Raw genomic sequence first — 72089 nt, 5'->3', positions numbered from 1 at the left:
GATGTTTCTGACTGCAAAGGAAGAAATCTAGTTTTCTGATCGGAATCTCACGCTTATAGTTGGCTTTTTTTTTACTTTGAAGTAGTATTTCTTTTTTAGCCTCTTATGTCAAGTGACTTTATGCCTTGTCTGTGATGATTTCTATAAAATAAAATTTCGATAACACTGTGTTCCGCATTCTATGATGATAATATGTGTTTAGAAATATGGCGTCTAACATCTGCAGACATTATTTTCGTCCCAATTTTGTCATTTTATGAACATTAAAATCAAGATCTAATGCTGTTAAACTTCATGTCTAAAATACTTATTCCAATTTTTATATTAATCTATTACATGTTTAAAATTAGTGGGTCTTTCAAAAAAAATTGATGGGTCTTTAAAAACAATTGTAAACAATGAATCTTGCTTAATTTGTCTCTAATTAATGTGGATTAATTTTGATACAAATCTACAATATTTAAATTTTCAAAGGTTCACTAACATCTGTTTAAAATACTTCAAAGAAACTGAAATTTGAGGAGTATTTATTAAGTCATGTCTAATAACTATAGTAAAGAGAATTTTAAATCGCACTCCCTTTGTTCCGTTTGCATAAAGTTAAATATAGTTCACCCTTACGCCGAGCAGTTGCTATCTAAAATTTATCATTATCGCTTAATTTGTTTCAAAGTAAATCTTATGCATCGAAATATCGAAACATATACTCATACTTTTGTATATATATATATATATATATATATATATATATATATATATATATATATATAATTATTTTCCACAGCCGAACCAACGTCGTAGCCCACAAGAACCAAGAAAGCCAACAAACCGGAAGTCCAAGACCCGAGTTTCGCCCTCATTTGGGCTCATCAGTTAGACACATCCGCGCTCAGGATTTGAAACCCCAACCTCTTGCATGTCTAGGCGAGCACTCTACCAACTGAGCAAACACGCCACACACACAAGAATGTCTATTAACTCACACAGATCAAACAACCCGCGGTACAGATCCGATAGTAGGAAGAACCTACCTCATATCGAACAAGGGACGAGGTATCAAACCAACTTTAACCCAAGCCGACGACTCACCAGTAGAAATTTATATACTCGAAAGGACGATGTCACCCCAACAAGCTAACCTAGCGAGAATAATCAGAAAGTGTGAGAGAATATATATACACATTCTTGCGTGTGAAGCGTGTTTGCTCAGTTGGTAGAGTGCTCGCCCAGCATGCAAGTGGTTCGGGTTTCAAATCTTGAGCGCGGATATGTATAACTGATGAGCCCAAATGAGGGCGAAACTCGAGTCTTGGACTTTCGGTTTGTTGGCTTTCTTGACTCTTGTGGGCTGCGACGTTGGTTCAGCTGTGGAAAATAATTATATATATTCTCTCGCACTTTCTGAATATATATATATATATATATATATATATATATATATATATATATATATATATATATATGTGTGTGTGTGTGTGTGTGTGTGTTGGTGATGTAGTCAAACTCCAAAGTAATTCTCGATGAATAGGCAGAATTTTTATCGTTTAAAAACGGAAAATTTTAAGAAAAATGAGTAATTTTCTAAGTAAACTTTGCATATATATATATATAATTGACCTTGTCTGTGTGTGTGCGGTATGCTTTCTACCAAACTACTCTGTCGATTTTTGGTTATATCTTTTTTTTTTTTTTTTTTGCAAACTAATACTATATATAGGGTACAATATGATAATCAATCGAGAACTTGCTTTATAATAATAAATACGATATCTGTCTAAATCAAAATATCATATTTTAGTGTATTTTACGACCAGGCAATGCCGGTACCGTACTCGTACATAATATTTTCACCAATGTGTAATCTTCAATTAAAGAGGTAAAGAAAAATTTTCTTTCCGCAAACAATTCCTTTGAAGTCATCTTTGAAGTATATTTTATATTTTAAAGAAAAAAATGAACACATCTTTTCTTTTTTTTCAATGTTTTCCTGTTAATTAAACACGGATATCCACCCAACTACTCTTCATTCTTCTTTCCCTATACACGTGATCAACAATTTTTGTCATCATCTCATTTCTTCCACCGTAAGTAATAACTTATGAATATTTCACATAAACTTCTTTGGGTATATTTACTGTTTTAGAGCTTATTCTTCATGTACAAACATTTTAATATCAGTAGTGAGCATAACATGTTTAGCGTCCAATCTGTGTTTGCATGTATCTTACGCATCAGGTTTCATGAATGAACGGTATATGAAGATAGTTTTCATGAATAAACGGAATTCGAAAATAGTTTCCATGAATGAATGAAATTCGAAAATATTTTCATGACTAAACGGAATTCGAAAATAGTTTTCATGAATGAATGAAATTCGAAAATATTTTTATAAATGAACGGAATTCGAAAATAGTTTCATTAATGAACGGAATTCAAAAATAGTTTTATGAATGAACGGAATTCGAAAATAGTTTCATAAATGAAATGAATTCGAAAATATTTTAATGAATAATGAAATTCGAAAATATTTTCATAAATGAACTAAAATCGAAAATAGTTTACATGAATGAACGAAATTCGAACATATTTTCATGAGTGAACGGAATTCGAAAATATTTTAATAAAGGCACGGAATTCGAAAATAGTTTTCACGGATTAATGAAATTCGAAAATAGTTTTATGAATGAACGGAATTCGAAAATAGTTTTCATGAATGTATTCACTGGCCCATCTCCACCCCGACCTGAACCCACTGGACTACTTCATTTGGTTATGCGTCGATAAAATCACCAACATGACCTCCCACAACACTAAAGTCAGCCTGATCGCCGACATCCGTCGACTATTCGCCGAGCTCTCGCCGGCGCTTATGAAAAAGGTATGCTCCCAGTTCCGGACTAGTATTGAGGCGGTGATTAAGGCTGAAGGTGGTTACATTGAATAGATGTCAGCTCTACTACATAATCACGTTATCTGAATTGATTTTTTCAATAAAAGTTTTAAAATAAATCGGTAGTGTTGTTTTCTTTATGGCGACACTTTTATCGTTCCACCCTGTAGTAAGCCACTAACTTATTGCCAAAGGTACACTGCAACTCTTTATGTGGACTGCTTTGCTTCTTATTATATTATGTACATTTTATTTTGAATTCAATAAGATATAGCATGTACCTAGTGTCCTACTTGTGGAAGAGGCAACATTTCGTTTGCGAAATGAAATAATTTTTTTACTTCCAATTTGTATATTCTAACCCATTTTTAGTTATTAAAAAAAATTTCAACTTAATAGTTAGATTACTTAATGGGTTAAACGGCGACTCGGTGAACATTTGTTTATTCCATTTCACCGTGACACAAAAACGCTGAGGCCAATTCCTTTAGCAGAATTTTCACTAACATTTTACCGTTTCTATCGATCAATTTTCTACTATTTGTTTGTCTATTTCTTTAAACGAATACTCGTGTGGTCGTAAAATTACCCGGCATTACAGCGTTTAATATTTCATTGACAAGATAAAAGACAAACTATCGAGTTTAATCCCTTTAAACTTGATTTTATTTTATATAAGTTTGGCAGAGGATCGCATTTCCTTCTTTTTCAGCGGAACTGTCCATATTTGTTTGTTTGTTTGTTTTATTTCGCTTCCGGGTACTCGTCTGCACATGCGCGTACATCTTTTCCGTTTCATTTACCTTTGCAGGTGATTTCCTATTTGCTTTGAGAAAATTCCTATTTCTCGTAATGCGATTTCTTTTATACGTTTTTAATTTCAGTGATATACACCAGATATTCTCTTCCGAAAATGAGATTCGAAAAAAAAAACGTTAAGTCATTCAATCCCTTTGAAGTTATCTTTAAATCTCGCCGCGTCAGTCGGTCTCTACTTATTTTAAACTTTCTGATACGCCATACTCATTCTTCTTCTACATCTACACTTACGCAAAAGAGTTTGTAACAAGGATTGTAAACTCTGGGATTATGTTCTGTAGTGTAAATGAACCCCTTTGTATAGGTAATGTGGTAAACGTAAAACGTTGCGACCAAAGCAGAATGAAAAATAAAAAATCCATATAGGGTTAAAAATAAGTGTGTGTGTATATATATATATATATATATATATATATATATATATATATATATATATATATATATATATATATATATATATATATATATATATATATATATATATATATATATATATATATATATATTGGGAAGTAATACACGGTATATTATTAGCGTATTCTCTTTGTGCAAACAAATCGAGCTTAGGTATTCGGACGATGTCAAAACATCGCTGATTTACTACCTGCACAGCATCTACCGATTTAGCGTAATGGTTCAAAGCCTGGACTGTCTCACTGGCGGTCGGGTTTCGATCCTGGCTTGAGGTAGTTACCTGTCTAACTGCACTGATGACCTGTGATACAGCGAAACAGTACTGTATGCGGATGACTATATATATATATATATATATATATATATATATATATATATATATATATATATATATATATATTCCGCACAATGTATGCCAGAGTTTGGCAGGGCCTAAAAGCCACCTTCGTGCGACCCATCACTGAATGTTTTCGTGTTTCTGTATATATATATATATATATATATATATATATATATATATATATATATGCGTGTGTTCATTACCGTTTTTGGTCTGCTTAGTTACATATGTTTCCACTACCAGATCGAGTAATAAACATTCAATCTGCGAAGTCTGACGAAACTATCGGATCGTGAACTCGATCTGGTAGTGGAAACATGTGTAACTAAGCAGACCAAAAGCGGTAATAAAAACATGTTGTTCTACTGTAGTATATATATATATATATATATATATATATATATATATATATATATATATATATATATAAAATAAAATAAAATTTGCATATACCGGCCTTCCTCTCCCCTGAAAAAAATTTTATTTTTTATTTTATTTTTTATTTTATATTTTATTTTTTATTTTTTATTCATTTTTTATTTATTTATTAATTTATTTATTCCATTTAGTGTCTTTTAATAACTCTTGCTGACATTTTCTTTAGTAATAACCTGTATATTTCAATTGACCTCGTCATTTGTCTGGGCCATTTCGACATTTGTTTTTCTATTTTATATTTTACTAGCGGGGGGTACCTGGCGTTGCCCGGGTGTTTGTAGGTGTGTGTGTGCTCGGGTGGGGGTGGGGGTGCTAATCACAACATAAGAATAAGCGAAGTAAAAAAAAACTAATGTAAGGCAAACGAACGATGTTGAATGTAAAAATGGGAAAGACAAAAAAAGAAAACAGAAAAACGAACGTTAAAACTTCTTTAAAAAATCTGAAAAATAAAAACAAAAAAAAAACACTAGCTTAAATAACCCTGTTTCAATATTTAAATTTTAAAAATCGGAAAAAAAGACATCTCACACCACGATTCGAACCCAAAACCTTTAGATAATGAGGCCGCGCTCTAAGTAACTGAGCTAAGACGACGTCAACGGAATTGTGTCGCTTTTTCAAATATTTAAAGTAAATCATGTTCCGACGTCGTATGACGCATGCGTAGAAGCGAACTCGTGATGAGAGGACGGTTTTTGCTGACCCCCTCCCTGTAGAAAACTGCTGATTTCAGGGTGAAGGAATTAACGTTTTTGGCCAATTATTCGATATTTGTCGGGCGAAGGTTGGACCTTTAAAATGATACCGATCTGGCGAAAATCCGTGACCTGTGTGGAAAGTTTTTGCGGAACATACAAACACCCATACATACAAACAAACATACATACACACATTTTCGCTTTTATATTTATAGATTCTATCACCATTTAATTTTTTCTCTTCTTCTTCACTGACTTTTCTTAATTACTTTTTGTCTCAGCTGCCGTGTCAAACGCAAATCTTATTTTTCTTTTATTAATATTATTGGAATTTTCCCCCTTTTCCTTGCACATATTTGTGAATTATTCCATGGATTTCGGCCTTTTGGATTATTTTGGACCATCTTCCAATTATGTGGTTTCCTTGGATTTTACTTGTGCGAATGGAAATTTAATTAACTTTCTTGGATTTATATTTTTGGATTTTACCGTCATTGGATAATTTAACTTTCACCAGACTATCGATTCACCTTTTTCTTCGCCATATTCCCTCTGCTTAACTTTTTGTTATCAAGTAAGATCTTTGACTTACTTGCAATTTTATCCAATACCTTTGTGTGCAAAATCCGATCCCGCATTTTGCTAAATCCTACCCTCTGGTGAAAAGGAAAGTATTTCTTCGAAACTCCGCGGATTAAGGACTATCCACTTATTAAGTGTTTCTTTTTCAGATTAAATATGTTTTTAACTCTTTTTCAAAGTGTGTTTTAACATGTTTTATTAACTATTTTCTCTTATATATATATATATATATATATATATATATATATATATAAACTTCCAAGACTATATATATATATATATATATATATATATATATATATATATATATATATATATATATATATGAAAAGGAAAACCTAAAATAGATAAATGGTTATCGACGTTTGAGTTAAAAATAAATGCTGAGGAAATAGGTTACCGACCACATGCGAGGGACGAGGGAAGGAACTTTATGTTTCTTCTTACTCTGGAAAGGAATGGACGCACATTTGTAAATTCTTTTCTGGAGTAAGAAGGAACAGAAAGTTCCTTCCCTCTTCACTCGCATGTGGTCTATAGTCTATTTCCTCGGCATTTTTTAACTTAATCTTGATGATGTCTCCTGAAATAGGGACGAAACGTCGATAACCATTTATCTATTTTAATCTTTCCTTTTCATTCTCATATATATATATATATATATATATATATATATATATATATATATATATATATATATATATATATATATATATATATATATATATATATATATATTACCAGATCTCATCCCGGCTGTGCTATTAAAAAAAAACTTTACAATAAATGCCTTAACGAATCTTGTTTTCCCGACTGCTGGAAAATCGCCTCTGTGGTACCAGTCTTCAAGAATTCTGGTGAAAAAACTGACCCACTAAATTATCGCCCCATTAGCCTCCTCCCGCTTTTCGCCAAAATATTTGAGTCCTTAGTTAATCAAGCCCTAGTCCAGCACCTAACAGCTGCTAAACTCCTGACTGACAAACAATATGGATTCAGGCAAGCCCGTTCAACAGCAGATATCTTAACTGTAGTTTCTGAACGTATATACCGTTCATTGGATAAAACAGGGGAGGGTAGAGCGGTGGCCCTCGATATATCTGAGGCTTTTGACAGGGTATGGCACGATGGTCTTCTAAGGAACATTAGATCATATGGAATCATTGGAAGAATTCATAATGTAATTAAATCCTTCTTAAGTAATAGAAAAATCAAAGTTGTCCTCGACGGTCATACATCCAAACAATACGACATAAATGCGGGAGTACCTCAGGGGTCTATCCTTGGACCTCTATTATTCCTGATATTCATAAATGACCTCCCTGAGAAAATTGTTTCGGAGATGGGTATATTTGCCGATGACACCACTCTCTATAACAGATATGAGGGGAAAACAAATGAACACATATCCAAGGAAATGGCAGAAACACTAGAGGATGACCTCCAATCCGTAGTGGAATGGGGACAAAAATGGTTGGTCACATTCAATGCTGCTAAGACTAAGCTTTTTTCCTTCAATAACTACAAGAAACATTCTCTACCACCAATAGCAATGGCCAAGAACACATTACCTGAAAGTACTTCTTTTAAACTCCTCGGCCTAACGTTTACAGGGAATATGAACTGGAATAGATACATTGAGAGCATTGCCAAGGCTGCTGCAAGGAAGGTTGGCTCCCTCTACCGTGCTAGAAAACTACTTACGCCTGACAGTATCCTATACCTCTATAAGGCAACCATTCGCCCATGTATGGAGTACTGTTGTCACATCTGGGCTGGTGCATCTGCTTCTTGTCTCTCGCTCCTGGACAGGGTTCAAAAGAGAGTCGCCAACCTGATAGGTCCTGAACTGTCATCTAGGCTTCAGCCTCTGTCCCATCGACGAGTTGCATCCCTTTGCCTGTTCTACAAATACTTCAATGGTGAATGCTCTGACGAACTGCAAGCACTTGTACCTCCCCGACGTAACTACCCCCGACAAACCCGACAAGCTACTAAGTCTCATCCCTTTACAGTAGAGATCCCTAGGTGCAAGAAGGCCTTTTACTCCAATAGTTTCTTCCCCAGAACTGCGGGTTTTTGGAACTCCCTTCCGGGATTCTGCTTTCCCAACTGCAATGATATGCAGAAGTTCAAGTGTAATATTAACAAACATCTTTCTACTCATCTCCCTTCATAATGACCCCGCTAATTAAGTCCCTGATAGTAGCCCCCTGCTTCAAAGTGGCACTGTGCCTTGTTTGGGGTGAAAATTGAATAAAAAATAAAAAAAAAAATATATATATATATATATATATATATATATATATTACCGTGGGGTCCCGATTTCGAATCTCGCTAGATCCAGCCACTCTGATGAGTCGTAGACAGCGAAACACGTGTCCGTGGATAATTATATTTTAAAAACAATATATATGCCGCTCCCAATATGGGGGTACCAAATTGGTTAAAGGGAAATTATTCCCAACTCGCATTTAGGTAAAAATGCACTTTCGTAAATAATTGAATTCATTCAAAACGTATCGCAAAAACAAAAACAAATAACATCTAAGTAAATCGCGATACAGTCGTGCGAGATGGACGAGTGGGTTAAAAGTTTAGGCTCATTACCCTGGGCTCCCGATTTCGTATCTCTCTAGATTCAGCCACTCTAATGAGTTGTAGACGACGAAAGACGTGTCAGTGGATAACTATATTTTAAAAACAATATATATATATATATATATATATATAATGAATGAGCAAGTGGTAGATGGTAAAAATGAAAAAACTACATTGTGGTAGGGCGGTATCAACACAGTGGTGTCAACGATACCTGGATAATAGGACAGTGGTGAAAATTCATGAGCAGTCGGCATTAGGGTTCGAATTTTAAAATGATGTAGAGGCAAAAACTCGAACATCAAATTAAAATATTATCACTGGTTTTGACTTCAAATAAAATTTTTAAAAACTTAAACGCAAAAATTTTACAAGCTGAAATTCAAATTAAAATACTGAAAGTTTCTTTCCTTTACCAACTCAAAAAATAACTTCTCAGCCACCGATTGCCATGACAAATAACACCCGGCTTAACATTCACAAGCAATATGAATGGGAACAAATACACGGAGGACATTGGCAAGCCTGCTGCTAAAAATGTGGGCTCCCTCTACTGTGCTAAAAAAATTACTCACACTAGAAAGTATCCTATATCTTTACAAGGCGACAATTCGCCCATGCATGGAGTATTGTTGTCACTCCTGAGCTGGTGCATCTACCACTAGTCTCTCCCTCTTATACAGGGTCCAAGTTGGATTCTCCAATATAATATGTTCCAAACTATTTGCCAAAGTTCCACCTTCGTCCTATCTGTATCTGTTTTGCAAGTACTTTAATGGGAGGTGTTCTGATAAATCCATAGCACTTGTGTTCCGTCAGCGTATATAACCCTGACTAAGCCGACAGCAGCAAACTCCCGCCCCTTCACTGTTGAGGTCTCTAGATACTAGAAAGCCTTCTACTATAATAGTTTCTTCTTTCGAACTGCTAGACTTTGGAATTCCCTTCCTGTTGTCTGCTTTTCTAAAGCTTTTGATTTGAGGTTCAACCAAAAAGCCAAAAAAAAAAAAAACTCAACCTCAAGTTTAAAAAAGCTCAACTTAACTTAAGATCTACCCTTTTTATGTGAGGTTGATCTAATCTTTTTAGAAGTAAATTAAAGCTTTTTCTAATTTACAGTATAGATTTTTTTTTTTTTTTTAGAGTACGAGCTATTTTTAACTTTAGGTTGAGATCTTTTACTTTGAAGTAAAGCTTTTTTTAATTTGAAATTCAACTTTTTCAATTTAAGGGTAAAACCGCGTTGTTTCTTTTGAAAAAAAAACTATCAGTATTCAAAATATAATCAATGAACTAGACTGGAACCGCGCACTCTTAAGGTAAGAGATAAACATACTTCCGCTAGAATTAAGAAAAAATAAACAAGATTTTTTTTCTCACGGAATTTTACGCTAATTTGCAGAGCTTTTAGCCGAGGGAATAATAACAGAAATAGTCATTTGTTGAACGACTTCCGCTCCCACAGGCGTTTAAACTGTGTACGTAAAGAAAAATCTCATATCTTTTGTAGACAAAACAAAACCAAAAGTGATTTTTTAACAGTATTTTTTTTTTTTACTGAAGTCTCTAAATTGGAAGGAACATTAAAAATATTGAAATTTAATGGCGAGCACATCTGTTTCTTTTTTATATATAGAAATCGCTCCAGACAATGCATGAAGCCACCTGATATATAAAAAAAATAAAGGTATTAAAAAATACTTTTTCAATGTCCTAATTACGTTGACACACTTAGATCGCCGAAGTCAAGCAATGCTAAGTCTGGTCAATACCAGATGGGTGACGATTTTGGAATATTAGGCGCTGTATGTAGGAGGATGTCGACAACTCTATACAAAAACTGCGAAAACCTAACATCGTCATCTCCTCTGACGAGAATATGCAAGCAACTAGGATTCGTTTGTGAATTTTATATTCCTATGAAACTTTCTCCTTCGAAGGGAGCCGATTCAACCAACTTCAGCTGAGTACAGCTTCAAGGTCATAATCACATTGACATACCGGTTCTCCTTAGATCACTGAAAATAAGCAATGCTGAGCCTGGTTAGTACCAGATGGGTGACCATTTGGGAATATCAAGCGTTGTATGTAGGAGGACGTAGACACCTTGCTGTAAGAACTACAAAAACCTAACGTTATCATTTCCTCTGACGGAGATATAGAAGCGATTGGGACTACTTGTGGATTTGATATTCCCAAGAAATTTCCTTCGTCGGAGGAAGCCAGTTCAACTCGTCTAAAGTGTCGTTAACATTAAGTGTTAGATGAATAGATTCCGACCCAGAAAACAGCAGTTCTTCTCTCTTTGTCAGAAAAATCACTCACGGAATATGAGGATTAAATGATAAGGGAAGTGAGAGTTTCGAGGCTGCCGAAAGTAAAACCAAGTCGATTTTTTGCATCCTTTTATGGGAAGGGGGTGAAAAAATATATGGTGGCCAAGTTTATTCTTTGGCATCCAAAATGAAAATGCTTAAACTCATTTCGGCGCAACCGAATTTGCGTACCCATCCATCTGAATTAATAAAAAAAAAAAAAAAATTTTTGGTCAGAAATAATGTGCCGTACCTGTTCTGATGCTACATCTACTTTATTCTGTCTTTGGTCAGTAAAGAAGTCATTTTAAACTGAGGCAATTTTTACTTTTGTTCTAATCTAGAGTGCCGCTTTAGGGAGAGCTGGATTTTCCCCACATTAAAAACTGACATTGAGTTTAACTTTGCCCTTGTGAGGAGGAAAGTTAAATAGGAACATTATTGGTCCAAGACCAATCAGAAAATTTTCTGAATTTGTTAGGAATAGCTGTTTGGGGATCACCTCCACCCCGTATAGAGCTAGTTTTTTTTTTTTTTTTTTTTTTTTTTTGATAAACAGTTGAAATCCATGACAGATTTAAAATCTTTATTGACTCAGCCCCTCCCTCTCTGCTTCTCTGTCGTGCCTTAGATCTGCTGTTATCTCAATTCACGCATATACAGTCATAAGCATATGCGCACAAACACACAACTCATTAACTCTTTCACATTATCGTATATTCATCAAAACCAATATATAAACTTATCCATTGAAATATTCTAAACTTGACACAGTGGACTTTCTTTTTATAGTGAACATTGACTCTTACTAATTAATAAACACACATACACACAATACAATTTTTTCCAAAAAATAGTTGTGTCGAAAACAACAGTAGATCTACATCGCATCGGCTCCCCTCCACCCCTCTGTCGAGCCTTTGGACTGCTGTTGTATCTCAACTCACGCAGATATTGTTATAAGAAGATATTAATGAACACACACACACAACTCATTGATTCTTTCATTATCGTCTGATCATTTGCCAGGTGCCCCGGGAATGACGTCAAAGGAAAGTCGGTTTTTCTCCACTTCTAAATACACCACCCAGCCATGTGCGCCGCCACTAATGTCATAACTGTTAATCTGAAATCGAAAAGCTTTATTTGAATAAACAAAATATTTTATATCCAGCTGTGTGTTTTAAGTCGCTGCCAAATGTATATATCGAAACAATTACAAAATTTCATAATATTTCTGACCTTCTTCATGTGTATCTTATAGAATTCGAGAATCTTTCTGTCGAACTTTGGAATCTACACAGAATTTCAAATAGCATCCTTTATTGAATTTATGTTTAATCAGCCACGATAGACGTCCTAAGTAATTCGCATTCATAGGTTCAGTCGCCTACACTGAGGATTGAGACTTTAACTTTCAAGAGAATGTCACAACTGAATTTTTCCAAGTATTCTAACCACTGCGCCACAGTACAAATTTCAGGAGACTTAAACTTATTCATATAAATATCACTATTTATTACTATAGCTCTACTATTATATTAAAGGAACTTTGTGAATGTGTGTGGGGGGAGAGAGAGAGTTCCCTATGGACTCGGACACTGTTGGGCCGATTTTTTTTAAATTTCACACAAAGGTACTTGATGTGTCTGGGAGTGTTCTTATGTAGGGTTTGTATCAGAATGCGCCTGATAAGCATTGAAAAATTGAGAATCGAAAAAATCCGATTAAAGAAGAGAGTCCGATTTTGACCAAAGTTAACACTTTTATACAACCTAACATCACAAGTGCATTTGAGAAGTTTTATCACCACACAAGTAGAAAGAGACTGCTGTTATTTCGGAGTTTTTTCTTCTAAACTAATTGACTAACCAAGGCTTGGGAGTCTACTTTAGCCTACTATTTAATTTATAGCTGAAGGGAAAATATATGGATGCATATATGTTCCAAAGGAAATTAGTGAAATTAATGCATCAGTAATAGGCAAGGTTAACGTGATAATTTTCAAGTCTAATATTAACAAATTCTTGTTATTGATTTCTTACGTAATCAAATTCTGCCCAGATCCAACCACCATCTTCAATTCTTAAGGTGTTTGTCTTATTATCAACTTGACACAAACTATTAACCCTTGTCCTCAAGTGGCTTTTGGACCATAATAAACCGTGACTCAGTAGTTTTAAGATGTTTAATCTTACATGCAGTTCTGATTTTGATATGATTATTATTAACATTAAATTATAACAAAACCACTGACATATATGCAGCAGCAGAGGCACCTAGACATGTGCAAATGACCAAGCCATGGTGAAAGCGTGACGTCCCAGCAGGATCGAAGAAAGAGAAGGGAAAGAAAAGCTGAGAGGAAAAAAAACGTGTTGATGCGAGAAGAGAAAGAGCGATTGTAAACACGGCAGAGTTTTGTAACCATGTGGCAGCAGGACGAGAACTTTTAAATAAGATGCAGGACTCATTTATCTTTCGAACTTTCAACAAGATTTTCGGACGACCATATTGTCACTGGCTTAAAAAATATGTCAGACGGCTTGGTATGGAAACGACCGGTAATAAATGTCTTTTCTCTCAACTAAAAAAAAAACCTTGTATCTAATTTATTTCCTTTGTTTCTTTATGAGATTTTCATACACAATGTCAGGTCTGCATTAACATGTAACTACCACATTACATTTGTATAATTTACTGTTAAGAATAACAACCAGGACCAACTGCAATATTGCAGCATTTATTGGCCTTTAGTTATGGTTCCATTAAATGGACCATTTCAAGGCACACTGTAGACTAGACTTGAGATTGTCAATCTCGCTCCTACAAGCTATTAATTTGACATCATAATACTCAGTATTTTAATGCCATCAATAAATAAGAGATTCTTTTTAACAAAAACACGTTATGGAAATCACTCCAGACAATACATGAAGCCACTTGATGTAACAAGAACTGAAGATGATTATCGTAAAGACATGAGATGCCTTATCGTAAAGAGACTTATTGAAAAGACCTAGATTAAATGTAAGGGGAAAACAGTCAGCAGGGAGAGAGTTCCACGAGCCTACGGTTCTTGGAAAGAGCTACTGAAATAGGAAGCTGTATTACAATGAAGTATCTAAAAACAGTAAATTAATGGAGACCACTATACCAATGAGTCAAACGAGCTGAAACAAAGGAAACAGAGAAAAGATCAGACAATTCTGAAGAACGCATTCCATAGTAGTATTTATGGAAAAGTCTTAGACTAGCAACATCTCGTCTGTGAAGGATAAAGGTGATAGAAATGAAGAAATAATGGAGCTGATTAAATTAGAGATTTTTTTCTGCAGCTTATGCAGAACCTTCCAATGGGACAGGTATTCATGAGCCCAAATGTGACAACAATACTCCATGGTCCGATAGTAAATTTGTAGAAATAGAGAATAGCCTTAATTGTAAGAAGAAAATGTTTGGAGTGATGGAGAGAACTGACTTTATGAGACACAAAAAGAGCAATCAATCTAATATACAGTGTAGAATGATAAAATTATCACCCTAGAAAAGACGACATGATTCCATTTCCGTTTGATGAAAACCTTTTTCTTTTTTTTTTTTTTTGTTGCAGACCATCTACTAGTTGGTCAGTTGTGTACAAATCTCAAAAGTAATAGGAGCCTCCTATCATGTCTGAAAGTGACACAATGTTCAGCAAGCGAGATTGGAGATGCATCGCTGTACAACTCATGCTCTTTACCAATACAAGTTATGACAACAGGACCATTGCCCGCACACTCAAAATGCATCGCTGGATTGCCACGAATAACAGGGACGTGCCCAGGGTGATGAAAACAAAGTTTCCGGCCACGGTTATGGTCTTTGGTGTGGCTTCAAGTGAGGGCCACATCATGCCACCTCACATCTTCGAAGTCGGCTTGAAAGTCAACACCAAAATGTACTTGAATATGCTGAAGAGTGTGGTGATCCCCTGGTGTAATCAGGTGGCCACTGGCAGACCTTGGGTGTGGCAGCAGGACTTGGCGCCAGACCACATGTCCAAAGAGACCCAGGCTTTGCTTCAGAAGGAATGCTACAACCTTGTACCCTTTTCTCACTGCCCCCCCTCTTCCCCTGACATGAACCCGCTGGACTATTTCGTTTGGTCATACACCGAGAACACCAACATGACCTTCCACAACCTGAAATCAAAGCCAACCTGATCGCTGCCATTCACCGAGTATTCGCCAATCTCTCACCAGCGCTTGTGGAAAAGGTATGCTCCCAATTCCGGACCCATATCAAGGCAGTGATTGAGGCTTAACATTGAATAGATGTCAACCCTACTACATAATCAAGTTACCTGAATTTATGTTTTTTTCAATAAAAGTTTTAAAATAAATCTGTAGTATTGTTTTCTTGAGGGCGACATTTTTATCGTTTTACCCTGTATTAGCTGAAAGCAAGGCATTTCATACTTTTGTAGACTACTATTACAAGATAAAGATCGTCGTCGTCGTCGTCATGATCATTTTCTTCTTCTTCTCCTCCTTCTTCTTCTTCTTCTTCTTCTTCTTCTTCTTCTTCTTCTTGGATCTCATTACAAAAATATTTCTATAGGAAGGAGTCCATATTAGATCGAAGTTCTTACGGTGGCGTATATAAACTATTCTCTTCCGTTTGCCTGCTTTCCAGCTGACTACAATTTGGTAGGCTTCAAGTCCAATGTAAACAAATTCTTGATTAACCGTCCCCTTTCACTACTAACGATTACTACAATATTATCCCATTGATTACTGTACACTCATTAACCCTTATCCTCGAGTGGCCTCCGAACCTTGATGAGTGGTGACTCCTATGTAAAAAAAAATATATATTTAAAAATAAAAATGTGCCCATACTGTTGTTCTTATTTACATTGCCTCCCCACGACCACAGAGTAGCAGTCAGGGTCGTTTTTTAACGTGGAGAAAAGGAAAAAAAATCAAAATTGTCTCAGTTGTGAAGGATTTCTCCTCCACTGACAGTGAACAACACATAGAAGTATAGCATCTGAAGAACAGATACTACATTTTGATCTTTGCCCGAAGGCTTGTTGTTAGGAACTACTATTCGTCTGATGATGATGATGTTATATCTGCCCGCCGTGAAAGGGAGATAAATAAATAAATAAATTAAGTTATCTCCCTTATACTGAGTTAACGTTTAAAGCGACAATTTAAAAATATTTTGCTGCTTCTTTGAAACATCTTTCTGCGTGTTATTATTGGTTATTATATTAAAGATAACTGACGTTGCAAATTTAATGTTTTTTCCCCCTAAATATTAAATACGATAAATGTAGTTACGATTTTTTTCCCACAAAATATATATCTAAATAAAAGAAAAGAACGTTTTAATTTTTAAAAGAAGTATTTAAATAGCTGTGTTTGAGAATAATATTAATATTTTTTCTTAACCCCCCCCCTTTTTGATATTTGTTGAAATTTACAAAACAAAAAGATTTGTTTCCGTAAATATAATGTCTGACAATCGTTTTTTGTTTGTTTTTTTGTTTTTAACGAAAAACGTTTACAAAATTCAAGCAAGAAATTAGGCGCTTCTACACTATTGGGACGAGAATTTGTAGTCGATAAATGGAGTTTTCAGATTAAAAAAAAAAAAAAAGAACAATGGTTTCCAGTGATTTGTTTTATTTTGTGTGTTCTTTTTTTGTTTGTTTTGTTTTGTTTTTTTGTTTTTATTAGGGGGGGGTCAATTCTAATAAGTTACACTGGTAGCTTCCAAATTATACAGTCGGAATTACCTGAAGTATTAAAAACAACAACAACAACAACAACTTTAATCATGTTAGCAGGTGAAAAAATGCCGCCATCTTGTTTAAATCGAAACGGAAAATTACCTCCCTTTTGAACTCTCCTGTGTCTTAAGATCGTTTTCATCAAATTCTATTTTTTTATTTTCTTTAATAATTTTCTAACCTATCGATTTTCATAATTTTTGGATATAATCATCTTAAAAATACGATGAATATGTAGATACCATTGTTTTCATGTGAAATTCAGTCTTACTTGCTTATTTATTTATTTATTTATTTATTTATTATTATAAAAGTTTTTTTTTTTTTGTTTTTTTGTTAAAATGAATCTTCGTTCCATTTTTCTTAAACGGGTTTGATTTTAAATAAGCAGCCATTTTTTTTTTTTTTTTTTTTTTGCCAGCCTCAGAATATATAATTGCAAAAGAACTACCTACAATATATTGTTAAAGCAGAACAAAATGTTTTAAACTATTAAAGTAATTTCCAACCAAGTTTAATCATTTATTTATTTATTTATTTATTTATTATCGTTTATGTTTGAATTCAGATTTTGAAACGACATAAATCATAAATCTACAAGGTCATACCAAAGCTACAGGGTGGTCCACTTAAAAGTAGCCCGATCTCTCTTATCTTTCTCTTAATGACTAACTGCCACCACAAGACAAAATGCAATTCTTTTACCAACAAGATGGCGCTACATGCCACACGTCTCACAGATCACTGACACAAGTTCATAACATGTTTACGGAAGAGAGAACAATAAGCAAAAAATTTGTGGCCACCACGTCCCCTGGACTTGTCATCGTGCGATTTTTATCGTTGGGACTTTAAAACAAAAAGTTTATGCAAATAATCCTCACAATCTAGACCAACTAAAGGAGAACATTACCAACGCTATCAGGAGAATCACCAGAGAAGATCTACAGGCAGTATTTGAAAGTGTTGTTAAACGTGTCCAGAAATGCATAGATGTAAATGGGGAACACTTCTAGCATCTTTTAATTTAAACAATGCTCCAGGTAATTTAAACAATAAAAGAATGTTCCTCCTCTCTACTGCATTTTCTGCGCTACTTTTAAGTGGGCTACCATGTATAATTATTTTGTTAAGATAATTCTTTAAACTCTATTGTTAAGAATGTATAAAATAGATCAGTTAGTAGAACCTACACTGAAGATCTCATGGTTTTCGTTTCCAGTGATGGCATCTGCTTTGTTTTTGGGAATTTATTATTAAGCATTAATGCCTTTATAGAGTTCAAAATAGACTTTGTAGCCTCGTAAGGGATGTCCTTTTATCTTCCCTGCAACCTCTTTCTCACGTTCTCATGTTGCGAGTTTGTCTCTGCTTTATCGTTATTTTCATGGCAAGTGCTCGACTGAGCTCCAATTTATGATCCCCCCTCGCCGAACTTTCACAAGAAACACCCGTCTAGCTGAAAACACTATCAATAATTTTCCCCACTCTTTATCTGTGCCTAAACCTAAACATAGATTCCATGAACAAAGCTTCTTTCTTAAAACTGCACGCCTATGGAATTGTCTTCTGTTTTCCTGCTTTCCAGCTGACTACAATATGGTTGTCTTCAAGTCTAACGTAAACAAGTTTTTGATGAGCCGTTCCATATATGTTAACAAATTTACTGAATTTACTAATGATTACTATATTGTCCAATTGACTACTGTACGCTCTTAAACTTTATTCTCGAGTGGTCTCTGGGCCTTGATAAGTGGTTATGCCTATGTAAAAAAAAAAAACAAGTTTCTGATGAGCCATTCCATATACGTTAACAAATTTACCAAATTTCCATTACTAACGATTACTTTATTGTCCAATTGTCTACTGTACACTCTTTAACCCTTATCCTCGAGTGGCCTCTTGGCCTTGATAAGTGGTGATGCCTTTGTAAGAAAAAAAACTGCAATATTCTCCACTTCTAAAAGTGTCATGCTAAAACCAAATTAACATATGTTGTATATGGCGTTGAATTGTATGTATGTTGTGTGTGTACGTGGCACTAAATAAATATCTGTTGTGTTCTTATCAAAACGGACCATATGTATGTACGTTGTGTTTGTGGTATATAACGCACTGTTGTACTCATACCTAGATGTCTATCTTAATGGCCTGGGTCTCGTCTTGTGTGTGTGTGTGTGTGTGTGTGTGTGTGTGTGTGTGTGTGTGTGTGTGTGTGTGTGTGTGTGTGTGTGTGTGTGTGTGTGTGTCTGTGTCTGTGTGTGTGTGTGTGTGTGTGTGTGTGTGTGTGTGTGTGTGTCAGAGCATATAATACACAAAATGAAGATGACATACCTGTTCGCTGTTGGCTGCCTCTGTCTTTTGGCTGGGGATTCGTCAATCATCTTGCGTGGAGCCGGACCAATTTAAAGGAAACGCTTCAAGACAGGGATCCAAGACGAATGAGTGTTTTTAATATACCTTTTATTCACTTCCTCTGGCATATCGTCACAGCAAAACTGGAGTGAATCTTGGTTTGTGGGTTCTCTATTTGAGGTTGTCACCTCCCCCATGGGGAGACCTTCTTAAGCCATCTGGTTTGTTCAACGTCTCAAATCCAATTCAACAAAACTTAACTCAGCTTACTCAAACCGGAGCACCTGATACGTCACATCCGGTCCCCATTTGTTTACTTCCGGTGCAAATGATAAGTCACAAAGTTTGATGCGTGTCAAAACATGTCACCATTCAAATCTCTGTTGTTTACTCTTCACTAGATAGATAGATAGACAGATAGATAGACAGATAGATAAACAGATATTATCTAACAAAAGTATTTAAAATCTCTGATATTTCGAAATTAGATACATTTTGCAATGTATTTTGGTGTTTTTTTTTTTTTTTATTATGATTAACAGACGGACAGACAGATAAAAAAAAAATATATATATATATATATATATATATATATATATATATATATATATATATATATTTTAATTTTAGCCAACATGCTTTGGTTTTAAATATTCGATTATTTATTATGTCGTTAATTAAAAAAAAAAGTCGCAAAAAACAATTGATAAAATAATAATACATTTTATTAGACTTTAAATTTTACAACAATCCTTTGCAAAAAAAAAAGTGGAGTAAAATAAAAAAAATAAAAATGTTTTAAAAATATGAGCAATACTTAGTTTTATTTTACTGTGAGGAATGAAAATGAAAAATCCCTTTTGATATTAAACATATTTTAATAATAAAATTTTCTTCCAGGTGCTTAAAAACAATAATTATAAAATATAATGAAATTGTCTCCCTTGCATTAGTACCGACCTTATTTAAGGAGCTTTCTCTTTATTTTGATTGATCTTAGTACGTGTTTAATGCTTTGATTGAAAACAAATTAATATCATCGTTGGAAACATATTAGTCCACAGGATCATTTTCTAGGAAATCTTCTGTGATCAAGCAATTTATAATTATCGAGTATAATAAGGCTTGCATTCGATCAGAAAAATGCAAAAAACTGACAGACATACAAACAATTTTGCCGTTATATATATATATATATATATATATATATATATATATATATATATAGAGAGAGAGAGAGAGAGAGAGAGAGAGAGAGAGAGAGAGATGATGATGATGATGATGATCAATAAATAACAAAAGTCTACATTCCAAATTTCATGATGTTTGTAAATGAATAAGACGAATAATGCTTTCTTGCAGAATTGGATAATTTCCGGGTAAAATTCTTCGAAAGCCATTTTCATTTGACATTACCATTATTGTTGGTGAAAAAAAAAACTTATTTACTACCAGATATTGGTTTTCCTATTTTTGGTTGTCGTTAAAATAACGTTTCAGCCATTTATTTCTCCAGCGTTGAAAACCATCATATCATAATGAACTAAACCCTTTATAGGGGGCATAGGTGTTCACTGTTCACATTTCACTCCTTGTGACATTCTTTCAGTTATTTCAATTATTTTGCTGATTAGGTTGCATCATTCTATTACTCCAGAAAGTTATCTCACTCTTATCACAATCCACTACCGGTATAAGAATCAACTTCGTCCTAAAATGAAGTACTGTTGCCACATCTGAGGAGATGCCGCTCAGAACAACCTTTTCTGTCTTGATAGAGTACAAAACTGACTTCGAAATCTAGTGGACAATGTCCTCTTCTTCATCCTAACGCTTCTTACTCACAAAAGAGACGTTGCTAGTCTTTCTGTACTCTATCGTTATTTTCATGGCAGGTGCTCGACTGAGCTTCAATCTATGGTTCACCCTCCCACCTGTAAAACATTCATAACAACAACTGCTGGCAATAAATTCGATTTATCTCTCCGTTTACTTAGAACTAAGCAGAACTTCCATGAGCAAAGTTTCTTTCTTAAAACTACCTGTTGTGGAACACAGTATCACGAGGCTGCTTCCTCATTATCTGTTTTGAAGTGCAATGTTAACAAATTTTTGCCCAGTTTTTACTATCGCCTCCAAAAAAACTTGTCTAGCTGCAACCATTGTAAATAATTGTTTCTTTTCTTCTCTAAAGAGAACTGTCATGAGCAAAGTTTATTTCAAAGAACTACCTGTTAGTGTAACACGATATCATGGTGCTATTTCCCAGATGGCCATAACATTGTCATTTTCAAGTCAAGTTAACAAATTTTTGCCCAATTTCAACTATTGCCTTCAATTCTCGAGGTGTTGTCTCATTGTTCACCTGATAAACTCATCAACCGTTATCCTTAAGTGGCCTTTAGGCTTTGATAGTGGTGGCTCATTAGTATGAAAACATTCACTTATTTAGTAATATCACCAAGCAACACTTGCCATAAGCCGCACACATGGGTACAAATAAGCACAACCTGTTTAAAATACTTTATTCGCTTAAGTACATAGTTGTTTTTTCTTTTGTGCAAGTTATAAGTGACAACCAAAGCAAAATCGTCAATGAGTGTTCAAAATATCCATAGACACAACCTTCAGTAGAAAATACTGTAATTTCAATACTCACCATCTATACTGTGTAAAGGAGAAGGAAAGATAACTAAATACCAACATAACATAAAAAGAAATTGGAATCTTAGGAAGATCTCTATCATTTAATTTTCGACCTTCTGTAAACAAGATGATCAAAGAAAAATGGAAAGAATGTTAGAAATAATGCCAAAGTAATAAATTACACAAGATTTGGTCAACCATTGATGAGTTACTCCTTAGGCTACGGAAAGGCAAGAAGCGAAAAGATTGTAATAGCCAGACCTCGCATAGGACATAGACATATTACTCAGAAACATTTATTGGAAGGTGAAGAGTCTCTAATGTGTATATGATGCCAAGAAACTTACGCAATCAAACATATATTAATAAACTATCAAGATGTGTAACAAAGTTAAAGGAAATACTACAATGCAAAAAATCTGAAGGACCTGTTTAAAGATACAAATCTGACCAAAATCTTTCATTATTCATGAATGGCTTTTTGCGTTGTCTAAACGTCCACCTGACAAGCTCATTAACCGTTATCCTCAAGTGGCTTTTGGGCCTTGATAGAGATGATTCATGTCTAAAAAAAAATCCACTTATTCAGTAATATCATCAGGCAACCTTAATTCTACCATCACCATAAAAGACACGTGCTTGGATACAATAGACATTGTAAATAAATTTGCGTTGAGCCATTCTCTTTATGTGTCAGTTTCTGACCATTTATAACTATCATTACTAACTCTCGCGAGTGGCTTGCAGGACTTGATAAGCGTCACATCAGTTTTTAAAAAAAGTTACTAAAGATTGAACTCAGAACCTCACAACCTGCATAGTTTAACTAACATCCTAGTCATCTCGCACTATTTAACAAACATCCCAATTGTCTTTTTGCAATTTTGTTCTATTTTTCAATGCTAATATTTCGCAACATAGAAAATTTTTAAGCTTATTTTTTTGACACAAAGTATAATTGCTGAGAAACATAAAGCATTTCCCATATATAGAAATGATCATGGATTACAATAGAAAAATGCGAGCATGAAAAATAATATGGTTAAGATTAAACATGGAAATGTAAAGGATTAGTTGTTAAGACTGGAAAAGAAAAGGACAAGATATTCTAGTAAAAAATACAAAAAATGTATAACTTAAAATGTTGCAGCATTAAGAATTGATTATATAATATTATAAATTGATTTAAAAAAAAAAAATTCTTAATGCTGTATCGTTTGTTATGACTTCGTTTATGCTACATCATTGGTTATAATTTCTTTTTTGCTGCAATATTAGTTATGACTTCTTTTCAGCTGCATCGTTGGTTATTGTATAGTTATGATATAGGAACATAACATAACGAGGAATGAAAACAGGACACAAGCATTTGGTTATTCATCTACGATGTACATGAGATCTTTTATTTACTCCACAATGACAATCCCACTCCTCTCCTTCATTCATAGAGAGTTCGGGTCAGGGATAGATAACCCAGCATTAAGTTACCATGTTATTATCATTTATTTTATTTATTTATTTGTTTATGCTAATTTTATCTTTTTAATTCAAACTGGAAGAGCTTAAATCTAGAGGGTAGTCTATTACGGACAGGTCCAGACCTGACCTCTAGGTCTAGACCTGACCTCTAATCCTTTGTTCTGTATTATCTCTGTTGTTTGTGGGGTTTCATTCTCTATTTGCGTTCTGGGTGCAGAATGCGGTGTTGGCGTTATTTGTTTTTGAGGGTGTTGGCTTTCCAGGTGTACTGGGTTGGGTAGGATAGGCGATTGCAGGGCATCTTGTTATTTGGTAAACCATTTAGTAGGATGTCGTTATGGGCCATGTTGCAGGTATCTGTGTTTATTTTACAAAGGTAATAGTGGTTTCGGAGTATGGTTCTCCTACTGCCATTGACTACTATGCAAATCTAATGAATCGGGAGCCAGCCTATATAACCTTCCAGTGTTCTGGCCCACACAGGTGGTCCATTGTAGATGAGCATCCACTGACTAGTCAAGCACGTAACCATTAGGCCAGCTTTATACAATCTTTAAAAAGTGCTTTCAAACCTACTTATTGTTAACATAATGACTCTGCCATGGACACAAGAAGAGATGATGACCGGGTTGTGTGCAAGAAGTTTAAGACGACAGACATGGATGAGAACTCGCATCTGGAGAAATTATCTTTGGATGATGAGGTTTTTGAGCTGGTTAGATTGATCATCGAAGCACAGGAAGGGAGCTGATGCTGGTACGATAGAAAGGAATTCAATGTGCTTCTGCCATTACTAAACAGTAGAGTTGTTGATTTATCACAGATTCAACAGCATGTCACTTTATATCAAATTCTTTTCATTTGATAGAAATGTATGTGAGTAGTTAATGGCAAAAAGAGCTGAAATCAAAATTAATTTCCCATGAGGAAAGTAGTCCATTGTTAGTAATTCTTATAGAAAATGTACGGAATGGGTGTGTGTGTGTGTGTGTGTGTGTGTGTGTGTGTGTGTGTGTGTGTGTATAAGTGTTTTTTTGGGGGATGCCCGCGTGGCGTGTGCAATTATGGTTTCGACAGATTTTAAAACGACGATGAGATGAAAATAAGTGACATGTTCTTGTGTCAAATTGGAGTGAAAAGAGAGAGAGAAAGAATGTTTGTTGCGTTTAAATCCTTTTTTATTCCAGCACAAGATTGCTGCTGCTGATATTTGGTTTGGAAAAGCGTTAAAAAACAATCTTCTAAAATTTCTCATTGGTTGATATTGTCACGTGGTATTGTCTTTGCCCACATCCGCCAGAAATATGTCCATTTTGCTTTTGTTGGTGTGAGAAAAGCATGTGGGCGTATTTGAAATTTTGTCGTTGCTAGAACTTATTTTTGAGCAAATGCACGGGGAAATTAAAATCAATGAACGTTCGTTTATTTGCGTGCAAGCGTGTGTGTGTGTGAGTGACAGCACAGATCTCTGGCAGCAGTGAGCGACAAGCGTCCTCAAAAGTGACAATAGCTTTGTACACGGTGGCTCACCAGTTTGATTAATCACTGGCATAGTCCTCCAATTTTCTATGGCTCAAGTTCGCACCACTGAAGGTAGGTCTTGACTGTGTCTTTGTAGTAATTTTTGGATGAGCATGGTTTCTCTTTCCTTTCCAAGGTTCTCTGTACAACAAGCGCCTTGGTATGTTGTATCTTCCATGCAGATAACATGGCCTACTCATGACCAACTCATCTGTACTTTGATTATTTGACTTAATTAAGATCAATAATGTGGTCCTGCCAACAGATTCCAATGATGGAATGTAGAGCATGCATGTGGGATTTCTGTCAGAATTTAATTATTCCATCTACCCTTATTTCTCTCTTTCTTTTCTTCTTTCTTTAACCCCCCCCCCACATGCAAGTTGTTGTAGACTGCTACTGATAGCACGTGACTGTTTCTTTGTTAACGATTGGTTGAATGATTTTTTGCTCGCCGATTTAAGCGAAAATAGAAGTGAAAAAAAGGAAGTTGCTGCCTTGGTCTTTGGGAGTGAAAGGTCGTTGTTTGAAGATGTCAGGCCTGGATGTAGTAACCCATCGTGGCAAGACATCAGGAGGCTCTAGATGAAGGCCCTATTTCGTCAGTTAAATTTTCGTCTAGGTGACGAAAATGAAGAGAAAAATGCCGGTTGGGTTCAGGCAAAAAAGTCTTAAAAAATCAAGTCAAAAGTCTTGTCTAGAGGAAAAGAAATAAGTGCAAATGTTAAATCTCAGATGAGTGAAAAAAAAGTGATGGTGCAAACAAGAATAATTTGCTTGTTCCTCAGGAAATATTCAAAGTGAAAAGGAAAGTGTATAATCTTCAATGGTGCAGCAAGAAAAAAGAACCTTCTCTAATAAGAAAAAGTTTTCGTTCGACTAAGCTGTTGAAGCTACATCAAGTCAAGTAATGTTTTTTTCCCCCAAATAAAAGCTGACAAATATGAGTAAAAGAAAGTTGAAGATGCAGATTCATTTGATAAAAAAAAGAAGAAAATCCAACGAGACATTTTTTATTTTTATGCTATCTCAAGCAGGAATAACATTTCTTCTCTCTAAAATAAATTCTGTATAAATTCTCCTTGCTTCTAAAAAAAACTATTTTTACCTCCAAAGTAAGTTTTGCCTCTTTCTTAATTTTTTCTTATCTTTTAATTCTATTCTTTCTCTCTCCTGAACTGTTACTAGATCCTTTAAGGTTCGCCAAAAGGGGACATTTTTGTCAGTGAAAATACAGTCTTTATTACAGTTAAAAGGTGAACTTCAGACTTTATTATTATTTTTTCTTCCTTCCCTTTCAATTCATTTTTCCCTCTTTAAATAAAAGTTTATAATTATTCCAAGTGGTTTTTACTTCCTCTTTGTAAATGGTTATATGTAATTGCTTTTTACAGGTTCTAGTATTTAAATAGTCTAATTTGGCTTTTACTAAGTTAAATTATAACAATTTCTCAATTTGTTTTATGCATTTACAGTACAGCATCCAAGTCTCACATCTATAGATGAGGGAGGGGAGGACCACTTTCAGTTTTCATATGTCAAGTTGACTGAGCACTTTGTTTCAGAGTCTTCCTAAAAATTCCCTGGCTTTGCTGATCTCTGCATCAATTTCGTTGTCAAAGGAACTGTTACTAGATATTGGGAATGCTCCACATACTAGTTAAGTGTTCATAATGACAATGGTCGAGGGTTGGTGGTTTGTTTCTGGTGAAGGTTGACAAAGTGCTTTAGTTTTAATTGTTAGGCTAAACAGTTTGGAGGCTTCTGAAAAGCAGTTTAGGATCAATTGCAGATGGGATACCACTAGAGCACAGTCATAAGCAAATAGAACTTGGATGCGGTCTAGAGGTCCTCGGTCCTGGCATGCAGTCAACACAGGTCAAAAAGGGAATCATACGGACGGTAGCAAATGTAAACCCCTTGCTCCAGGTCTTTCACTGCATAAGACAGCATACAAGTAGAGTACTGGTGCTTCACTCCATTGCTAGTCCCAAAAGTCTCAGACTATGGTGTTGTGGAGAACTTCCTGTACAATAATAAGTAGATGAACATTGCAAGTTTGCCATCATGCCAGGCCAGGAGTTTCCAAAATGTAGAAATAGAAGACAAAAAAAGAAGTCTCGTTCTATCATTTAAAAACAGCTTTATTGGTTATTTTCATTAGTAAGAATATGGAAACGGTTTAGTTGTGGAAAGAATTTCTGCGAAATTGATGATTATACAGGTATGTTGAAAGAGAGAAGAGTTCATGTGTGTGTGTGTGTGTGTGTGTGTGTGTGTGTGTGTGTGTGTGTGTGTGTGTGTGTGTGTGTGTTCAAGTTATGGTCTGTAGCCATGATATATCATTTGTGTCCTAGAAGTTAGTAGTGGAAGCATGCGCCACGAAAGGATGAGAAAGAGAGTTTGTGTGTACCGTACTGGAGTCCATCCATGGAGATAGCCATGCTGGCTTGTTTTTATTTATGTCTTAGTCGAACCCCAAGCTCAAAGGCTGGGTGAGTTCTGTTGAGTCCCACGAGAAAAGTTGTGGTTTACAGGTCCGTTCCACATGGAGCTGTTGTCAATCCAAGATCTAGGAAGAAAAAGAGAGAGTGTAATTGCCGGTTTAAGATTTTATAAACTGAGTTACATGGCTGAGAGCTGGCTTCTGATTGGACAAACCAGAAAGGAAGTGTATTCAAAATCTCCAGCTGCAAGAATTAGCTTCTGCTTGTGTTAGTTGCAATTTCGTCTGCTGCAGTCCTAATAATTAAAATAAATTTTGGTGGACATCCAATATGTTCAAGCATAGCCCAAAGAGCCTCCCTGCTCACTGTCAAAAGCCTTGATAAGACTGATGAAAACAATGTACAGATGCATGTTATTTTCTATATACTTCTATTGAAATTGTCTCATGGCAAAAATTATATCGATGGTGCTTCTTACTGGTTTAAAACTACATTGTATCTCTGGCAAGTTCTTTTCAGAGACAGTAATGAGCTGAGTGAGAATGACTGGCAAATATTTTCACGGAAAGAAGTAGTTTTGCTTCCCTTTCTCTTATACAGGGAAATGATCAAGGTATCTCGAAAGTTGTCTGGCATCTTCTCCTCCTCCCAGATGCATTGTATTAGATCATGAAAGGCTTCTAATGCATTTGAGCCTACTGCTTTGTAGGTATTCCATTCTTCCAAGCTGCTTCACTCAAGTTTGTTTGAATGATTGATTTCCTGATTTCTGCCATCCTTGGTGACTCGCAAGGGTATCCTCAATTGGTTGTTCAGAGATCTGATTGAATGCCTCTATGCTGACCAAAGATGGCCATTTGAGCAGATTACTAAAGTGTTCTTGCCAGTGTTTACTCAATCCTTCTTTGTCTTTGATCAGAGTTGAGCCATCAGAAGAGAGTAAGGGAGAGCATCCCAAGATTGAGGGTCCTTAGACTGTCTTTAGTGAAACAAAAAATTTCTTTGCATTGTGTGTATCAACATAAGTGTTGAACTTCAGGTGTTTTTTCTTTCCATTAGTTGTCTTGCATTTTACATAGATCGGATTGCACCTTGGCTGGCAGAGTTTTGAAAGCTTTGTGATTTAATACAGAAGAACAATTGTTCTGCCATTCAATGTAATCCTTATTCTTTGCTTTGAGATTTTCCTTGATTTGTTCATCATTCTGGTCAAACCAGTCTTTATAACCTCAGCAGTCTCAGAAACGGTCTTCTTGAATGAGTACCATTTTGCATTGTCATCTTTTGAGGAAAAATCCATCTTGAAGATTGTAATCAAACTGCTGCTGGAACTTTAGAAGGTAGGTTGGATCTTTTAGCTGAGCAATGTTGAATGATGTTCTAATGGTTTTGGGCTTTTTTCTGTGATATGGTGATATGTGCAGCATCATCATAGACCTGACAAGTCTGTGGTCTGTCTAACATTCAGCACCTCTCATGACATGTGTCACCTGTAAGTCACTGATGTCGTATTGACATACAATAATGAAGTGTTTGGACCTTAGGTGCATCCATGTGGTTTTATATTTCTTGGCCATCCTGAAGTAAGGGTTAATAATGCAGAGGCTATTTTCTGCATATTTGCTAAGAACTAACAGTCCGTTGTCAATGACCTTGCCTAGTTTTTGCTTTCCGAGAACTCCTTCCCAGTTTTTGTAGTCACTTTCCACTTTTGCATTGGGATCATACACACAGTGATGATAGATGTTTTGATTGCTCAAAGGTATGCAAAGCTTTATTAGGCACTTGTTGACTTTAACTGGAATGGCTGGTATGTTTTTGAGCAGGGTTGTTCTGATAGAAAACCCTAAGTGATGGTTTCAACCTACATCCTGGGGTATCCACCTCCTTTCTCTCATGGTGAGCTTTCATTGGTGTCTTCTTTCACTGAGTAATGCAATATCTATTCCATAATGCTCAAGCTCATTTGCAATAATCACTATTTGTCATTATAGTCTTGATGTATTACCTCTATATCAAGTAGTGTTCAAACATCCCATGCTTCCAAGATTATTTCTAGTTTTTGCTGATCTCCATTGCTAGTCCATTCGTTCGTATCTCTGTGCCACACAATATTGCTGGCCCTCTTTTGACACCATCTCAGTTGCTGCTCTGTCCCTTACAGTCACTATAGCACTTTGCTGCTCATCTTCTCTAAGTTACTGGTCTGTTTCTTGTTATCACTATACCAGATGATGTCCGTTACTGTCTCTCATCCATCATCAACACAAGTTCTAATCTTTTCAGCTATTTATTCTTTCTGGAAAATATTCTCAAAATATAGATACAAATACTTACCTATCAACACCATATTTCATAAATGGTTACTTTAATCTGTCAATGTTTCTGGTAGATGTTGTATTAGTCTCCCATTATAAAAATTGATTAAAGATTACAAAATTTTGATTTTTGTTGATTTTTTTCATATTGTAACATACACTTGATGCCCATTGTTCCTTGCTGAAAACATTGATATCATATCACTAGCAGGTCTGTTCCATTCTGAAAACTATTTTTTATTGCTAGTTATTATGCCATGTCTGTAGCTGCTCCTTTTTGCACACCATTTCAATTGCTAATCTGTTCCATTGTTGTCACTGGAAACTGCTGCATAAAGCAATACCGGACAATGCTTGATAACCATGCAAGTTAGGACAGATTAGTTTGTTGAGATCAAAAATTGTTGAGATAAATGTTTATAATAGAATAAACTAAAAGAATCAATGTTTACATAAATAATATAAACAAGCGAAGCATGCATGGTCCCCCGTGAGTGCCCCCCCCTCTGAATGAGGCATAAAAAAATGACTAAGTGCAACATTGCCCCCCCTCTCTGCATTTAACCTCAAAAGTCCCCAAAGGACGTCAAATCCTGGTGAAAATGAACAAACGGTGCAGTTTTAGGCCTTAACATATGTAAATTTGAGTTCTACACCATGCAAAAAAAGAAATGTCTAAGTCCATCATTTGCTTCCTCCCATTTAGCCCCCAAAAAACCTAACTCTAACCCCTCCCTATTTAGCCCCAAAAGTCCCCAAGGCATTAACATATTTAAATTTGAGTTCAGCACCATGCAAAACTGCTAAATAGACATACACAGAAAATTTTGGACAAATATGATAAAATAGTCCCAAAAATGGAGTGTTTTTATTAGCCCTTAAAGAGTTATCGTGAAGTATAGACAAACAAAATTATATAGAAATCAGTTAGTTACAATTTTTCAGAAAGTTTTATAAAAATCTAAGACATCATTTTTTTTTATAAACACAAAAGTGGTAATTTTAGCCATTTTAACCCGAAAGGCATCCTAGAGGAGCAACCGGTGTTTTCCCAGAAAAACGATTCTGTTACTTTTTTACTCATATCATGATTAATGTTCGTACAAATTTTTTTTAAATTCCAAGGCGTAGTTATTGAGATAAGTGCAGACAGACAAGTGGACAAGGATAAATTTACATGTCCACTCTCCTTTAGTCAGGGGACCAACAAATAGGTTTTGGGAGACCAACAATTTCAAAGTAGCTTAACCTTAAACAATCTGACATAGAGGTAACTTTAAGCTGACATGTATCTTAGAAGGATACATGGTCAGTGAGAATTTTAGTTCTAGTTTTTGGAGCCAATGGAAGAAGATGGGTTCTCCAAAACGACCAAGGAAGTGAGTCAAAACAAGAGATTAAGAGATGTGATTTTGAACTGTGATTGTAATTTCTAGGAGATGGAACAATTCCAGAATAAAGACCTGTATGTATATATTATCAACATTTTCAGTTAGTCTTTCTCTCAAAGAGGTAGAAAGTCTTTATTTCAATCCAATGATCCAAACAGTTGAACTGGCCAACATAGGAATTGTTGGAAAGACGTATGATACCATTTGACGTTTTTACATCCTAACATTTATAATGTATATCGATTTCAAAGACACTTATGAATAGACAATCACACATAAACAAATTTCATAAAGAGACGTATTTAAACACTCATCTCTTCCCCGTGGTGATATCACAAACATCATCTTGGTGCTGTTTATATACACACAATAATATAAAAAAAACAATGATGCCTATTGCTGCTCCTTCCATCAAATCATTTCAGTTGCTACTCTGTTCCATTGCTGTCACTGGCACCGTGATGTCAGTTGCTGCTCAGTTCTTTAGACCTTTTCAGTCGCTGGTCTGTTCCATTCCTCTCGTTAGAAGCCATAATGGTTTTTGCCACACCTGCCTGCACCATTTCTGTTGCTGGTCGGTTCTATTGCTGCTTACCTATCAACACCATCTGTAATATGAATCTCACCTGGCTGTTTAAATGTATATATGTCTGCCTAAAACTTTTAACAGAGGTGATGGATTTTCATGAAAACAGTATCGTTTTGAAGCTTGACCCTTTGTACGACAAATATCAAAAAATTTACTAAAACATTAATTCCTTCACCCTCAACTGGGCACTTTTTTACAGGGAGGGGTCGCTTCCCCCCTCCCCCGATATTTTCAAAAGTCATCCCCTCTTTTTGATTGACTAGCCTTCAGTTTGGCGATGGACGCAATGGCAAAGACGTCACATTTTTAAAGTTTTTTTCCTCCTTCGCGGTACGAGTTCGAGCCTGCCTGCCTACCATCACTCTTTTTTTTGCTCAACACACACCTCCACACATCTAGGCAACGCTGGGAACCCAGGCTAGTCTATATATATATATATATATATATATATATATATATATATATATAGGGTAAAATGTGTGTGTGTGTCTCGCAAAACCTTTCAACAGAAGCAACGGAACGTGAGCAAACCGGTATCGCTTTAAACCTTGAACCTTCGGATGACAAATATCAAAAAACTGTCCCAAAACATTTATTCCTTCACTATAAACTCGACTGTTTTGTACAAGGAGAAGTCGATTTTTGTGTCACCATTTTAGCAGTCATTGTTCCCTTTTCGATTGACTACGGTTAATTCTGATTTTCATGACTTCCGGTCGCGCCATGGAGACATCGACTAAGACATCAGGTTTTTTTTCCCCTCCTTCACATTACGGGTTTGAGCCTGCCTGACTACTACCACTTTTTTTAAACACCTCTGCCTATTGTTGTTTTGATCCTTCCCCCCCCCCCACCGTCCCCCTACTACCACTTTTGCTGCTCTGTTCCATTGCTGGAAACCATGATGTCATTGTTCTCTTCCATTGCTATCATCACACCAGTCGCTACAAGACAATGAAGTTTGTTGCTGCTTCTTTCTGTACACAATTACAGTTGTTGGAAAGCATGATGTCTGTTGCTGCTTCTTTTCGTCACATTATCTTAATTGCTCCACTGTTCCATTGCTGTCGCTGGAAGCCATGATGTCAGTTGCTGCTCTATTCTGCATTATTTACTGCTCCTTTCTCCACACTATCTCAGTCGCTGGTCATTTCCATTGCTGTCACTAGAATCCATTTGTTGCTGCTTCTTTTCTGCTCGATATTTCTGTCACTGGTTCATTTCATTGCTTCCATTGGAAAACATTTCTTCACCACTTCTATCAGCGACAATCATGTCTGTTGCTGCTGGTTTCTTAACTCTATCTTAGTCACTAGTCCTTTTCTTTGTTGCCTTTGGTTACCATAATGTCTTTTATTACTCCTTTCTCCACACTATCTGCGTTGCTGCTCATTTCCATTGCTGTCAGTCCTGGATATGACCTTAAACTATATCCATGCAGGCTTTGGGGAGTGTGGAGCCACCTTTTAATTACCATTGCTCCCAGGTCCACTCTGACTCAGAGTGGTAGTACCTGTTAGGGTCCCAACTATGGGTTAAATAGAAATCGGTTTGTAAAAAAAAAAAAAAATACATTCTTTTAAAAAAATTTTCTTCAAAATCTTTGGATTCGACATTAAATAACCTAAAAAGGGTTGATATGCCGTGAAACAAAAACAACCAACCAAAAATCCATTGCTGTCACTAGAAACTATAATTTCTGTTGCTGCTCCATTCAGCATTACTTCTGTCACTGGTTAGTTTCATTACTGTTGTTGGAAATAATGTCTGTTGCTGCTCTTTTCTGCACACCATCTTAGCGGTTCTGATGCCTGTGTCTCCTTCTTTCTAACCCTAACTTCTACATTCATTGCTTAGTCCCATTAATATCACTCAAAATCACAATGTCTGCTGCTGCTGCTTTTTTCTTCACACAATTTCATTATCCATAAATCATATCTCTTATATATTTTTTTTTTTTTTTGCTGCTTATTTTCCCTGGAAAATATTACAAAATATAGATAAAAATACTTATCTATTAACACCATATTATATAATTGGTTACTTTAATGCGTCACTGCTCTTGGTAGATGCTGTATTATTTCAGGTCCTACATAGGCACAATCTCAGTTGCTAATCAGTTACTTGCTGTAACACATTATGTGATTGGTGCACACTGTCATTGGTCTGCTCCGTTTAATTGGAAAACAATGACGTCTGTTGTAGCACCTTTCTCCATACCATCGAAGTTGTAGTTCTGTTCCATTGCAGTCACTAAAAACCATGATATATTTGTTGCTGCTTTTTTGTTCACACCCTCTGTCACTGGTCTGTTCCATTGCTGTCACTGGCAAAAAATGATGTTTGTGCTGTCCTGATATGTCCTAAGGTGGCCTTTTATACAGACAATCAAAGATAAAGTATTCTGTGAAAGGAATAAATAAATATACACTGTGGTTTGAATACTAAAAGAGAAGTTTATTTACGTATTTACATAGAGACAAATACAGCGTGTTAACGTTCAGAGAGACGTCTCTGTTCAAAAGTCCCGGTGAATCCGATGACTCGGTTTCTTATGTAGAATGTTCTGGGTTGGTTACCTATCTCCACTTAACATGCCTTTTTTTTTTTTTGCAACATTTCTGCCACTGGTCTGTTCTATTCTTGTCACTGCTACTATCTCTACACCAAATTAGTTACTGGTATGTTCCATTGCTGTTCCTGGAAACTGTGGTGTGTGTTGCTGCTCGTTTCTCCACACCATCTAAGTTGCTGGTCTGATTCACTGCTATCACTATAAAAAAAAATGATGTCTGTTGCTGTTCTTTTCTGCACACGATCTCTGTCGCTGGTCTGTTCTATAGCTGTCACTGAAAACCATTTCTTTTGCTGCTCTTGTCTGCACCACTTCTGTTACTGGCTTGTTCAATTACTGTCGCTTAAAAACATGATGCTTGTTGCGGATGTATTCTTCAAAACCCTTTCATAATGTTTGTTGCTGCTTGTTTCTCAACACTATCTCAGTGGCTGGTCTGTTCCATTGCTGTAACTGAAATCCATGTGTTGCTGCTTATTTTCTGCACACTCTTTTTGTCACTGGTCCATTCTATTGCTGTCACTGGTAACCATGATGTCTATTGCTACTCCTTAGTCCACAACATTTAAGTAGCCGGTCTGTTCTATCGTTGTCACTGGAATCGATGATGTCTGTTGCTGGTCTTTTTTCCACACCATCTCAGTTGCTGGTCTGTAATCTGTCACTGAAATCCATAATATCTGTAGCTGGTCTTTTCTTCACACCATCTCGATCACTAGTCTGTTGCATTGCATTCACTGGAAATCATTATGTCTGCTGCAGGTTGTTTCTCCGCACCATCTCAGTGGCTTGTTTATTTAATTGCTATCACTGGTAATCATGTGTTGCTGCTAACTTTCTGCACACACTTTCTGTCACTGCTCATTCCATTGAGTTCATTGGTAACCATGACATCTATTGCTTCTCCTTTGTTTACACCATCTAGGTCGCCGGTCTGTTCCATGACTGTCACTGGAAATCATGCTGTCTATTGCTGCTCCTTTCAGCACCACTTCTGTCGCCGGTCTGTTCAATTGCTGTCCTTGTAAAACATGATGTCTGTTGCTGGTCTTTTCTAAACACACCATTATAGTCGCTGATCTGTTCCATTGCTCTAACTGGAATCCATGATGTCTGTTGCTGGTCTTTTCTCCACACGATCTCTGTCACTGGTCTGTTCCATTGCTGTCACTGGAATCCATGATGTCAGTTGCTGGTCTTTTCTTTACACAATTTGTATTATTCGTATATCATACGTATCTCTTATCTTATTTTCTTGTTTATTTTTCCTGGAAAATATAACAAAAATATAGATACAAATACTTACCTATCAACACCATATTACATAAAGGGTTACTTTAATCTGTTATTGTACCTGGTAGACGCTGTATCATTCAAGGTCCCATGTAGGCACAATCTCATTGTCTAATCAGTTACTTGCTGTAACACCTTATGTGGGTTTCCGCACTGTTTCAACGCAATCTCTATTGGAAATGTGTTCTATTGATGTTGGTGGTAACAATGGTTGTACTGCTGATGACTGCTGCTGCTGCTGCTTCCTTTTGCACCACTTAATTAGTTGGTCTGTTTCATTGATACTGTTAAAAGGCACAATATCTGTTGCTGTGTGTTTCTCCATATTATCAAAATCGATGGTCTATTCCATTGCTGTCACTAGGAACCATGATGTCTGTTGTTGATCTTTTCTCCACACCATCTCAGTTGCTGGTCTCTTTCATTGCTGTCACCATGCTTTTTTATCCACACAATTTGATTATTCGTTTATCTCTTATTTTTTTTTTATGTTTATTCTCTCTGGAAAATATCACCAAAATATAGATACAAATACTTACCTATCAACACCATACTACATAAATGGTTCTTTTTATCTGTAACTGTACTTGGTAGATGCTGTATCATTACGTAGGCATAATCGCAGTTGCTAATCAGAAACCTACATAATATATTACACCAAGTATGGTGTAACATATTATGTAGGTTTCTGCAGTTTCAAGACAATCCCTATCAGTTATCTGTTCAATAGTTGTTTATGGCTTTATTAATGGATATCTGTTTAATTCATAGTTAAACTATTGATGTCCGTTGTTGTGATTTTCTGCAAACTATCTGTACACAATTACTGCAATCGGTCTGTTACATTGCTATCACTGGAGACCATAATATCTGTTGCTACGCCTTTCTACACACCATCTCAGTCGCAGTTTGGTTCCATTGTTTACACGGGAAATCATGATGTCTGTTCGCTGGTCTGTTTCATTGCTGTCATTGGGAACCATGATGTCTATTGTGGTTCGTCTCACAAAAACATTATCATAGCTGAAAATACTGTTTTTTATTCAACACCATCTCAGTTGCTGATCTGTTCCATTGCTGTACCAAGAATACAGGATGTCTGTTGCTGGTCTTTTCTACACACAATCTCTGTCACAGGTATTCGTAATGTCTGTTGCTGGTCTTTTCTCGACACCATCTTAGTCGCTGGTCTGTTCCATCCCTGTCATTGGAAACCATATCTGTGGCTGCTCTTTTCTCCATACCATCTCAGTCGTAAGTCTGTTCTATTGCTGTCACTTGAAACCATGTTTGTTGCTGCTCGTTTGTCACACCGTCTCCGTTGTGTCTCTTCTATCGCTGTTACTGGTAACCATGTCCGTTGCTATCTTTCTTCACTAGCATCCAAGTCGCTGGGCTGTTCCATCGCTGTCACTTGAAACCATGCGGGTTGCTGCTTTCTTTCTTAACTCCATCTCAGTTGTTGGTCTGTTCCATAACTTTAACTGGAAACCATGTCCTTAGCTGAGTTTTCCTTCAAACTATTTTAGTTGTTGGTTTGTTCTATTGCTGTCATTTTAAACCATACCTGTTGCTGCTGTTTTCTTTATAATATCTCTGTCACTGATCTGTTCCATCACTGCCACTTGAAACCATGTCTGTTGCTGTCTTTCTCCCACACCATGTCAGTCACTCGAAACTGTGTGAGTTGCTGTCTTTCTTTCACACTATCTCAGTTGCAACTGGAAACTGTGTCTGTCCTGCTTTTTTCTTCCAAACCTTTTCAGTTGCTGGTCCTTTTCAACGCTGTCACTAAAAACCATGTCTGTTGCTATCTTTCTTCCACACCATCTCAGTCGCTGGTCTGTTCCATCCCTTCCATTGGACGTGTCTGTTCTGCTTTTTTCTTCCACACCTACACAGTCACTGGTCTTTTCCATCAACAAGTCTGTTGCAGTTCTTTTCTCAACACCACCTCAGTCACTGGTCTGTTCCATTGCTGTCACTCGAAACCATGTCAGTTGCTGTTTTTCTTCCATACCAGCTCAATTGCTCATCTGTTTCATTTTCTTCCTCATCAACTCATTGCTGATCTATACTACCGCTGTCACTGGAAACCATCTGTTGCTGTCTTTGTTCCCCACCATAACAGTCACTGGTCTGTCCTGCCGCTGTCACTGGAAACAATGTCAGTTGCTGTATTTCTTCCACACAATCTCAATGGCTGTCACTAGAAACCATGTCCTTTAGTGTTTTTCTTCCACATAATCTAAGTCTCTGGTCTGTTCCATCGTTGTCACTGTGAGTTGCTATCTTATTCAACGCAATATCAGTCGCTGGTATGTTCCATCGTTGCCAGTCTTTATTCCACAAAATCACTGTTCTGTTTCACCGCTGTCATTGGACACTGTCTGTTGCTGTCTTTTCTACTCTTTTCTTCTACACTTTTTCAGTCGCTAGTCCTTTCTATCACTGTCATTGGAAACAATGTTAGTGGCTGTCTTTCTTCCACACCATCTCAGGCGCTGGTCTGTTCCATCGCTGTCACTGTAAACCATGTCCGTACCTGTCTTCCTTCCACACCACATATAAGTCGCTGATCGGTTCTATCGCTGTCACTGGAAAGCGTATCTGTTGCTGTCTTTCTTTCAAACAATCCATCGCTGGTGTGTTCCATTTCTGTCGCTTGTTTGGAAATCATGTAAGTTGCTGTCTTTCTTCCATACCATCTTAGTCTCTGGTCTATTCTATCGCTGCTATTGGACACAGTGTCTGTTCTACTCTATTCTTACATGCCCTCTCAGTCACTCGTACTTTCCATCGCTGTCAGTGAAAACTATGTCTGTAAATGTCTTTTTCCACATCATCTCAGTCGCTGGTCTGGTCCACTGCTGTCACTGGAAGCCATCTCTTTTATGGTCTTTATTTCAGAACATCTCAGTTGCTGGTCTGTTCTGCCGCTGTCACTGGAAACCATGTCCGTTGTTGTCTTTCTTTCACACCATCTCAGTCGCTGGTCTGTTCCATCACTGTCACTGAAAACCATGTCTGTTGCTGTCTTTCTTCCACACAATCTTAGTAGCTGGTCATTGGATAGCCATGTCTGTTGCTATCTTTTTTAAACACTATGTTAGTTGCTGGTCTGTTCTGTTGCTGTCACCGGGAAAATGTCAGTTGCTGGCATGTTCCATTGCTGTTACTAGAAACCATGTCCTTTGCTGTCCTTCTTCCACACCATATTAGTCACTAGTCTGTTTCATCTCAGTCACAAGAAACCATGTCGGTTGCTGTCGTTCTTCCACACCATCTAAGTTGCTGGTCTGTTCTATTGCTGTCACTTGAGACCATGTCCGTTGCTGTCTTTCTATAACGCCATCTCAGACACTGGTCTGTTCCATCGTTGTCACTGAAAACCATGTCCTTTGCTTTCTTTCTTTCGCGCCATTTCAGTCGCTGGTCTGTTCCATCATTGTAACTGGAAACCATGTCTGGTCTGCTCTTATCTTCCAAACCACCTCATTCGTTCGTCATTTCTATCGCTGGGACTGAAAACCATCTTAATCGCTGGTTTGTTTCATCTGCTGTCACTAAAAACCATGTACGTTGCTGTTTTTTTCCACACCATCTCAGTCGCTGGTTTGTTTCACCTGCCACTGAAAACCATGTCGTTTGTTCTTTTGAAGTAAAATGGGGGGGAGGGTTCACCTCAAATACACAAACGGAATGCTCAAGAAAGATTATCGCTACAGTCCTCTGTCTCTACTCTCGTTGCCTTCTCTCCTGGCTGATCGGGAATAATCTCCCAGCACCAAGAAATGAACATCGCTTTATAGTTTCCATCTTCACGCACACACGAGATTATGCGAGAACGGACAAAATAAAAATGCTGGCCGCCATGTTTGTTCTTCCTTTTCTTCGCCTGAACTCACTCGCTGAGCACCCACGGTAAGACTTCTCTTTCTTGCTTCTAACCACATTCCTCCCTGATCTCAAGATCACATTTCATAGTCTCTCATCCACTGTGGCGGTCGCCTCTCTCTACTTGGCCTCTGAGGTGTCTCGTCCTCCTCCTGTGGCTGCACACTCCCCTCCACTGCTTCGCCCACAACTGGTCTGACGTCGAGAATGTGCCTCGGGACTCCTCCCACCACAATGTTGTTTCTGGTGTTCCTCCCAGTCACGCGAGGTCTACTCCATTGTGTGGTGCAGCGCGCCCCCGGTGGCTTCACCCATACCTTGTCCCCGAGTTTAATTGTCCCTGTGGCCTCTACTTCTCGGCTTGCCGGCTCCACCCTGGGATGTCTCCAGGAATATGCAAACATTGACAGTTGCGGGACCGTCTCTGGTACTTGTCCCAGTTTAGGCGACATGTTATACCAGAAGACGGCTTGCTCAGGTGAGGTGCCTCCTCTTTCCGCAACTGCTTTTATGGTGTGGTGGTTTCTCTCCACGATCCCGTTGCCACTAGGTCTGTAGGCAGCTCTGAAAAATTGTTGGATCTTCCATTTCTTCAGTACTTCTGTCACTGCTACTGACTTGAACGCAGTCCCGTTGTCGGTTAACAACTCTTCCATGGGGCCTCGCTCCAAAAACACCTCATCAAGGATTGCCACTATTTCATTGCCTGTTCCTCCACGTAGCTTCTTCCATAGGGCAAATCGCCCGGGTCCACAGTCAATCATGGTCAGGTAAAGTCCACCCCTGTAATGGGTGACATCGCATGCCAGTCTCTCCCAGGTCCCACTCATCTCCAATTGGCCAGCTTCATGCGTGCTTGGAGCAGGATCAATCGACTGACATCTGTCGCATGTCCTGACCACTTGCCTCACTTGCTCCTTGGTGATCCTCGGGTCGACTTTTTTCACTAAGTACCAAGTCCTCTCTACCCCCATATGGTGCAAATTGTGTAGTTCTCGCACGCCCACATCATCTAGATCCGATGCAGCAACAACATCTTTCTTTGGCAACAGCCAACTCTTCTTCACTCTCATGAGAGCATCTGCTCGGTTCTTTTCAGAAGCCACCATGTCTACGCGAAGCTTCAAACAAAACTCTTGCATCAGCTCAGCCAGCACCCCAAGCCTGCGCTTCACTAACATCTCCGCAGCCCCTTTCATTTTTATCCTTTTTTCGCTTGAAATGAGAGACTTTAGCCAAGCAAACACCATGGCAGAGTCTGTTTTGATGCAGATGTCACGTAGTCCCCATTTCAAGGCCAGATTGACTCCTTTTATTGTCGCGTCTAATTCCGCCACATTGATGTGGCTGACGTCATTCTTTTTCCTCAACCAGGCTGCATCTTCTGCAACTACTCCTCCAATTTCCAAAACGACCCCTGTTGCAATGCTGCTTGCATCGCACCACACGACTCCATCCAATGTTCGCCGTATGTTCCAGGTTCCCCGGACTGGGTCTTGCCATTCTGCTTCTTTCAGGAGCTCTTCCATCATGGCGACCGTTCTTTCTCCCACCTTATCATTCCATCCTCGTCCTTCGGCGTGTCTCTTTATGTAGCTGCATGCTGGTCTAAGCCAGCTAGCAACGGGGTAATGTCCAATCAACTTTCCGCATATGGAAAAAAGTTCACGTCTGTTGAACTCCTGCTTCAGTTGTGGGATCTTGTTTCCCCTGCGAAACTCTAGGCCACCTGACACACCTCGTTTCAGTTTTAGGCCCAAAGCAGCCCCTCCGTCTAATTTTTCCGGCTCTTTGGCGACCAACCTGAACCTCTTCAAATGAGCCACCACCTCCTTGGAAGTTACCACAGTCTCATTCACCAGAATGTCGTCTATGTATGAGCTCACTCACATCCAGCGTCTCCACTCCTGGTACCTGCTGCAACCTTTTCGATATCTCTTCCGGGAACCCGGTAACAAAAGTCATCTTGACTACGTGACTCGTGGCATGTCCCCTGATGCCCGACAACTCAACCAATCGCCTTATCTCATTCGCGTAGACATCAACAGATTCACCAGTCCACCTCTTCTCTTTCAACTTATTACAGGCCTCGAAAGGTCCCTCTGCAAAAGCTTCGATCAGTCGACCCTTGATGGTGTCTGCATCACCCTGTTCCCGCTCGCTGAGCTCCAAATAGAGGGCCAGTGCGTCCCCTTCTAGAAACAGTGGTATTACTGCGGCCACATCATCCAGCTTCTTAATCCTTGCTACAAGCTCCACTTTTTTAAGCCACGCCACCACATCACCATCGCCATTAAAAGGCTTAATCATGTTGCTTAAGCCTGCATTGGCCATCGCCGAAATAGCTTGAAGTAAAATGGGGGGGAGGGGGGAGGGTTCACCTCAAATACACAAACGGAATGTTCAAGAAAGATTATCGCTACAGTCCTCTGTCTCTACTCTCGTTGCCTTCTCTCCTGGCTGATCGGGAATAATCTCCCAGCACCGAGAAATGAACATCGTTTTATAGTTTCCATCTTCATGCACACACGAGATTATGCGAGAACGGACAAAATAAAAATGCTGACCGCCATGTTTGTTCTTCCTTTTCTTTGCCTGAACTCACTCGCTGAGCACCCACAGTAAGACTTCTCTTTCTTGCTTCTAACCACATCTTTCTTTTACACAATTCCAGTTGCTCGTACGTTTAATCCCTGTCACTGGAAACCATGTCTGTTGCTGTCTTTCTTTCAAACAGTCCCTGATCTTTTTCACCTCTGTTACTGGAAACAATGTCCGTCACTATCTTTCTTCCACACAATCTCAGTCACTTGTCCTTTCCATCGCTGTCACCGAAAACCATGTCTGTTGCTGTCTTTCTCCAACACCATTAGTCGCTGATCTTTTCCATGTGTATTGCTGTCTTTCTCCCGCATCATCTTAGTCACTGGTCTATTCCATCGCTATCACTGGGATTATTTTCGTAGATGTCTTTCTCCCAAACCATCTCAGTTGCTGCTCTGTTAAATCGCTGTCACTGGAAACCATGCCAGTTGTTTTCTTTCTTCCACACCATTACACTTGCTGCTCTGCTCCATAGCTGTATCTGTTGACCATGTCTGTTGCTGTCTTTCTTCCACACTATTTCAGTCGTTGGTCTGCTTCATCGCTGTAACCGGAAATAATGTTCATTGCTGTCTTCCTGCCACAGCATCTTAGGTGCTGGTCTGTTTCATCACTGTCACTAGAAACCATGTTCGCTGCTGTCTTCCTTCCACACAATTTCAGTTGCTCATCTGTTCCCTCGCTATAACTGGAAACCATGTCCATTGCTGTCTTTCTCCCACACCATCTCAGTTGCTGGTCTGTCCTATCAGTGTAACTGGTAACCATGTCTGTTGTTGTCTTTCTTCCACATCTTAGTCGCTGGTCTCTTTCATCGCTGTAACTGGAAACCATGTTTGTTGCAGTCTCTGTTCCACAACATCTTAGTCGCTGGTCTGTTTCATCGCTGTAACTGGAAACCATGTCCGTTGCAGTCTCTGTTCCACAACATCTTAGTCGCTGGTCTGTTCCCTCGCTATCACTGGAAACCCTGACTCATCCGAGAAAAAAACAAACGTCACGACAGTCCCCCAAACACACCATTACACTTTAAGGGTGTGAGTGAAGGATTGTGGCAACGTTTGGTTTTTATTTCGGGGACAGTTTTAGAATAAAATAAAATACAGTGCCATGCTATAATATCCTTATCTTTGTTATTTTATAATTTTCCCCGCGCGAGCGTAAAAAAGTTTTGTCTCTTCTAAGGTCTGGTGATTATTTCCTACAAATTAATTTTCATGCATTTCATGCGCAGGCTTCATGCAGAAGAAAAAATATAATATACAAACACATACAAAATATATACATACAAAATGGTTATATATATATATATATATATATATATATATATATATATATATATATATATATTATACCATAGATGATATATAATATGATAATATAATATGTAAGTATGTAATGTTTATAGTTAACGCCAGACCTTTGGAAAGATACATTTTTTGGCGGCCATGACAACTTTGACTGTGGTGTTTAATTTTTATATTTAGTCAGAGTCTGTCAGCAATTCCTCGCAGTACATTACCAATGTCTGCAAGTATTTTTTGTTTTTGGCTGTTATGTGTATGTGTGTGTATCTTTCGTTCTCTCAGCAGTAGAAATTCGTTTATGGGTTGTTTTTTTTGTTTTTTTCCTCATCGTCATTTCTTTGCCTGTGTCGTCGCTGTCGATTATTATTATGTTTAACAGTGTTGGACTTGTGTCTGGCGTTTCTATTATTGGGGGTGCCGATGGCAAATTCGTTGGTGTCATGCATGCCTCTAGGTCGCTGTATGTGAATGGAAGTGTCTGACTGTCAGTGTCGTCGTCCTCCGGCGGACAATTTACTGCTGAGCCGTGCGTCTTACATACCTGTGCAGGTTGCGTCTCATCCATCTCACACCGCATGTTAATTCGTCTAGTAGGTTTCTTCTGATTGTTTTGGAGCAAGCTTTTTTTGGAGGACTGTGTTGATCTTCCTCGTGTCACGTGTATCGTGTGGATTTTTTTGGTTGTGTCGTCGTTTGTGCTGCTGTTGGCACGTATGTATCTGATTGGTATGCCTGGATGTGTTTACGCCAAATCGTCAGCCACATAAGTGGGTTTAGTTCCTCCATTGCGTGTCTTGTTCTGTAGAGGAAAATTCTGTTTTCCATTGCCTGTCTTTCATTAGCTACATCTCGCCAAGGGTCGTCGTTACTTGTCGATAGACAGGGCGTCCTTTTAAGGATTCTCTCGCTCTGATGTTTCACGTTAACGTATGTGTCACTGCCCTTAAGGATACACTTGGTCTCCTCCACGTTTTGCGGCATAAACCACATTTCCTCCGTGAAAATGAGGCTTTTGTCAATGCAGCTGCCAAACGTGAAGTTGTCGCTTGCTTGGCAATGCATTCGGCCGGCGTTCATCAAACCGTTTCGTACACTTCAAAAGATTTTCCCAAATTTGATGGACTGGTGATGTGCAATGCGTTGTTTTGGGGACGAATTTTGTGACACACCTCGAAAGTTGCTGTTGCAAAATCGTCTGCATCTATATGGTGGAAGTTTAACCCTTCATCAAATATGTCCAAGGAATGTTGGACGGACCAGCACTGATGAGTCATGGTACTGAATAGTTCTCTCTTTTCGCGTACCTGCTCGTGGATTGGTGTCTTTCTTCCACACCATTTAAGTCTCTGGTCTGTTTCATCGCTGTTACTGAAAACCATGTCTGTCGCTGTCTTTCTTCCACACAATCTCAGTAGCTGGTTTGTCCAATTGCTATCGTTGGAAACCATGTTTGTTGCTATCTTTTGTCCACACTATTGCAGTTGCTTGTCTGTTTCCTCACTATCACTGGAAACCATGTCCGTTACTGTCTTTCTTCCATACTATCTCAGACGCTGGTCTATTCCATCGCTGTAACTGAAAACCATATCCGTTGATGTCTTTCTTCCACACCATCTCAATCGCTGGTCTGTTCCATCGCTGTCCCTGGAATCAATTTCCGGTGCTGTCTTCCTTCCACACCATTTAACTCGCTGGTCGGATCCCTCTATAACTGGAAACCATGTCTGCTTGCGGTCTTTCTTCTACACCATATCAATCGATGGTCTGTTTCATCACTGTCAATGGAACACATGTGCGTTGCTTTCTTTCTTCCACACCATCTAAGTTGCTGGTCTGTTTCATCGCTCATAAGGAAACCTTTATCATCACTTTAACAAGAAACAATGTCTGTTGCTGTCTTTCTTCCACACCATCTCAGTCGCTGGTCTGTTCACTCACTGTCACTGAAAATCATATCTGTTGTGGTCTTTTTTTCGCACTTACTTGTTCGCTGGTCTGTCCCCTCGCTCTAACTGGTAACCTTGTCTGTTGATGTTTTTCGTTCACAACATCTAAGTTACTGGTCTCCTCCATCGCTTCCACTGGAAACCATGTCCAATACTGTATCTCTTCAACACAATCTTAGTAACTGGTCTTTTTCATCGCTGTCACTGGAAACCATGTCTGTTGCTGTCTTTTTTTACACCATCTCAGTCACTGGTCTGTTCCATCACTGTCACTGGTAACCATGTCTATTGCTGTCATTCTTCCACACAATCTAAGTTGCTGGTCTGTTCCATCGCTATCACTGGTAAACTTGTCGGTTGCTGTCTTCATTCCACACCATTATTGCCACTCGCCTGCTTCATCGCTGTCACTGGTAATCATGTCTGTTGCTGTCTTTCTTCCAAACTATCTCAGTGTTTGGTCTGGTCGATCGCTGTCACAGAAAACCATAACCGTTGCTGTCTTTCTTCCACACCATCTTAGTCACTGGTCTGTTCAATCACTCTCACTGGAAACCATGTCTGTTGCTGTCTTTCTTCCACACCGTCTAAGTCACTGGTCTGTTCATCACATTCACTGGTAACCTTGTCTGTTGCTGTCTTTCTTCTACACCACCTCAGTCGGTGGTCTGCTTCATCACTGCCACTGAACACCATGTCTGTTGCCGTCTTTCTTCCAAACCATCTAAGTCGCTGGTCTATTACATCGCTTTAACTGGACACTATGTTCGTTGCTGTCTTTCTTCCACACCATCTCAGTTGCTGGTGAGTTGCAGCGCTCTCACTGGTAACCTTGTCTGTTGCTGTCTTTCTTCCACACACACCATCTCAGTCGCTGGCCTGTTCCATCACTTTTACTGGTAATCATGTCTGTTGCTGTCTTTCTTCCAAAAAAAAAAGTTGCTGGTCTGTTCCATTGCTATCACTGGTAAACTTGTCTGTTGCTGTCTTTCTTCCACACCATTATTGTCACTGGTCTGCTTCATCGCTGTCACTGAAAACCATAACAGTTGCTGTCTTTCTTCTACACAATCTCAGTCGCTGGTCTATTGTAGTACTTACCAAGAAAACAAACGCCCACGTGTTTGTGCCTTATGTAGGCATGCGCGACAACAAAACTTCTATAAGAGGAAGTCTCGAAGTTGTCAGGAATCTCCGGGCGCATGCGCAAGAGGAGGGATTAAGAGAGTGGTATAAAAGGCAGGTCGAGTGAGAACGTTGTTGTTGTTGTCATGTGACGTTACAGTGACGCGTGCGTTAGCAGTTGATTAAAAAGTTGTTTTTTTTGTGTGTCAAGTCGCACACCTCGGTGAAGGTGAAGGTCATATAAGTCGTGCACCTCAGTGAAGGTGAAGGTCATATCTATTCCATCACTATCACTGGAGACCATGTCTGTTGCTGTCTTTCTTCCACACTATCTCAGTGGCTGGTCTGGTCCATCATTGTCACTGGACAGTATGTTTGTTGTTGTCTTTCTTCCACACTATCTCAGTGGCTGGTCTGTTTCATCGCTGTCACTGGACAGCATGTATGTTGCTGTCTTTCTTCCATACCGTCTTAGTCGCTGGTCTGTTCCATCACATTCACTGATAACCTTGTCCGTTGATCTCTTTCTTCTACACCATCTCATTTACTGGTCTGCTTCATCACTGTCACTGAAAATTATGTCTGTTGTTGTCTTTCTTCTACACCACCTCAGTCGGTGGTCTGCTTCATCGCTGTCACTGGAAAACATGTCTTTTGCTGTCTTTCTTCCAAACCATCTCAGTCGCTGGTCTGTTCCACAGCTGTGACTGGTAACCATGTCTGTTGTTGTCTTTCTTCCAGACCATCTCAGTCGCTGGTCTGTTCCATCGCCGTCACTGGAAACTATAACTGTTGCTGTCTTTCTTCCACACCGTCTTAGTCGCTGGTCTGTTCAATCACTCTCACTGGTAATCTTGTCGGTTGCTGTCTTTCTTCCACACTATCTAAGTCGCTGGTCTGTTCCATCGCTGTCACTGAAAATCATGTCTGTTGCTGTCTTCCTTCCAGATCATCTCAGTCGCTGGTCTGTTCCATCGCTGTCACTGGTAACCATATCTGTTGCGGCCTTTCTTCCACACCATCTCAGTCGCTGGTCTGTTCCATCACTGTCACTGGTAACAATGTCCGTTCCTGTCTTTCTTCCACACCACCTCAGTTACTGGTCTTCTTCATCGCTGTGGACTGCAAAACAATGTCTGTTTCTGTCTTTCTTCCACACCATCTGTCGCTGGTCTGTTCAACCGCTCTCACTGAAAACCATGCTGTCTTTCTTCAACACCATCTAAGTCGCTGGTCTGTTTCATCGCTGTCACTGAAAACCATGTATGTTGTTGTCTTTCTTCCCCACCATCTAAGTCGCTGGTCTGTTCCATCGGTGTCACTGAAAACCATGTCTGTTGTTGTCTTCCTTCCACACTATCTAAGTCGCTGGTCAGTTCCATCGCTGTCACTGAAAACCATGTCTGTTGTTGTCTTTCTTCCACACTATCTAAGTCGCTGATCTGTTCCATCGCTGTCACTGAAAACCATGTCGTTTTTGGCTTTCTTCCACACTTCTTAGTCGCAGTTTTGTTCCATCACTCTCGATGGTAACCTTGTCAATTGCGGTCTTTCTTCTATACCATCTCAGTCGCTGGTCTGTTCAATCGCTGTCACTGGAAACCATATCTGTTGCGGTCTGTCTTCCACAGTGTCATAGTCGCTGGTCTGTTACATCACTCTCATTGGTAACCTTGTCCGTTGCTGTCTTTCTTCCATACCATCTCAGTTACTGGTCTTCTTCATCGCTGTCACTGAAAACCATGTCTCTTGCCGGCTTTCTTCTACACCATCTAAGTCGCTTGTCTGTTCCATCATTGTAACTGGAAACCATATCTGTTACTGTCTTTCTCCGGCACCATCTCAGTCGCTGGTCTATTTCATCGCTGTCGATGGACACCATGTCTCTTGCTGTCTTTCTTCCACACCATCTCCGTCGCTGGTCTGTCTGATCGGTGTCACTGAAATTAATGTCTGTTGTTGTCTTTCTCCCACACCATCTAAGTCGCTGGTCTGTTTCATTGCTGTCACTGAAAACCATGTCTGTTGTTGTCTTTCTTCCACACAATCTCAGTCACTGGTCTGCTCCATTGCTGTCATTGGTAACCATGTCCGTTGCTGTCTTTCTTCCACACCATTTAAGTCGCTGGTCTATTCCACCCCATCACTGAAAACCATGTCCGTTTTTGTCTTTCTTCCACACCGTCTTAGTCGCAGTTCTGTTCCAATACTCTCATCGGTAACCTTGGCCGTTGCTGTCTTTCTTCCACACCATCTCAGTTACTGGTCTTCTTCATCGCTGTCACTGGAAACCATGTCTGTTGTTGTCTTTCTTCCACACCATCTCAGTAGCTGGTCTGTTCCATTGCTGGTACTGGAAACCATGTCTGTTGCTGTCTTTCTTCCATACCATCTTAGTCCCTGCCTGTTTCATCGCTGTCACTGGTAACCATGTCTGTTACTGTCTTTCTTTCATACCATCTATGTCGCTGGTCTTATCCATCGCTGTCACTGGAAACCATGTTTGTTGCTATCTTTCTCCAACACAATCTCAGGCGCTGGTCCGTTTAATCACTCTGCCTGGTAACCTTATCTGTTCTGTCTTTCTTTCATACCATCTCAGTTACTGGTCTGTTACATTGCAGTCACTGGACACCATGTCTGTAATTATCTTTCTTTCATACCATCTTAGTTGCTGCTCTGTTCCATTGCTGTCACTGAAACCATGTCGTTATTGTCCTTCTTCCGCACCATCTTAGTCGCCGCTCTGTTCCATCGCTGTCACTGGTAACCATGTCTGTTGCTGTCTTTCTTCAATACCATATCAGTCGCTGGTCTATTACATCACTGTCACTTGGCCCCATATTTGTTGCTGTCTTTCTGCCACACCATCTCAGTCGCTGGTCTGTTCCATTGCTGTCCTTCTTCCATACGATCTCAGTCACTGGTCTGTTCAATCGCTTACACTGGTAACCATGTCTGTCGCTGTCTTTCTTCCATACAATCTCTGTCGCTGGTCTGTTACATTGCTGTCACTGGAAACCATGTCTGTTGCTGTCTTTCTTTCACACAATCAAAGTCGCTGCTCTGTTCCATTGCTGTCACTGAATCCATGTCTGTTATTGTCTTTCTTCCACACCATATAAGTCGCTGCTCTGTTCCATTGCTGTCACTGAAACCATGTCTGTTTCTGTCTTTGTTCCACACCATCTCAGTTGCTGCTCTGTTCCATTGCTGTCACTCGTAACCATGTCTGTTGCTGTCTTTCTTTCATACCATCTAAGTCGCTGCTCTGTTCCATTGCTGTCACTGAAACCATGTCAGTTACCGTCTTTCTTTCTACAATCTTAGTCGCTGCTCTGTTCCATTGCTGTCACTGACACTATGTCTGTTGCTGTCTTTCATCCATACCATCTCAGTCGCTACTCTGTTCCATTGCTGTCACTGACAACCATGTCTGTTGCTGTCTTTCATCCATACCATCTCAGTCGCTGGTCTCTTCCATCGCTTGTCACTGGAAATCATGTCTGTTGCAGTCTTTCTTCCACATCATCTCAGTTGCTGGTCTGTTACGTTGTTGTCACTGAAAACCATGTCTGTTGCTGTCTTTCTTCCCAACCATCTCATTCGCTGGTCTTTCCATTGCTGTCACTGAAAAGTATGTCTGTTATTGTCTTTCTTTCATACCATCTCAGTTGCTACTCTGTTCAATTGCTGTCACTGGAAACCATGTCTGTTTCTTTCTTTCTTCAACACCATCTCAGTCGCTGATCTGTTCCATTGTTGTCACTGAAAACCATGTCTGTTGTTGTCTTTCTTCCATACCATCTCAGTCGCTGCTCTGTTCCACTGCTGTCACTGGAAACCATGGCTGTTGTTGTCTTTCTTCCTGTTCCATCGCTGTCACTGGTAACCATGTCTGTTGCTGTCTTTCTTTCATACCATCTAAGTCGCTGGTCTTATCCATCGCTGTCACTGGTAACCATGTCTGTTGCTATCGTTCTCCGACACAATCTCAGTCGCTGGTCCGTTTAATCACTCTGCCTGGTAACCTTATCTGTTCTGTCTTTCTTTCATACTATTTCAGTTACTGGTTTGTTACATTGCAGTCACTGAAACCATGTCTGTTATTGTCTTTCTTTCATACCCTCTTAGTTGCTGCTCTGTTCCATTGCTATCACTGAAAGCAATGTCTGTAGCTGTTTTACTCCCATACCATCTCAGTCGCTGGTCTGTAAAATCGCTGTCACTGGTAACCATGTCTGTGGCTGTCTTTCTTCCACCCCACCTCAGTCGCTGGTCTGTTCCATTGCTGGTACTGAAAACCATGTCTGTTGTTGGCTTTCTTCCATACCATCTCAGTTGCTCCTCTATACCATCGCTGTCACTGAGACCATGTCTGTTATTGTCTTTCTTCCATACCATTTTAGTCGCTGGTTTGTTCCATTGCTCTCACTGGAAACCATGTCTGTTTCTGTCTTTTTCACACCATCTATGTTGCTGTCTTTTTTCCACACCCTCTGAGTCGCTTGTTTGTTTCATCACTCTCACTGGTAAACTTATCTGTTCAGTCTTTCTTCCATACCATCTCAGTTACTGGGCTTCTTCCTCGCTGTAACTTGAAACCATGTCTGTTGTTGTCTTTCTTCCATACCATCTCAGTTGCTAGTCGGTTCATCGCTGTCACTGAAAACCATGTCTGTTGTTGTCTTTCTTTCACACTATCTTAGTCGCTGGTCTGTTCCATTGCTGTCACTGGAAACATGTCTGTTGCTGTCTTTCTTTCACACCATCACAGTTGCTGCTCTGTTACATTGCTGTAACTGCAAACCATGTCTTTTGCTGCCTTTATTTCACACCATCTAAGTTGCTTCTCTGTCGCATTGCTGTCACTGGAAACCATGTCCGTTATTGTCTTTCTTCCATACCATCTCTGTCGCTGCTCTATTCCATTGCTGTCATTGGAAAGCATGTCTGTTGTTGTCTTTCTTCCATACCATCTTAGTCGCTGGTCTCTTCCATCGCTGTCACTGAAAACCATGTCTGTTGTTGTCTTTCTTTCAAACTATCTTAGTCGCTGGTTTGTTCAATTGCTGTCACAGGAAACATGTCTATTGTTGTCTTTCTTACACACCATCTCAGTTGCTGCTCTGTTACATTGATGTAACTGGAAACCACGTCTTTCGCTGTCTTTATTCCACACCATCACAGTTGCTGCCCTGTTTCATTGCTGTCACTGGAAACCATGTCCGTTAATGTCTTTCTTTCACACCATCAAATTAGCTGCTCTGTTCCATGTCTGTCACGGGAAACCATGTCTGTTGCTGTCTTTCTTCCATACCATCTCAGTCGCTGCTCTGTTCCATTGCTGTCACAGGAAACCATGTCTGTTTCTGTCTCTTTCACACCATCCAAGTCGCTGGTCTGTACCATTGCTGTCACTGAAACCATTTCTGTTTCTTTCTTTCTTTTACACTGTCTAAGTCGCTGCTTTGTTCCATCGCTGTCACTGAAACCATGTCTGTTACGTTCTTTCTTCCACACCATCTCAGTCGCTGGTCTGTTAAATCGCTGTCACTGGAAACCACGTCTGTTGCTGTCTTTCTTCCACACCATCTAATTCGCTGCTCTGTTACATTGCTGTAACTGGAAACCATGTCTGTTGTATTTTTTCCCCCCATACCATCTAAGTCACTGCTCTGTTCCATTGCTGTCACTGGAAACCATCTCTGTTGCTGTCTTTCTGTCACACCATCTTAGTCGCTGTTCTGTTCCATTGCCGTCACTGGAAACCATGTCTGTTGCTGTCTTTCTCTCACACCATCTTAGTCACTGCTCTGTTCCATTGCTGTCACTGGTAACCATTTATGTTACTGTCTTTCTGCCATACCATCTTCGTCGCTGCTTTGTTCCATTGCTGCCACTGGAAAAAATGTCTGTTATTGTCTTTCTTCCACAACATCTGAGTCGCTGCTCTGTTCCATTGCTGTCACTGGAAACCATGTCTGTTGCAGTCTTTCACCCATACCATCTTAGTCGCGGCTCTGTTCCATTGCTGTCACTGGAAACCATGTCTGTTGTTGTCTTTCTGCCATACCATCTTCGTCGCTGTTCTATTCAATTGCTGTCACTGGACACCATGTCTTTTGCTGTCTTTCTTTCACACCATCTAAGTCGCTGCTCTCCACCATCGCTGTCACTGGAAACCATGTCTTTTGCTGTCTTTCTCCCATACCATCTCAGTCGCTGCTCTGTTCCATTGCTGTCATTGGAAACCATGTCTGTTGCTGTCTTTCTTGCAAACTATCTCAGTCGCTGCTCTGTTACATTGCTGTCACTGGAAACCATGTCTGTTGCTGTCTTTCTTGCACAACATCTAAGTCGCTGGTGTATTTCATCGCTGTCAGTTCCTGTCTTTCTTCAATACCATCTCAGTCGCTGGTCTGTTCCATCGATCTAATTAGTAACCATGTCTGTTGCTGTCTTTCTTACACACCATCTCAGTCGCTTGTCTATTTCATCGCTGTAACTAGAAACCATGTCTGTTGCTGCCTTCTTCTACACCATCTCAGTCGCCGCTCCGTTTCATCACTGTCACTGGTGACCATGTCAGTTCCTGTCTTTCTTCTATACAATCTCAGTCGCTGGTCTCTTTCATCGCTGTCACTGAAAACACAGTCTGTAGTAGTCTTTCTTCCACACCATCTCAGGCACTAGTCTGTTCCATCGATCTAACTGGTAACCATGTCTTTTGCTGTTTTTCTTCCATACCATCTAAGTCACTTCTTTCTTCCTTTGCTGTCACTGGCACCCATGTCTATTGTAGTCTTTCTTCCACACAATCTGAGTTGCTGCTCCGTTCCATCACGCTGACTGGAAACCATGTGTGTTGCTGTCTTTCTTCCATACCATATCAGTCGCTGCTCTGTTTCATCGCTGTCACTGGAAAGCATCTCTCTTGCTGTCTTTCTTCCACACCATCTAAGTCGCTGCTCTGTTCCATTGCTGTCACTGGAAACCATGTCTGTTGCTGTCTTTCTTTCACACCATCTTAGTCGCTGCTCAGTTCCATTGCTGTCAATGGAAACCATGTTCGTTGCTGTCTTTCTTTCACAACATCTCAGTCCCTGCTCTGTTCCATCGCTTTCACTGGTAACCATGTATGTTACTGTCTTTCTTCCATACCATCTTAGTCGCTGCTCTATTCCATTCCTGTCAATGGAAACCATCTCTGTAGCAGTCGTTCTCCCATACCACCTAAGTCGCTGCTCTGTTCGATCACGGTCACTGGAAACCATGTCTGTTGTTGTCTTTTTTACATACCATCTCAGTCGCTGCTCTCTTCCATTGCTGTCACTGGAATCCATGTCTGTTGTTGTCTTTCTTCAATACGATCTCAGTCGCTGCTCTGTTACATTGCTGTCACTGGAAACCATGTCTGTTGCTGCCTTTCTTTCACACCATCTAAGTTGCTGCTCTGTTCCATTGCTGTCACTGAAAACCATGTCTGTTGCTGTCTTTCTTCCACATCATCTCAGTCGGTGCTCTGTTCAATTGCTGTAACTGGAAACCATGTCTGTTGCTGTCTTTCTTTAACACCATCTTAGTCGCTGCGCTTTTCGATAGCTATCACTGGAAACATATCTGTTGCTGTCTTTCTTTCACAACATCTTAGAAGCTGGTCTGTTACATTACAGTCACTGGTAACCATGTCTGTTGTTGTCTTTCTTACATACCATCTAAGTCGCTGCTCTGTTCCATCGCTGTCACTGGAAACCATGTCTTTTGTTGTCTTTCTTCTCTACCATCTTAGTCGCTGCTCTGTTCCATTGCTGTCATTGGAAACCATGTCTGTTGTTGACTTTCTTACATACCATCTAAGTAACTTCTCTGTTCCATTGCTGTGACTGGAAACCATGTTTGTTATTGTCTTTCTTTCACACCATCTAAGTCGCTGCTCTCCTCAATCATTGTCACTGGAAACCATGTCTGTTGCTGTCTTTCTTTCACACCATCTTAGTCGCTGCTCTGTTCCATTGCTGTCACTGGAAACCATGTCAGTTGTTTTCTTTCTTTCATACCATCTCAGTCGCTGCTCTGTTCCATTGCTGTCACCTGAAAACCATGTCTGTTGTTGACTTTCTTACATACCATCTAAGTCACTGCTCTGTTCTATTGCTGTCACTGGAAACCATGTCTGTTGTTGTCTTTCTTTCACACCATCTAAGTCGCGGCGCTCCTCCATCGCTGTCACTGGAAACCATGTCTGTTGCTGTCTTTCTTTCAAATCATCTAAGTCGCTACTCTGTTCCATTGCTGTCACTGGAAACCATGTCTGTTGTTCTCTTTCTTTCACACACTCTTATTCACTGCTCTGTTAGATTGCTGTCACTGGAAACCATGTCTTTTGCTGGCTTTCTTTCACACCATCTAAGTCGCTGCTCTGTTCCATTGCTCTCACTGGAAACCATGTCTGTTGCTGTTTTTCTTTCACACCATCTTAGTCGCTGCTCTGTTCCATTGCTGTCACTGGAAACCATGTCTGTTGTTGTCTTTCTGTAACACCATCTAACTAAGTCGCTGCTCTCCTCCATCATTTTCACTGGAAACCATGTCTGTTGTTGTCTTTCTTTCACACCATCTAAGTTGCTGCTCTGTTCTATTGCTGTCATTGGAAACCATGTCTGTTGCTGTCTTTCTTCCATACCATCTCAGTCACTGCTCTGTTCCATTGCTGTCACTGGAAACCATGTCTGTTGTTGTCTTTCTTTCACACCATCTTAGTCGCTGCTCTGTTACATTGCTGTCACTGGAAACCATGTCTGTTACTGTCTTTCTTTCACACCATCTTAGTCGCTGCTCTGTTCCATTGCTGTCACTGGAAACCATGTCTGTTGTTGTCTTTCTGTCACACCATCTAAGTCGCTGCTCTCCTCCATCATTGTCACTGGAAACCATGTCTGTTGTTGTCTTTCTTTCATACCATCTAAGTCGCTGCTCTGTTCCATTGCTGTCATTGGAAACCATGTCTGTTGCTGTCTTTCTTCCATACCATCTCAGTGGCTGCTCTGTTCCATTGTTGTCACTGAAAACCATGTCTGTTGTTGTCTTTCTTTCACACAATCTAAGTCGCTGGTCTCCTCCATAGCTGTCACTGGAAACCATGTCTGTTGCTGTCTTTCTCCCATACCATCTCAGTCGCTACTCTGTTTCATTGCTGTCACTGGAAACCATGTATTTTGTTGTCTTTCTGTTACCCCATCTAAGTCGCTGCTCTCCTCCATTATTGTCACTGGAAACCATGTCTGTTGTTGTCTGTCTTTCATACCATCTAAGTCGCTGGTCTGTTTCATTGCTGTCACTGGAAACCATGTCTGTTGCTGATTTTCTTCCAAACCATCTAAGTTGCTGCTCTGTTCCATTACTGTCATTGGAATCCATGCCTGTTGCTGTCTTTCTTTCACACCATCTTAGTCGCTGCTCTGTTACATTGCTGTCACTGGAAACCATGTCTGTTGCTGTCTTTCTTTCACACCATCTTAGTCGCCGCTCTGTTCCAATGCTGTCACTGGAAACCATGTCTGTTGTTGTCTTTCTGTCACACAATCTAAGTCGCTGCTCTCCTCCATCATTGTCACTGGAAATCATGTCCGTTGTTGTCTTTCTTTCATACCATCTAAGTCGCTGCTTGGTTCCATTGTTGTCATTGGAAACCATGTCTGTTGCTTTCTTTCTTCCATACCATCTCAGTCGCTGCTCTGTTAGATTGCTGTCACTGGAAACCATGTCTGTTGTTGTCTTTCTTTCACACACTCTTAGTCGCTGCTCTGTTAGATTGCTGTCACTGGAAACCATGTCTGTTGCTGGCTTTCTTCCACACCATCTAAGTTGCTCCTCTGTTCCATTGCTGTCACTGGAAACCATGTCTGTTGCTGTCTTTCTTTCACACCATCTAGTCGCTGCTCTGTTACATTGCTGTCACTGGAAACCACGTCTGTTGTTGTCTTTCTGTCACACCATCTAAGTTGCTGCTCTCCTCCATCATTGTCACTGGAAACCATGTCTGTTGTTGTCTTTCTTTCATACCATCTAAGTCGCTGCTCTGTTCCATTGCTGTCATTGGAAACCATGTTTGTTGTTGTCTTTCTTCCATACCATCTCAGTCGCTGCTCTGTTCCATTGCTGTCACTGGAAACCATGTCTGTTGCTGTCTTTCTTTCACACAATCTAAGTCGCAGCTCTGTTAAATTGCTGTCACTGGAAACATGTCTGTTGTTGTCTTTTTTTCACACCATCTTAGTCGCTGCTCTGTTCCATTGCTGTCACTGGAAACAATGTCTGTTGCTGGCTTTCTTTCACACCATCTAAGTCGCTGCTGTGTTCCATCGCTGTCACTAGAAACCATGTCTGTGGTTGTCTTTCTTTCACACCATCTTAGTCGCTGCTTTTTTCCATTGCTGTCACTGGAAACCATGTCTGTTGCTGTCTTTCTTTCACACCATCTTAGTCGCTGCTTTGTTCCATTGATGTCACTGGAATCCATGTCTGTTTCTGTCTTTCTTACACACCATCTAAGTTGCTGCTCTGTTACATTGCTTTTACTGGCAACCATGTCTGTTGCTGTCTTTCTTTCACACCATCAAAGTTGCTGCTCTGTTCAATTGCTGTCACTGGAAACATGTCTGTTGCTCTATTTCTGTCACACCGTCTTAGTCGCTGCTCTGTTCCATTGCTATCACTGAAAACCATGTCCGTTGCTGTCTCTCTTTCACACCATCTCAATCGCTGCTCTGTTCCATTGCTGTCACTGGAAATCATGTCTGTTGTCATCTTTCTTCCATACCATCTAAGTTGCTGCTCTGTTCCATTGATGTCATTGGAAACCATGTCTGTTGCTGTCTTTCTTCCATACCATCTCAGTCGCTGCTCTGTTCTATTGCTGTCACCGGAAACCATGTCTGTTGTTGACTTTCTTACATACCATCTAAGTCGCTGCTCTGTTCTATTGCTGTCACTGAAAACCATGTCTGTTGTTGTCTTTCTTTCACACAATCTAAGTCGCTGCTCTCCTCCATAGCTGTCACTGGAAACCATGTCTGTTGCTGTCTTTCTCCCATACCATCTCAGTCGCTGCTCTGTTCTATTGCTCTCATTGGAAGCCATGTCTGTTGCTGATTTTCTTCCACACCATCTATGTCGCTGCTCTCCTCCATCATTGTCACTGGAAACCATGTCTGTTGCTGATTTTCTTCCACACCATCTAAGTTGCTGCTCTGTTCCATTGCTGTCACTGGAAACCATGTCTGTTGTTGTCTTTCTTTCATACCATCTAAGTCGCTGCTCTGTTCCATTGCTGTCATTGGAAACCATGTCTGTTGTTGTCTTTCTTTCATACCATCTAAGTCGCTGCTCTGTTCCATTGCTGTCATTGGAAACCATGTCTGTTGTTTGTCTTTCTTCCATACGATCTCAGTCGCTGCTCTGTTACATTGCTGTCACTTGAAACCATGTCTGTTGCTGTCTTTCTTTCACACAATCTAAGTCGCAGCTCTGTTAAATTGCTGTCACTAGAAACATGTCTGTTGCTGCCTTTTTTTCACACCATCTTAGTCGCTGCTCTGTTAGATTGCTGTCACTGGAAACCATGTCTGTTGCTGGCTTTCTTTCACACCATCTAAGTCGCTGCTCTCTTCCATTGCTGTCACTGGAAACCATGTCTGTTGTTGTCTTTCTTTCACACCATCTTAGTCGCTGCTTTTTTCCATTGCTGTCACTGGAAACCATGTCTGTTGCTGTCTTTCTTTCACACCATCTCAGTCGCTGCTTTGTTCCATTGATGTCACTGGAATCCATGTCTGTTTCTGTCTTTCTTACACACCATCTAAGTTGCTGCTCTGTTACATTGCTTTTACTGGAAACCATGTCTGTTGCTGTCTTTCTTTCACACCATCAAAGTTACTGCTCTGTTACATTGCTGTCACTGGAAACATGTCTGTTGCTGTATTTCTGTCACACCGTCTTAGTCGCTGCTCTGTTCCATTGCTATCACTGAAAACCATGTCCGTTGCTGTCTTTCTTTCACACCATCTCAGTCGCTGCTTGGTTCAATCGCTATCGCTGGAAATCATGTCTGTTGTCATCTTTCTTCCATACCATCTATGTTGCTGCTCTGTTCCATTGATGTCAGTGGAAACCATGTCTGTTGCTGTCTTTCTTCCATACCATCTAAGTCGCTGCTCTGTTCCATTGCTGTCACCGGAAACCATGTCTGTTGTTGACTTTCTTACATACCATCTAAGTCGCTGCTCTGTTCTATTGCTGTCACTGAAAACCATGTCTGTTGTTGTCTTTCTTTCACACAATCTAAGTCGCTGCTCTCCTCCATAGCTGTCACTGGAAACTATGACTGTTGTTGTCTTTCTCCCATACCATCTCAGTCGCTGCTCTGTTCTATTGCTCTCATTGGAAGAAATGTCTGTTGATGTCTTTCTTCAAACCATCTCAGTCGCTGCTCTGTTACATTGCTGTCACTGGAAACCATGTCTGTTGTTGTCTTTCTTTCACACCATCTTAGTCGCTGCTCTGTTACATTGCTGTCACTGGAAACCATGTCTGTTGCTGTCTTTCTTTCACACCATCTTAGTCGCTGCTCTGTTCCATTGCTGTCACTGGAAACCATGTCTGTTGTTGTCTTTCTGTCACACCATCTAAGTCGCTGCTCTCCTCCATCATTGTCACTGGAAATCATGTCTGTTGTTGTCTTTCTTTCATACCATCTAAGTCGCTGCTTGGTTCAATTGTTGTCATTGGAAACCATGTCTGTTGCTGTCTTTCTTCCATACCATCTCAGTCGCTGCTCTGTTTCATTGCTGTCACTGGAAACCATGTATTTTGTTGTCTTTCTGTTACACCATCTAAATCGCTGCTCTCCTCCATCATTGTCACTGGAAACCATGTCTGTTGTTGTCTGTCTTTCATACCATCTAAGTCGCTGCTCTGTTTCATTGCTGTCATTGGAAACCATGTCTGTTGCTGTCTTTCTTCCATACCATCTCAGTCGCTGCTCTGTTACATTGCTTTCACTGGAAACCATGTCTGTTGTTGTCTTTCTTTCACACACTCTTAGTCGCTGCTCTGTTAGATTGCTGTCACTGGAAACCATGTATTTTGTTGTCTTTCTGTTACACCATCTAAGTCGCTGCTCTCCTCCATCATTGTCACTGGAAACCATGTCTGTTGTTGTCTGTCTTTCATACCATCTAAGTCGCTGCTCTGTTTCATTGCTGTCATTGGAAACCATGTCTGTTGCTGTCTTTCTTCCATACCATCTCAGTCGCTGCTCTGTTACATTGCTGTCACTGGAAACCATGTCTGTTGTTGTCTTTCTTTCACACACTCTTAGTCGCTGCTCTGTTAGATTGCTGTCACTGGAAACCATGTCTGTTGCTGGCTTTCTTCCACACCATCTAAGTTGCTGCTCTGTTCCATTGCTTTCACTTGAAACAATGTCTGTTGCTGTCTTTCTTTCACACCATCTAGTCGCTGCTCTGTTACATTGCTGTCACTGGAAACCATGTCTGTTGCTGTCTTTCTTTTACACAATCTAAGTCGCAGCTCTGTTAAATTGCTGTCACTGGAAACATGTCTGTTGCTGCCTTTTTTTCACACCATCTTAGTCGCTGCTCTGTTCCATTGCTGTCACTGGAAACCATGTCTGTTGTTGTCTTTCTTTCACACCATCTTAGTCGCTGCTTTTATCCATTGCTGTCACTGGAAACCATGTCTGCTGCTGTCTTTCTTTCACACCATCTCAGTCGCTGCTTTGTTCCATTGATGTCACTGGAATCCATGTCTGTTTCTGTCTTTCTTTCACACCATCTAGTCGCTGCTCTGTTCCATTGCTGTCACTGGAAACCATGTCTGTTGTTGTCTTTCTGTCACACCATCTAAGTCGCTGCTCTCCTCCATCATTGTCACTGGAAACCATGTCTGTTGTTGTCTTTCTTTCATACCATCTAAGTCGCTGCTCTGTTCCATTGCTGTCACTGGAAACCATGTCTGTTGCTGGCTTTCTTTCACACCATCTTAGTCGCTGCTCTGTTCCATTGCTGTCACTGGAAACCCTGTCTGTTTCTGTCTTTCTTTTACACAATCTAAGTCGCAGCTCTGTTAAATTGCTGTCACTGGAAACATGTCTGTTGCTGCCTTTTTTTCACACCATCTTAGTCGCTGCTCTGTTTCATTGCTGTCACTGGAAACCATGTCCGTTGCTGGCTTTCTTTCACACCATCTAAGTCACTGCTCTGTTCCATCGCTGTCACTGGAAACCATGTCTGTTGCTGTCTTTCTTTCACACCATCTCAGTCGCTGCTTTGTTCCATTGATGTTACTGGAATCCATGTCTGTTTCTGTCTTTCTTACACACCATCTAAGTTGCTGCTCTGTTACATTGCTTTTACTGGAAACCATGTCTGTTGCTGTCTTTCTTTCACACCATCAAAGTTGCTGCTCTGTTCAATTGCTGTCACTGGAAACATGTCTGTTGCTGTATTTCTGTAACCGTCTTAGTCGCTGCTCTGTTCCATTGCTATCACTGAAAAAACCATGTCTGTTGTTGTCTTTCTTTCACACCATCTCAGTCGCTGCTCTGTTCCATTGCTGTCACTGGAAATCATGTCTGTTGTCATCTTTCTTCCATACCATCTAAGTTGCTGCTCTGTTCCATTGATATCATTGGAAACCATGTCTGTTGCTGTCTTTCTTCCATACCATCTCAGTCGCTGCTCTGTTCCATTGCTGTCACCGGAAACCAAGTCTGTTGTTGACTTTCTTACATACCATCTAAGTCGCTGCTCTGTTCTATTGCTGTCACTGAAAACCATGTCTGTTGTTGTCTTTCTTTCACACAATCTAAGTCGCTGCTCTCCTCCATAGCTGTCACTGGAAACCATGTCTGTTGCTGTCTTTCTCCCATACCATCTCAGTCGCTGCTCTGTTCTTTTGCTCTCATTGGGAGCCATGTCTGTTGCTGTCTTTCTTCCAAACCATCTCAGTCGCTGCTCTGTTACATTGCTGTCACTTGAAACCATGTCTGTTGCTGTCTTTCTTTCACACCATCTTAGTCGCTGCTCTTTTCCATTGCTGTCACTGGAAACCATGTCTTTTGCTGTCTTTCTTGCAAACCATCTAAGTCGCTGCTCTGTTCCATTGCTGTCACTGGAAACCATGTCCGTTGCTGTCTTTCTTTCACACCATCTAAGTCGCTGATCTGTTCCATTGCTGTCACTTGGAATAATGTCTGTTTCAGTCTTTCTCCCATACCATCTAAGTCGCTGCTCTGTTCCATTGCTCTCACTGGAAACCATGTCTGTTGCTGTTTTTCTTTCACACCATCTTAGTCGCTGCTCTGTTCCATTGCTGTCACTGGAAACCATGTCTGTTGTTGTCTTTCTGTAACACCATCTAAGTCGCTGCTCTCCTCCATCATTGTCACTGGAAACCATGTCTGTTGTTGTCTTTCTTTCACACCATCTAACTTGCTGCTCTGTTCCATTGCTGTCATTGGAAACCATGTCTGTTGCTGTCTTTCTTCCATACCATCTCAGTCGCTGCTCTGTTTCATTGCTGCCACTGGAAACCATGTCTGTTGCTGTCTTTCTTCCATACCATCTCAGTCGCTGCTCTGTTTCATTGCTGTCACTGAAAATCATGTCTGTTGCTGGCTTTCTTTCACACCATCTAAGTCGCTGCTCTGTTCCATTGCTGTCACTGGAAACCATGTCTGTTGTTGTCTTTCTTTCACACCATCTTAGTCGCTGCTTTTTTCCATTGCTGTCACTGGAATCCATGTCTGTTTCTGTCTTTCTTTCACACCATCTAGTCGCTGCTCTGTTCCATTGCTGTCACTGGAAACCATGTCTGTTGTTGTCTTTCTGTCACACCATCTAAGTCGCTGCTCTCCTCCATCATTGTCACTGGAAACCATGTCTGTTGTTGTCTTTCTTTCATACCATCTAAGTCGCTGCTCTGTTCCATTGCTGTCATTGGAAACCATGTCTGTTGTTGTCTTTCTTCCATACCATCTAAGTCGCTGCTCTGTTACATTGCTGTCACTGGAAACCATGTCTGTTGCTGGCTTTCTTTCACAACATCTTAGTCGCTGCTCTGTTCCATTGCTGTCACTGGAAACCATGTCTGTTGCTGTCTTTCTTTTACACAATCTAAGTCGCAGCTCTGTTAAATTGCTGTCACTGGAAACATGTCTGTTGCTGCCTTTTTTTCACACCATCTTAGTCGCTGCTCTGTTTCATTGCTGTCACTGGAAACCATGTCTGTTGCTGGCTTTCTTTCACACCATCTAAGTCACTGCTCTGTTCCATCGCTGTCACCGGAAACCATGTCTGTTGTTGTCTTTCTTTCACACCATCTTAGTCGCTGCTTTTATCCATTGCTGTCACTGGAAACAATGTCTGTTGCTGTCTTTCTTTCACACCATCTCAGTCGCTGCTTTGTTCCATTGATGTTACTGGAATCCATGTCTGTTTCTGTCTTTCTTACACACTATCTAAGTTGCTGCTCTGTTACATTGCTTTTACTGGAAACCATGTCTGTTGCTGTCTTTCTTTCACACCATCAAAGTTGCTGCTCTGTTCAATTGCTGTCACTGGAAACATGTCTGTTGCTGTATTTCTGTCACACCGTCTTAGTCGCTGCTCTGTTCCATTGCTATCACTGAAAAAACCATGTCTGTTGTTGTCTTTCTTTCACACCATCTCAGTCGCTGCTCTGTTCCATTGCTGTCACTGGAAATCATGTCTGTTGTCATCTTTCTTCCATACCATCTAAGTTGCTGCTCTGTTCCATTGATGTCATTGGAAACCATGTCTGTTGCTGTCTTTCTTCCATACCATCTCAGTCGCTGCTTTGTTCCATTGCTGTCACCGGAAACCATGTCTGTTGTTGACTTTCTTACATACCATCTAAGTCGCTGCTCTGTTCTATTGCTGTCACTGAAAACCATGTCTGTTGTTGTCTTTCTTTCACACAATCTAAGTCGCTGCTCTCCTCCATAGCTGTCACTGGAAACCATGTCTGTTGCTGTCTTTCTCCCATACCATCTCAGTCGCTGCTCTGTTCTTTTGCTCTCATTGGGAGCCATGTCCGTTGCTGTCTTTCTTCCAAACCATCTCAGTCGCTGCTCTGTTACATTGCTGTCACTGGAAACCATGTCTGTTGCTGTCTTTCTTTCACACCATCTTAGTCGCTGCTCTCCTCCATCATTGTCACTGGAAACCATGTCTGTTGTTGTCTTTCTTTCATACCATCTAAGTCGCTGCTCTGTTCCATTGCTGTCATTGGAAACCATGTCTGTTGTTGTCTTTCTTCCATACCATCTAAGTCGCTGCTCTGTTACATTGCTGTCACTGGAAACCATGTCTGTTGCTGGCTTTCTTTCACAACATCTTAGTCGCTGCTCTGTTCCATTGCTGTCACTGGAAACCATGTCTGTTGCTGTCTTTCTTTTACACAATCTAAGTCGCAGCTCTGTTAAATTGCTGTCACTGGAAACATGTCTGTTGCTGCCTTTTTTTCACACCATCTTAGTCGCTGCTCTGTTTCATTGCTGTCACTGGAAACCATGTCTGTTGCTGGCTTTCTTTCACACCATCTAAGTCACTGCTCTGTTCCATCGCTGTCACCGGAAAACATGTCTGTTGTTGTCTTTCTATCACACGATCTTAGTCGCTGCTTTTATCCATTGCTGTCACTGGAAACCATGTCTGCTGCTGTCTTTCTTTCACACCATCTCAGTCGCTGCTTTGTTCCATTGATGTCACTGGAATCCATGTCTGTTTCTGTCTTTCTTTCACACCATCTAGTCGCTGCTCTGTTCCATTGCTGTCACTGGAAACCATGTCTGTTGTTGTCTTTCTGTCACACCATCTAAGTCGCTGCTCTCCTCCATCATTGTCACTGGAAACCATGTCTGTTGTTGTCTTTCTTTCATACCATCTAAGTCGCTGCTCTGTTACATTGCTGTCATTGGAAACCATGTCTGTTGTTGTCTTTCTTCCATACCATCTAAGTCGCTGCTCTGTTCCATTGCTGTCACTGGAAACCATGTCTGTTGCTGGCTTTCTTTCACACCATCTTAGTCGCTGCTCTGTTCCATTGCTGTCACTGGAAACCATGTCTGTTGCTGTCTTTCTTTTACACAATCTAAGTCGCAGCTCTGTTAAATTGCTGTCACTGGAAACATGTCTGTTGCTGCCTTTTTTTCACACCATCTTAGTCGCGGCTCTGTTTCATTGCTGTCACTGGAAACCATGTCTGTTGCTGGCTTTCTTTCACACCATCTAAGTCACTGCTCTGTTCCATCGCTGTCACTGGAAACCATGTCTGTTGTTGTCTTTCTTTCACACCATCTTAGTCGCTGCTTTTTTCCATTGCTGTCACTGGAAACCATGTCGTTTGCTGTCTTTCTTTCACACCATCTCAGTCGCTGCTTTGTTCCATTGATGTTACTGGAATCCATGTCTGTTTCTGTCTTTCTTACACACCATCTAAGTTGCTGCTCTGTTACATTGCTTTTACTGGAAACCATGTCTGTTGCTGTCTTTCTTTCACACCATCAAAGTTGCTGCTCTGTTCAATTGCTGTCACTGGAAACATGTCTGTTGCTGTATTTCTGTCACACCGTCTTAGTCGCTGCTCTGTTCCATTGCTATCACTGAAAAAACCATGTCTGTTGTCTTTCTTTCACACCATCTCAGTCGCTGCTCTGTTCCATTGCTGTCACTGGAAATCATGTCTGTTGTCATCTTTCTTCCATACCATCTAAGTTGCTGCTCTGTTCCATTGATGTAATTGGAAACCATGTCTGTTGCTGTCTTTCTTCCATACCATCTCAGTCGCTGCTCTGTTCCATTGCTGTCACCGGAAACCATGTCTGTTGTTGACTTTCTTACATACCATCTAAGTCGCTGCTCTGTTTTATTGCTGTCACTGAAAACCATGTCTGTTGTTGTCTTTCTTTCACACAATCTACGTCGCTGCTCTCCTTTATAGCTGTCACTGGAAACCATGTCTGTTGCTGTCTTTCTCCCATACCATCTCAGTCGCTGCTCTGTTCTTTTGCTCACATTGGGAGCCATGTCTGTTGCTGTCTTTCTTCCAAACCATCTCAGTCGCTGCTCTGTTACATTGCTGTCACTGGAAACCATGTCTGTTGCTGTCTTTCTTTCACACCATCTTAGTCGCTGCTCTCCTCCATCATTGTCACTGGAAACCATGTCTGTTGTTGTCTTTCTTTCATACCATCTAAGTCGCTGCTCTGTTCCATTGCTGTCATTGGAAACCATGTCTGTTGTTGTCTTTCTTCCATACCATCTAAGTCGCTGCTCTGTTACATTGCTGTCACTGGAAACCATGTCTGTTGCTGGCTTTCTTTCACAACATCTTAGTCGCTGCTCTGTTCCATTGCTGTCACTGGAAACCATGTCTGTTGCTGTCTTTCTTGCAAACCATCTAAGTCGCTGCTCTGTTCCATTGCTGTCACTGGAAACCATGTCCGTTGCTGTCTTTCTTTCACACCATCTAAGTCGCTGATCTGTTCCATTGCTGTCACTTGGAATCATGTCTGTTTCAGTCTTTCTCCCATACCATCTAAGTCGCTGCTCTGTTCCATTGCTCTCACTGGAAACCATGTCTGTTGCTGTTTTTCTTTCACACCATCTTACTCGCTGCTCTGTTCCATTGCTGTCACTGGAAACCATGTCTGTTGTTGTCTTTCTGTAACACCATCTAAGTCGCTGCTCTCCTCCATCATTGTCACTGGAAACCATGTCTGTTGTTGTCTTTCTTTCACACCATCTAACTTGCTGCTCTGTTCCATTGCTGTCATTGGAAACCATGTCTGTTGCTGTCTTTCTTCCATAATATCTCAGTCGCTGCTCTGTTTCATTGCTTTCACTGGAAACCATGTCTGTTGCTGTCTTTCTTCCATACCATCTCAGTCGCTGCTCTGTTTCATTGCTGTCACTGAAAACCATGTCTGTTGCTGGCTTTCTTTCACACCATCTAAGTCGCTGCTCTGTTCCATTGCTGTCACTGGAATCCATGTCTGTTGTTGTCTTTCTTTCACACCATCTTAGTCGCTGCTTTTTTCCATTGCTGTCACTGGAAACCATGTCTGTTGCTGTCTTTCTTTCACACCATCTCAGTCGCTGCTTTGTTCCATTGATGTCACTGGAATCCATGTCTGTTTCTGTCTTTCTTTCACACCATCTAGTCGCTGCTCTGTTCCATTGCTGTCACTGGAAACCATGTCTGTTGTTGTCTTTCTGTCACACCATCTAAGTCGCTGCTCTCCTCCATCATTGTCACTGGAAACCATGTCTGTTGTTGTCTTTCTTTCATACCATCTAAGTCGCTGCTCTGTTCCATTGCTGTCATTGGAAACCATGTCTGTTGTTGTCTTTCTTCCATACCATCTAAGTCGCTGCTCTGTTACATTGCTGTCACTGGAAACCATGTCTGTTGCTGGCTTTCTTTCACAACATCTTAGTCGCTGCTCTGTTCCATTGCTGTCACTGGAAACCATGTCTGTTGCTGTCTTTCTTTTACACAATCTAAGTCGCAGCTCTGTTAAATTGCTGTCACTGGAAACATGTCTGTTGCTGCCTTTTTTTCACACCATCTTAGTCGCTGCTCTGTTTCATTGCTGTCACTGGAAACCATGTCTGTTGCTGGCTTTCTTTCACACCATCTAAGTCACTGCTCTGTTCCATCGCTGTCACCGGAAACCATGTCTGTTGTTGTCTTTCTTTCACACCATCTTAGTCGCTGCTTTTATCCATTGCTGTCACTGGAAACCATGTCTGCTGCTGTCTTTCTTTCACACCATCTCAGTCGCTGCTTTGTTCCATTGATGTCACTGGAATCCATGTCTGTTTCTGTCTTTCTTTCACACCATCTAGTCGCTGCTCTGTTCTATTGCTGTCACTGGAAACCATGTCTGTTGTTGTCTTTCTGTAACACCATCTAAGTCGCTGCTCTCCTCCATCATTGTCACTGGAAACCATGTCTGTTGTTGTCTTTCTTTCATACCATCTAAGTCGCTGCTCTGTTACATTGCTGTCATTGGAAACCATGTCTGTTGTTGTCTTTCTTCCATACCATCTAAGTCGCTGCTCTGTTCCATTGCTGTCTCTGGAAACCATGTCTGTTGCTGGCTTTCTTTCACACCATCTTAGTAGCTGCTCTGTTCCATTGCTGTCACTGGAAACCATGTCTGTTGCTGTCTTTCTTTTACACAATCTAAGTCGCAGCTCTGTTAAATTGCTGTCACTGGAAACATGTCTGTTGCTGCCTTTTTTTCACACCATCTTAGTCGCTGCTCTGTTTCATTGCTGTCACTGGAAACCATGTCTGTTGCTGGCTTTCTTTCACACCATCTAAGTCACTGCTCTGTTCCATCGCTGTCACTGGAAACCATGTCTGTTGTTGTCTTTCTTTCACACCATCTTAGTCGCTGCTTTTTTCCATTGCTGTCACTGGAAACCATGTCTGTTGCTGTCTTTCTTTCACACCATCTCAGTCGCTGCTTTGTTCCATTGATGTTACTGGAATCCATGTCTGTTTCTGTCTTTCTTACACACCATCTAAGTTGCTGCTCTGTTACATTGCTTTTACTGGAAACCATGTCTGTTGCTGTCTTTCTTTCACACCATCAAAGTTGCTGCTCTGTTCAATTGCTGTCACTGGAAACATGTCTGTTGCTGTATTTCTGTCACACCGTCTTAGTCGCTGCTCTGTTCCATTGCTATCACTGAAAAAACCATGTCTGTTGTTGTCTTTCTTTCACACCATCTCAGTCGCTGCTCTGTTCCATTGCTGTCACTGGAAATCATGTCTGTTGTCATCTTTCTTCCATACCATCTAAGTTGCTGCTCTGTTCCATTGATGTCATTGGAAACCATGTCTGTTGCTGTCTTTCTTCCATACCATCTCAGTCGCTGCTCTGTTCCATTGCTGTCACCGGAAACCATGTCTGTTGTTGATTTTCTTACATACCATCTAAGTCGCTGCTCTATTCTATTGCTGTCACTGAAAACCATGTCTGTTGTTGTCTTTCTTTCACACAATCTAAGTCGCTGCTCTCCTCCATAGCTGTCACTGGAAACCATGTCTGTTGCTGTCTTTCTCCCATACCATCTCAGTCGCTGCTCTGTTCTTTTGCTCTCATTGGGAGCCATGTCTGTTGCTGTCTTTCTTCCAAACCATCTCAGTCGCTGCTCTGTTACATTGCTGTCACTGGAAACCATGTCTGTTGCTGTCTTTCTTTCACACCATCTTAGTCGCTGCTCTTTTCCATTGCTGTCACTGGAAACCATGTCTTTTGCTGTCTTTCTTGCAAACCATCTAAGTCGCTGCTCTGTTCCATTGCTGTAACTGGAAACCATGTCCGTTGCTGTCTTTCTTTCACACCATCTAAGTCGCTGATCTGTTCCATTGCTGTCACTTGGAATCATGTCTGTTTCAGTCTTTCTCCCATACCATCTAAGTCGCTGCTCTGTTCCATTGCTCTCACTGGAAACCATGTCTGTTGCTGTTTTTCTTTCACACCATCTTAGTCGCTGCTCTGTTCCATTGCTGTCACTGGAAACCATGTCTGTTGTTGTCTTTCTTTCACACAATCTACGTCGCTGCTCTCCTCCATCATTGTCACTGGAAACCATGTCTGTTGTTGTCTTTCTTTCATACCATCTAAGTCGCTGCTCTGTTACATTGCTGTCATTGGAAACCATGTCTGTTGTTGTCTTTCTTCCATACCATCTAAGTCGCTGCTCTGTTCCATTGCTGTCACTGGAAACCATGTCTGTTGCTGGCTTTCTTTCACACCATCTTAGTCGCTGCTCTGTTCCATTGCTGTCACTGGAAACCATGTCTGTTGCTGTCTTTCTTTTACACAATCTAAGTCGCAGCTCTGTTAAATTGCTGTCACTGGAAACATGTCTGTTGCTGCCTTTTTTTCACACCATCTCAGTCGCTGCTCTGTTTCATTGCTGTCACTGGAAACCATGTCTGTTGCTGGCTTTCTTTCACACCATCTAAGTCACTGCTCTGTTCCATCGCTGTCACTGGAAACCATGTCTGTTGTTGTCTTTCTTTCACACCATCTTAGTCGCTGCTTTTTTCCATTGCTGTCACTGGAAACCATGTCTGTTGCTGTCTTTCTTTCACACCATCTCAGTCGCTGCTTTGTTCCATTGATGTTACTGGAATCCATGTCTGTTTCTGTCTTTCTTACACACCATCTAAGTTGCTGCTCTGTTACATTGCTTTTACTGGAAACCATGTCTGTTGCTGTCTTTCTTTCACACCATCAAAGTTGCTGCTCTGTTCAATTGCTGTCACTGGAAACATGTCTGTTGCTCTATTTCTGTCACACCGTCTTAGTCGCTGCTCTGTTCCATTGCTATCACTGAAAAAACCATGTCTGTTGTTGTCTTTCTTTCACACCATCTCAGTCGCTGCTCTGTTCCATTGCTGTCACTGGAAATCATGTCTGTTGTCATCTTTCTTCCATACCATCTAAGTTGCTGCTCGGTTCCATTGATGTCATTGGAAACCATGTCTGTTGCTGTCTTTCTTCCATACCATCTCAGTCGCTGCTCTGTTCCATTGCTGTCACCGGAAACCATGTCTGTTGTTGATTTTCTTACATACCATCTAAGTCGCTGCTCTATTCTATTGCTGTCACTGAAAACCATGTCTGTTGTTGTCTTTCTTTCACACAATCTAAGTCGCTGCTCTCCTCCATAGCTGTCACTGGAAACCATGTCTGTTGCTGTCTTTCTCCCATACCATCTCAGTCGCTGCTCTGTTCTTTTGCTCTCATTGGGAGCCATGTCTGTTGCTGTCTTTCTTCCAAACCATCTCAGTCGCTGCTCTGTTACATTGCTGTCACTGGAAACCATGTCTGTTGCTGTCTTTCTTTCACACCATCTTAGTCGCTGCTCTTTTCCATTGCTGTCACTGGAAACCATGTCTTTTCTGTCTTTCTTGCAAACCATCTAAGTCGCTGCTCTGTTCCATTGCTGTCACTGGAAACCATGTCCGTTGCTGTCTTTCTTTCACACCATCTAAGTCGCTGATCTGTTCCATTGCTGTCACTTGGAATCATGTCTGTTTCAGTCTTTCTCCCATACCATCTAAGTCGCTGCTCTGTTCCATTGCTCTCACTGGAAACCATGTCTGTTGCTGTTTTTCTTTCACACCATCTTAGTCGCTGCTCTGTTCCATTGCTGTCACTGGAGACCATGTCTGTTGTTGTCTTTCTGTAACACCATCTAAGTCGCTGCTCTCCTCCATCATTGTCACTGGAAACCATGTCTGTTGTTGTCTTTCTTTCACACCATCTAACTTGCTGCTCTGTTCCATTGCTGTCATTGGAAACCATGTCTGTTGCTGTCTTTCTTCCATACCATCTCAGTCGCTGCTCTGTTCCATTGCTGTCACTGGAAACCATGTCTGTTGTTGTCTTTCTTTCACACAATCTTAGTCGCTGCTCTGTTACATTGCTGTCACTGGAAACCATGTCTGTTGCTGTCTTTCTTTCACAACATCTTTGTCGCTGCTCTGTTTCATTGCTGTCACTGGAAACCATGTCTGTTGTTGTCTTTTTTTCACACCATCTAAGTCGCTGCTCTCCTCCATCATTGTCACTGGAAATCATGTCTGTTGTTGTCTTTCTTTTATACCATCTAAGTCGCTGCTCTGTTCCATTGTTGTCATTGGAAACCATGTCTTTTGCTGTCTTTCTTCCATACCATCTCAGTCGCTGCTCTGTTTCATTGCTGTCACTGGAAACCATGTATTTTGTTGTCTTTCTGTTACACCATCTAAGTCGCTGCTCTCCTCCATCATTGTCACTGGAAACCATGTCTGTTGTTGTCTGTCTTTCATACCATCTAAGTCGCTGCTCTGTTTCATTGCTGTCATTGGAAACCATGTCTGTTGCTGTCTTTCTTCCATACCATCTCAGTCGCTGCTCTGTTCCATTGCTGTCACTGGAAACCATGTCTGTTGTTGTCTTTCTTTCACACACTCTTAGTCGCTGCTCTGTTAGATTGCTTTCACTGGAAACCATGTCTGTTGCTGATTTTCTTCCACACTATCTAAGTTGCTGCTCTGTTACATTGCTGTCACTGGAAACCATGTCTGTTGCTGTCTTTCTTTCACACCATCTAGTCGCTGCTCTGTTACATTGCTGTCACTGGAAACCATGTCTGTTGTTGTCTTTCTGTCACACCATCTAAGTCGCTGCTCTCCTCCATCATTGTCACTGGAAACCATGTCTGTTGTTGTCTTTCTTTCATACCATCTAAGTCGCTGCTCTGTTTCATTGCTGTCATTGGAAACCATGTCTGTTGTTGTCTTTCTTCCATACCATCTCAGTCGCTGCTCTGTTACATTGCTGTCACTGGAAACCATGTCTGTTGCTGGCTTTCTTTCACACCATCTTAGTCGCTGCTCTGTTCCATTGCTGTCACTGGAAACCATGTCTGTTGCTGTCTTTCTTTCACACAATCTAAGTTGCAGCTCTGTTAAATTGCTGTCACTGGAAACATGTCTGTTGTTGACTTTCTTACATACCATCTAAGTCGCTGCTCTGTTCTATTGCTGTCACTGAAAACCATGTCTGTTGTTGTCTTTCTTTCACACAATCTAA

At 40.1% G+C, this 72089-nt stretch overlaps 2 protein-coding genes across 6 annotated transcripts; both read right to left on the bottom strand.

Annotated features, from left to right (window-relative positions):
- Positions 1-42636: 42636 nt before the first annotated feature.
- Positions 42637-66612, bottom strand: LOC145277966 (uncharacterized). 5 transcript variants are annotated; one of them, XM_080130098.1, is made up of 2 exons: positions 54160-66612; positions 42637-54093 (listed from the first exon to the last, which is right to left on the bottom strand). In XM_080130098.1, the coding sequence occupies exon 1, from the start codon at positions 66610-66612 to the stop codon at positions 65056-65058; it is 1557 nt and encodes a 518-aa protein (XP_079986224.1). In that variant the 3' UTR covers positions 42637-54093; positions 54160-65055. The 5 variants fall into 5 exon arrangements, with proteins under 5 accessions (XP_079986224.1, XP_079986221.1, XP_079986223.1 ...); XM_080130095.1 differs by having other exon boundaries at positions 42637-56030; positions 56168-66612; XM_080130097.1 differs by having other exon boundaries at positions 42637-55301; positions 56406-66612.
- LOC145277968 (uncharacterized) lies at positions 65729-69300 on the bottom strand. The gene is made up of 2 exons (XM_080130099.1): positions 67428-69300; positions 65729-66187 (listed from the first exon to the last, which is right to left on the bottom strand). Exon 1 carries the CDS (start codon positions 69298-69300, stop codon positions 68155-68157), a length of 1146 nt encoding a protein of 381 aa, XP_079986225.1. The 3' UTR covers positions 65729-66187; positions 67428-68154.
- Between the last annotated feature and the right edge of the window lie 2789 nt (positions 69301-72089).

This window comes from Euprymna scolopes, chromosome 6 (assembly GCF_053919585.1).
Source record: "Euprymna scolopes isolate OS-2025 chromosome 6, ASM5391958v1, whole genome shotgun sequence".
Taxonomy (NCBI): Eukaryota; Metazoa; Mollusca; class Cephalopoda; order Sepiida; family Sepiolidae; genus Euprymna; species Euprymna scolopes.
This window is presented reverse-complemented; position numbering and strand designations above follow the sequence as displayed.

Coding starts and splice junctions, on each gene's coding strand:
- LOC145277966 (XM_080130098.1), bottom strand. CDS start 66,612: ATGGATTCCAGTGACATCAATGGAACAAAGCAGCGACTGAGATGGTGT.
- LOC145277968 (XM_080130099.1), bottom strand. CDS start 69,300: ATGGTTTCCAGTGACAGCAATGGAACAGAGCAGCGACTAAGATGGTGT.